At 34.6% G+C, this 53,574-nt stretch overlaps 4 protein-coding genes across 5 annotated transcripts; 2 read left to right on the top strand and 2 right to left on the bottom strand.

The window, feature by feature from the left end:
• The first annotated feature begins 9,424 nt into the window (after positions 1-9,424).
• On the top strand, positions 9,425-13,482 carry LOC145602823 (uncharacterized). Its single transcript, XM_081658983.1, has 6 exons — positions 9,425-9,610; positions 9,721-9,797; positions 9,999-10,032; positions 10,835-11,030; positions 11,436-11,871; positions 13,065-13,482. Exons 1-6 carry the CDS (start codon positions 9,466-9,468, stop codon positions 13,416-13,418), a joined length of 1,242 nt encoding a protein of 413 aa, XP_081515109.1. The 5' UTR covers positions 9,425-9,465; the 3' UTR covers positions 13,419-13,482.
• A 1,641-nt stretch (positions 13,483-15,123) lies between these two features.
• On the bottom strand, positions 15,124-19,949 carry LOC145602768 (uncharacterized). The gene is made up of 7 exons (XM_081658924.1): positions 19,736-19,949; positions 18,867-18,913; positions 17,643-17,751; positions 17,337-17,535; positions 16,179-16,308; positions 15,760-15,936; positions 15,124-15,670 (listed from the first exon to the last, which is right to left on the bottom strand). Exons 1-7 carry the CDS (start codon positions 19,947-19,949, stop codon positions 15,512-15,514), a joined length of 1,035 nt encoding a protein of 344 aa, XP_081515050.1. The 3' UTR covers positions 15,124-15,511.
• Positions 19,950-22,400: 2,451 nt separating this feature from the next.
• On the top strand, positions 22,401-41,190 carry LOC145601193 (protein ACCUMULATION AND REPLICATION OF CHLOROPLASTS 3, chloroplastic-like). 2 transcript variants are annotated; one of them, XM_081657149.1, is made up of 16 exons: positions 22,401-22,804; positions 23,137-23,195; positions 25,028-25,092; positions 28,235-28,369; positions 34,477-34,525; positions 34,756-34,868; positions 34,941-35,012; positions 35,250-35,360; positions 35,814-35,995; positions 37,012-37,212; positions 37,306-37,391; positions 37,485-37,882; positions 38,340-38,444; positions 38,545-38,682; positions 39,062-39,228; positions 40,502-41,190. In XM_081657149.1, the coding sequence occupies exons 1-16, from the start codon at positions 22,449-22,451 to the stop codon at positions 40,557-40,559; spliced, it is 2,295 nt and encodes a 764-aa protein (XP_081513275.1). In that variant the 5' UTR covers positions 22,401-22,448; the 3' UTR covers positions 40,560-41,190. The 2 variants fall into 2 exon arrangements, with proteins under 2 accessions (XP_081513275.1, XP_081513276.1); XM_081657150.1 differs by lacking the exon at positions 40,502-41,190 and having other exon boundaries at positions 38,545-38,677.
• An 8,115-nt stretch (positions 41,191-49,305) lies between these two features.
• LOC145601986 (uncharacterized protein At4g15970-like) lies at positions 49,306-52,822 on the bottom strand. The gene is made up of 4 exons (XM_081658090.1): positions 52,414-52,822; positions 51,485-51,850; positions 49,745-50,226; positions 49,306-49,634 (listed from the first exon to the last, which is right to left on the bottom strand). The coding sequence occupies exons 1-4, from the start codon at positions 52,720-52,722 to the stop codon at positions 49,571-49,573; spliced, it is 1,221 nt and encodes a 406-aa protein (XP_081514216.1). The 5' UTR covers positions 52,723-52,822; the 3' UTR covers positions 49,306-49,570.
• Positions 52,823-53,574: the final 752 nt, after the last annotated feature.

Consider the following 53,574-nt stretch of genomic DNA (forward strand, 5'->3'; position numbering starts at 1 on the left):
TTTTTTTTTTTTTTTTTTTTTTCACTTACTAGCTAAGGATTACCTACATACTAGAGAAGTGCTACCCAATAAGATATTCTCAAGATTTATTTTGGTAAATTTGCTAGCTAAAATCTTTACTAAAAGTGGACAAATAACTAATTCTTGTTTGAAAGGGGAAAAGACACCAACCTTGAGTTATATATAAACTAATCCCTAATTAATTTACTAAGTACATCTAAAATTAAAAAAATGTACCTTATAATTTTAATGTATCATGAACACATTCTCTTTTTATAATCAATTCATTTTTCCCTAATAATAAAAAATGAGTTACTCCATAGATGCCTAGATGTATGTACCTTGGCCTAGTTGGATTGAGGTGAGGTGAATTTGAAATTTTAAATTGATAATTTATAACTTCTTGTAGATGTAACTACATGTAACATACAATTTGTTAAAAAATTTGAGTGCATACTTAATTTTGGGAGCATAAGACTGATAAGAGTATGGTGTACGAAGTATGAAAGCATACGACTCAGATTTAAATTAACTCTATACATTCACACTCAAAAATTTAACCTAAAAACTCATCAACTAAATGCAACTCAACTCGATCATTATGATTCGAACCCAATCAAGGACTAGATTATTGCCACCGTAACCAATAATTTTATCTAGAAAGTATATCCAAATTCCAATATCATTCCTCTCTTTAGTCCAACGTTCAAAAATTTAGCTAATATGGAAAATTTGGGAATTTGGTAGGACTAGCAACAAAAACAACCAAAGCTAGCTTTACTTTCCGATTTCAACCTCCTTTTTCGTGTTTAGCTTTATTAACTTTTAATTCTCTCCTTTGAATTTTTTTCTTGAAATAATATCTTTTCCTTTAATTTGCCTGCATAATATAGTTGACCTTTGTTCATCTATAAAATCCATTTTGATAGAAATGACGTGAAAGGAATACTAGCTTATACTCCATGAATTCTTTATTAGTTTAATAGTATAAAAAGTACCTAGGGTTTTGGGTTATTTTTGACTATTTTTTCCTAGAAAAACGTGAGAAAGAATGTACAAAAAGAATAAGGAATAATTATTGCAGGTCTTAATTTCTTTATTTTTTTAAAAAAAAAAATTAATTTAAAAAAAATTGGATTGTTGTTTTTACCCTCTTTGTATGCTGCATACCCCTTCCTAGTTGCAGCTTTCAGGTGTAGCCCCAGATGGGTAGAGTTTTTAGTACGTTATTGTAGAACATGACAAAACTGTGAATTTGTATATATACAGTCTATATAATTACTCGTAATAATTACTCGTAATAAAATGAATACAGTTATACAGTGTTTCAACTGATGATACAAAATATTGCAAATATGTATTTTTATTTTGCTTAGAGAGCCATGAGATCATAAGGGCGGGGATATCCCTTAGGGTCTGTTCATTTCAAGCTTAATTTTAGTTTATTTCATCTCCATTAGTTCAGTTCAGTTCAGCTCCAATCAGTTCAATTCAATTTAGCCTCTAATTTCCTTCTCTCATAAAATATTCATTTCAACTCTATTCAGTTCAGTTTAGCTCTAATCAGTTCAGTTCAGCTCAGTTTAAACAGACCCTTACTCTAACAAAATGTTGCAATTATTAAAGAACGGAGGAGTACCGTAATACTTTGTATACAGCTACGTACAGTATACTAGTAGTAGGGGAATAGGGATTATAATGTAATTTGGAAGGCTTAAATTTTTACAGAAGGTATTCAGCAAATCAGCATAAACAGTTTGGCCACGCTTATATCCCCACGCGTCGTACTGAACTACGTATACTTCGCTCCTGCAGTCCTGCTATAAGGTCATTATTAGTTATGACTATCCCTATTTATTGGTCTTTTTGGAAATTCTATTTTCCTTTTTTTGCTTTTGCTTTTTGGAATTTTCTAGCCTATTTTGAAGACCATTTAATGCTAGCTAAGGTTTATTGTGGTGAACATTTTTCAAACAATGTAAGGTTGAGTACTCAAGCAAATTTCTTAAAATTGATATGGATCAGTTGAATTGGATTTGAAATACAAGTAATTGAAAATTGGACCGGTTTTTACCTATGGTCCAAGTGTCCAACGTATGAGGAACCGGTTATATAGTACTGTAATTATTATATTAGATTTAGTGATCGGCTTGATAAATATTGTCATATAATTAAAATTATCATTTTATTTTGTACATTAGACGTTAACAAAAGGCTTCTATCATCCGTAGTTACAAATTAGGGTATTTCCACTCCTTTAACTTGGACTTTACTTATTTGAATATGCTTACATACGTAGTAGCTTGAACTCTTCATAGAGTAAATATCAGATTATAAAAACATTTTACTGGCTGAATAATTTAAATTCAACTTGCTAGATGCACACAGATTTTTTTGGTGTTTAGAGAGCCACAAGGGCGGGGTGAGAATTGATCCCAAGATCTCCTGGAACCGGGAGGGAAGCTCTAACCACTTGAGCTATCCCTAGCTCTCTGCTAGATGCACACAGATGGCTACAAAAAATATACGTAGTATTAAAAAATAATAATAAAATAATTAAGGATTTGAATACTTTATAAAATGGATAAGAAAAATAAATTAAGGCGTTAGTTCTTTTATCCACCAAAATCGGCGCTTGATAAAAAAAAAAAAAAACACTTCAAATACGAAGTATATATAATTGTGCTAACACAAATTTGGTCCTCATTGGCAGGCCACCCGCAGCCAAATTAGGCATAGAAGGTCAAAATCCAAAAAAAAAAAAAGTTCTATCATGAGATAAATTGGCCATGGTTGAAAGGAAGAAGAATTAAAAAGAAAGTAGGCATAATGTGAAAAAAATATTTACAAAAATAAAAATCAGTGTACAAATAGTTCTTATGTATCATAATCAATTACTTTCTCGTCTTTATTTTTCATTTTTACGTATCAATAGTTGTATTACGGTTTTCTAATATTCATTATGAGGTACTCGTATTAAATAAAGATGAAAAAAATCATAAAGACTGATGTCTAAAAAAATAATAGGTCAATTATTTAGGAATTTAGACAAAATAATACAAGTAATAATTATAGAGTAGTACTCCCTCTGTCCCTAAATTACATTTCTCTTTCTCTCTATTATGTGAGGAATAAATGCTAGAAAGCGAAATGTAATTTAGGGACGGAGGGAGTACAAATTTGAGAGACATACGAAGTAGTATATAGTAATAGTACTATGGATTATGGTAGTGATTAATTTTTAAACAGGAGATATGGAATAATTTTAGAAGTGACAATGTAAATTTGATCGCATGTGATTTCCAATTTTCCATTGTTCCTTGCAATTAGTAAGCGTTGGATCCTAAAACTATTACGGGTACAATTTTAGCATCTAGTTGTGCATTTTACAACCACATCAATCTTTGATTTGTCGGTCAACGCAATAAACTCAATCAAATCACTCGACAACTCAAATTATTACGGAATACTAGCTAGTCTAATACACTATAATTGGTTGTTCCATAGACAATAATCTCAATCTAGTAATGCTACTATTAGTGCGAATTTGCAGTTTAAGCATCTGTTGTACACTTGCACTCCGTAATATGTACTCTCTAATCGTCTTTTTCTATTCCGTATTAGTCAATTATTTTCAGCTGAATTTCACTAAACTAAACTAATTTTATTATATAAAAAAAATTTATGTATACCGCTTACAACTGCGTGCTTCTTATGGATTAAATAATTACGATTAATAGTGATGGGCTGATGGCCGAGGCTTAAACTAATTTTATTATATAAAGAAAATTTATGTATACCGCTTACAATTGCTTCTTATGGATTAAATAATTATGATTAATAGTGATGGGCTGATGGCCGAGGCTTACTTATGATTTAATACGGAGTAACTTATAATTTAATTAAGTACATATGTATTAAATTGAGCATATACAAAGTATAATATTTCAATTCAGGTTTGGTTTGACAAAGTGATACTCTGTAGAAGACAAGCTAAGGCCTAGGTGCCTATTAATTTTAGCTAATTAATAATTTAAATTAAAGATGATAATTAATTTTGTAGTTAAATTAAAGATGATTGAGTAAAAATCAATACTTCTTAAATAAAATGTTTTTAAATTAGGTTTTAAAAAAAAGGTTTTATTTATAAAATCAAATTTTAAATAAAATGTTACATCCTAAAGGATATATAGCGCGGATTGAACGATTAATACGGAGTACAATTTTTACCACTAGACTAATGGATTACTAGTGTAAGATTGTCAATACAATATATTTGTATAATTAAATTACTACTAATACTTGTAAAATCCGTACATTGTACATACATGGAATGTAAAAATAATAAAATAAAAATGTTTGAAGAATGGGCGCAGGATCAGGTAAGAATTACGTAGCGTGAAATGATTTATGATGGACATACCATGAGAATGTCAATAAATGGTTAGCCTCCCAAATACCATTACAATTACATCCATTTACTTTGCTCACCTCTTTTTAGGCGCCACCTCCCACCGCCCTCCTATTCCTCCTACGCCACTTAACCTAGCTATACCATTTAGTCCAATTTTTATTAGACTATCTATCTATCTTTTACTACAGTACTGTAGTATTTATTTTTTAGAGGAAATTGTTAGCCTAATACTTCGTATTTAAACTACCTCCATTTTTTACAAGCAATTATTTTCTTATGTAAATTAGGGTATGTTCTCTTTAGATTATTTTCAGTTCAGTTCATTTTAGTTCAATTCCTAATTTCCTTCTCTTATAAAATATTCAGTTCAGTTCAGCTTCAATAAGTTCAGTCTAGTTCATTTAAGCTCGGTTCAGTCAATCAGAACAAGCCCATAGATGTTTCCTCTATTTGTTTGTTTTTCCCACTTGCAACTTATCATATGAACATGCAATTCTAATTAAGAAGAAAATAGATAGAGTTAATAAAAATAAATAAATAAACTATAAATTTGAATTTTGTTATAACCTGAGTACCCGACCCTTTCTTATAATTTATTCATTTTGATCTCTGTAATATGTCTTTTAAATAAGACTAACCTTATATTTAATGAGTTGCAAGTAAAAAGAAATCGAATAAGTACTCTACATTTTTTAATGATCTCACGATCCAATTATTTCAATATTACTAAATAATGACCAAAAAAACATTGTACAAGTATTAGGATTTAAGAATAAGAATATGAAATTTCCTTATTTTATATATATATAAAAAGAAAAAGAATTAATTAAAGGAGAACAATTTTCATCCTTTAACTTTATACTAGTATTAAGTGATAGACAAAATAGAAAAAGAGAAAGCAAGCAATGCATGCAGTAGCAGTTAATTAAAGTGGAGGTATTTTCATGCAAATAGGCAGCTACGAGTAGTAAAAATCTAACGTTACCTAGCTACCTTCATGTTGATGGGAGTAGACCATCTGTTTATTCTGCCATTAGCATGTATACTCAGAAGGGTGAATTGTACAGTAAACCCAATATATTGCTAACTTTAATTTCAAACAATAAATTTACTAAACAGGCAATATCAGCTCAATCTTCTATGTTGATTGTTTATAAATGAACCTATAAGATAGCTAGATTCATCTTTCTGATTTGCAATTTAGGGGACAATAACCATTAGAGTGTGTATATATGTCAATGTGTGTGAAGTCTCAAGCAACATTATTTATGGTGCTAGCTAGCTGGATGTAAATTTTCAAATTGATCAATGAGTTGGATTAGTTTTATGGATTGTTCATTACTCTCGATTTTATATATAGAAGTCAAAATATATAACACGACGTAATTTTATTTTATTTTATTTATTTATTTTTTATATATATACTACATATCAATAAAAAGTGACCAATAAGTATGATTATTAGGGCCTGTTCTCATTGACTGAACCCAGTTGAACTGAACTGAACTGATCGAATTTATTAGAGCTGAACTGAACTGAAATAATGAACTAAAATGAATATTTTATAAGAGAAGAAAATTAGGAGTTGAACTGAACTAAACTAAACTTATTAGAGCCGAATTGAAGTGAAAATAATCGTATGAAAATTGGCTCTTAATGCATAACATGTCTATATTCATATCCTCCATAGTCATCTATTTTTTTTTTTCATAAATAATTTTAAGTGTTTGTAACAAATTAACCTAGCGAAAAATCGAAATCACTATTTGATAGTTGTTACTATACAAGATTGTTGGACTTAATGATTTTGATGATGACACAACCTTACTTACTTACATACTAATAAAGGCTTGATTGTTTGAGTGTGTGATCAGTGCAAAGACTAGGAGAATTAAGTGTCGAGCAAAGATACCATGAGGAACAGGAAAGCCAGAAACAAAGCTATCCAAAAAGAAGAGTTCCCTCACAGGAACTGGCGCTTCAGAAATGAAGACTTGAGAAGAGAAGGTTCCCTCAGGGAACAGAAGCTTCAGAGAAGAAGCATCACCAGAGAAGAGAAGTTCCTTCCAAGGAACAGAAGCCTCGGAGTAGAAGCTTCATCAGAGAAACATGAAGACTAAATATATTTTTATATTTTAGGATTTATGTAAGTATAAGATATTAAATGGCACTCGAAAATCTGTGTGGAATTGGTCTAAGAAGATAAAATTGTGCATGCTAGTTTTTAGGAAAACGGTTGCTTTCTAAAACGTTTATCTTTTGAAAGGGATTTTATTTCTTTCTGAATTTCGAAAATATCTTGTGCAAAAAGATTTTATTTTATTTTCTTATTTTCGAAAATATCTTCTGAAAAAATAAAATCGCCATGTTTTCCAAAACTTGCGGCCTACTCTCCCACGTTCTTCATCAAGTCGTGGTTCTGCAAAATTGAGGAGTTCATGGTTCCTTAAATTAAGGGACATGATCTTCTTAGTGGGCATGAGTAGTGGCGTAATGGGTTTGCAGCACAATGAAGTTTTTCCAAGGCGTTTTGTGATCTATAAATAGCTCTTGATTTCTGTTGGAAAAACTTGTCCTTGCTCACATAAGTTTTCAAGCTTTTAATTGAGTCAAGCGTCCAATTCCACATAAGTTGATTAGAGTGTTCTTAATGTTCTTATACTAGAGTTTGTTTTTCTTTCGAGTTGTAATTGAGGAATGGGGAAGTTCGAGTGAACATTTGTGTATGAGAAAGAGAAGAGAAAGAGAAGAGAGAAAGAGAAGAGAAAGAGAAGAGAAAGAGAAGAGAGAAAGAGAAGAGAAAGAGAAGAGAAAGAGAAGAGAGAACAGAGAAAGAGAAGAGAGAACAGAGAAGTGAGAAGAGAGAAAGAGAAGAGAAGAGTAACAAGTTGGGTGACTTGTTCCTCAGGGTCTCAAGTTCGTAGAGGAACTTGAGTTTGAGTCTTTAGCTTGTAATAGGATTATTTGCCCTATTATAGTGAAGATTCTTTTCCCAAAATCCCAAGTGGTCGTGGTTTTTCTCCTTGTTAGGGCCAAGGAGTTTTCCACGTAAAATCTCTCTTGCATTCTTTAGTTCCTTCAGTTAATCTCTCAGTTCCTTTAGCTAACTTAATTTTAATTCCGCAAAAAGTTTGGCTAAACTCTCATACTACAATTCAACCCCCCCTTCTTGTAGTATTCATTGAAACAACAAAGATGACCTATTAACAATTACAGATTATATATAATGTAAAAAAAAAGTATGAATCACTATCAACTTACTCTCATAATTTCTTTATTTTAAGTGTATCACTTTGACTAACACATAACACATTCACGTACAAACCCGTTTCTTAATAATTACATGTTACCATGCCAATTAATAACCTTATGTATGTCCAAAAATCAAAATTAGGAAAAAGATAAACAGTAGAACACAACTAAAAACGAGCAAAAAACAAGAATAAGCAGGTGTATGTAATAGAAAATCCGGAAAAGACATATCAAGCCAAATAGGTACCCCAACTTCTTTCACTGCACAACACTCCCTCTATATATTATGCCATCCTTTATTTGTTCCCCTATCTAATTTTATTCTCTCGAGATATAAATGCATTTGGACAACAATATTTAATTTTATATGCATATAAAACCAAAAATAAAATATAGTGTAAGAATAAAATCATTTACGGAGTAGAAAAATCAAACAAATAAAGGAGAGAATAATAATGAAAATAATTAAATTCAAGGATGTGTTTTTGTGATCATGACGACGTTGGCGTATTGTTAATACTAACACTCGAACGCGGTCAGAATGTATGACAGACAAAAAGGAGAGAGAATAATCCAAAAACAATTTTATTGAGGTCAAACTTATAGGGGTCTTATGCTATGCTGTAGCCCTATAGCTATCATCATCTCTATTGCCTGTATTTTTTTTACAGGAATAATTTTTTTTGAGGGTAAATACTTGTAAAGTACAGTATTTATTACGGGGTAGCACTTCAGCAGTAGTATTATACGAATACGGGACGAACAAAGTATTGGCTCATTTGGTAGGATCGAACCTCAAACTTCTAGGAACTAAGGGCCTATTCACATTTACTAAATTGAATTGAACTGATTGGAGTTGAACTGAGCTAAAATGAATATTTTATGAGAGAAGGAAATTTGGAGCTGAGCTGAACTAAACTGATTGGAACTGAATTGAACTAAAATTAAGCTGAAGTGAACAGGCCTTAAGGTTAAGAAAATTTGTTCGTCTCGTACCTGCATTTTGTTTGTAGAATAGAGCTCTGAGATTCGAATTTTACCAAGTCAGGATGCTTAGGGGTAGGAATTCTCTTATCTTCCCCCCCTCTACTCTCAATTATCTAACTTGCAAATAGTGGACCAAAAGATATCGTGAAGATTAAAGTCTAGTCAGGATCCTTGTTATGTCAGATTAAGTAAAGCTAATAAGATCGAAGAAAATCATATAAGTAAATTAAAATGTGATGCATAAAATGCACGTTAAAAACGTCACTATTGAAAATTCCATATCTCTAACAATGACCTTCTTAATACGGAATTCCATTAAAAGTACAAGGGAATCAAATACCCAAATACGGATTGAGTATAAACAAGCTACTCGTACCAGCCAACTTTGTAACAAAATTAAATGACCAAGTCAATCTTAATAATTAATAATCCTTTAAATACCCATTAATAATATTCTAATCCGTATTAATATTAATTACACATTAAAAAAAAAAAAGTAAAAAAAGAGGTTAATAGGGGAAGAGAGAGATAATGTTAGTAATGATTTAAAGAGGATCAGAAGCTCGTGATGAGAATTTTCCATGTTTGCAGGTTTTCTAACAGCGCCACTTCAGCCCAACCAAAGGAATTTCTTCTTTCTCTCTTTCTCTCTCCTTCCTTATTTTCTCGTGATCTTCTTCTTCCTTTCACCTCCTTCACCTCTTATATAAAACATTCTTCTAGTCAACCCTTTTTTTCATTCCCCTTCTTTTTTTCTCTCAAATGAATAATAATATTATTCTCATCAAATTATAAAATTATTTTACAGAATTATGGAAGTTAGTATTAAAAATAGTATTAGTAATTCTAATAACGGAGTTAGACAGTATGTTAGATCCAAAGTTCCTCGCTTACGCTGGACTCCTGAGCTACACCGTTGTTTTGTTCATGCTATCGAACGCCTCGGTGGCCAAGATAGTAAGTTCTCTTCTCTTTTCCGATGAGTTCGTTAAGGTTGCGTACATCTGAACCTCTCCCGAGCAAGCTTTGTACTATTTGTTATAGTTGTTTTTGTTTTAAAATTTCAGAGGCAACACCAAAGCTTGTTCTTCAGTTGATGGATGTAAGAGGGCTAACAATTTCTCATGTGAAAAGTCATCTCCAGGTTTGTTTTTCACTAGCTATATTTTCTATCTTCTAGAATATTTACTTTTTTATTATTCAATTATTTTAATCATAATCTAGGTTCTTTTCTAAAAAATTTGGTGACTTGTAGTCTAAGGTTTCACACTCATTGTTAAGACCAATTTATTTATAATATGCACTAATTTTTGGTATAATTTTTTTATTTTTAAAATGTCAACAGATGTATAGAAGCATGAAGATTGATCATAGACAAGGTATGTAATTATGTACAGTATTAATCTCATTTCTTTAATCTTTATTTTAAAATTTTGTTCAACTACCATGAATATTGATGATTCTTCTAATTACTTCTAAACTTTACTCAATCTGTCCGGAATTAATAGTTGTTAGCTAGCGTAATAAAACTACGGAGTATTGATTAATATGACAACACGATTTAATATAAACTCAATTTGAATGGTCTAGACTGATGGAGTAATTAAAACATGTAATAGAAAAACACGGAAATCTTTATTTTGATGGAGTTGTCAATTTGTCATATATATTAATTAAATAGGTGTTGTATTAAATTTCTTGTGATAGTAATAAAAGCAAAATATTATAGCTAGCTTTATAATTCTAGGTTGGTTCCCCCAAATGGGGTGTTTCACTCAGCTGGAAATCAAAGATTATGGGTTACCATATCATATCTTTTTTAGTGATTTTTGATGTCTCACTTCATTTAATGTTTTAAATTGACTAAAACAGAAAATATTCACATTAATTCCCAAATCTTCTGATTTTAACATTTTAATGGGAAAATAAAGTACATAAATAAATTACCCAATTAAACCTTTTAGTTGTAAGTACTGTACAAACAATTATAATGCTTTCTGAATCAGAAAATGATTCAGAAAATAACATTGGAAATACAAGAAAGAACAAAATTTTGAAACTTATAATTACCATATTTACACAGTAACTTTTTGTTCTTATGTTATTTTTTTTTTTTTGAATAAACTAAATTTTAAATATTTTTGTGTAACATCTTTTTGGTGTATAATTTGCTTTTAGCAGACAAGAGCTTCACACAGCAAAGGAAGCAAGCTTTTGAGGATCATCATAATAACATTGCAAGTACTACTAATTATGTTTTGGAGGATGAAAAAGATGATGTGGGGTTACATTTATCTTCTCCAAATATTACTAATAATCATAATGCTATTCAAGATCTTCAATCTTCAATTTCTGCTGCTTTCCCCCCTTCTAAAAGGTAGTACAAGCAATCAATAACCATTTTCTTTACTCCCATTGTAGTTTATTAAGCTAATATCTCATATGACCATCTTTAAATTATACGCGGCAAAAATTGATTTTTGCACTCTCATTGTTTTTAAAGTTTGCTTGTATTTTATGTATGTTTTATTATGGGGAGTGTGGATGGATTTAAATTTTGGAAGTGCAAAAATCAATTCTTTCGTGTTTCAAACCTTTTTTTAGTGAGGCAATTATCGTCTATTTAAAAGAACTTTTAGAGACGGAGAGAGTAAATACTCTTTTAAATTTCGTACATTTATGACCAATATGTATATATATTTTTTATTCAATTTTCTCTTATTAATTATTGTTTTGTTTCATTTGTTTTTATGGGTGATGAAAAAAATTGAAAATTCAAAAGGGCAAGGATGGAAGAAAGTTGTACAAGTAGTATGATGATGAAGAGAGAGAAAATGGAAAGCAGCCAAAGAGAGGGAGTGAGAAAAGATCCAAAAATGTACTGCATAGTTGATGATTACAAAAGTCAGCTGGAGTCAATTTATAATAATTCAAAGGGTGAGACAAAAAGAGGAGGAATTATACTAAAAGATGACAATAAAAATAAAAATAATAATAATGAGGAAGAAGAAGAATTAGAAAGTGGTGGATTATTGGAAGAGAGTAGTCTGAATATTATCAGATGGCAGCAGCAGCAACAACAACAGCAGCATCAGACCCAACATCCTGGTTTCCCCTCCTTGCTGTCTACACTGCCTCTGCCTCCTCAGGATCCTGTTTTCAATTTTCATCATCTTCTTGCAGTCCAACCTGATCAATCCCACTTCTTAAAGCTGCAGGTATATTTCTCATCTTCATTATCTGTTCGGAATTAACTGTCACGTTGATAGTATTATTAAGTCATGTGAGACGGAGACAATATTTGTTGTTATAACTAAAAGGTTATGTTGCATTCGATTTGGTATAGTGTTTGAAATTAACTTATCTAAATAATTTAAACTTTTTAGAAATTATACATATTTTATTTTAATTGGTACTCGTATAGTCGTATGAACCTATCTGAATTATATTATGTCTTTGATAAGATAATATTAGTTGTACAAACAGACAATTAGCTTCAAGATATTTTAGTACCATGTATATAAGCTTAGCTTGTTAGTAAGTATTTGGTAGTTATATGCAATGATTAGTCATATGTGGTCAAATATTCAACATGAAGACTACATTGTGGTCAAATTTATAATGTGTGAAGGACTATAAATTGTGGATAAATGGATATATGGATAATAACAACAGTTTAATTAATTATTATGTACTTTATCATCATATAATAGTAATAGTAATAGTAATAGCATAAATAAGTGATAATTCACATGTTTATGTGTTGTATTGTAATGCATGTATATAGAAAATGGAACATGATTACTACTCTTGTGTCTAAATTGGAGGCATTGTAGGTACTGAAAAATGACCAAATTAAAGGACGAATTTGGAAGCAGAAAACATTAATTGGTGACAGATATTTTAGGAATATTTATATATCAAAAAATCAACATATTCTAGTTTTTTGGTACAGATATTCTGAGGCAGAATAATTTCCATTATTTTCATAGTGGTCCATTATATTTATATACTATGCTGAAATTGGCAGTCACTCTTTAAATGTGTTTGAAAGTCATTGTGCATTATGAACTTGTTTTAGACTATAGAGTGAAGGACAATAATTTTCTGATAATGGTAGTTAGCTAGCTAGTTTAATGCTGCTTGGTAATTATTGAGCTACATATTCAATATTTATACAACTGAATAATGTGCTTTCGGGTTCAAATAAATTTAGCCGAATTTATACCTATTCAAGATTTTAAGTCGATACAAGCATGGTGTGTTGCCTATGTAGACAGTGAGGGATATCTCAAGTAGTTAAAGCTCCCCTCGCGCTCCCTCACTCTCTTTTCATTATGTCATTGATCTTATAATGCATAACATATTTTGCAAGTAGAATTGTTTAATCAATTCATTTTTATTATCACAGGAAGCAATGGCATATGAACAAGTATCAGACCAAAATCAAGCTCATTACTTTCACAACTCAGATGCATTCTTCTCATCTATGAAACAAACCAAAGATCAATACAAAGAAAACGAGGACGATGAAGAGCTAGCAATCGAAAAAAGAGACAATGAGCATGGGATATCCTTGTCTCTCTCCTTACAAAGGGTGGCCTCGCCGCCATTGTTAAACCAACGGAGCAGCAATGTTTCGTCGACTAATGTTAGTGAGATTAGTGATCAGGCAATTAGTTCTTACTCTTCTTCTTCTATTGCTTGGGATAATCACCAACAGTCTCTTAATCTTGATTTATCTATCTCACTTTGTGGTAACTAATTAGATTAGTTAATTCCTTTTATTTAGGCAGGCAAATCAGGTTCTTTGATATAATAATATTATGCATTTGTAAAAAAATTAATGAAATTTTAGTTGATTAAATCAAGTCATTAACTAGTTGGAGTACTGGTCTTATTATATCTTATGTTTAGTATTAAAGTAAACCAAACTTATTCATAAGGAGTACCTTCTATAAATCACGTACTGCATGATTAGAGTATGGTAATCACCTATTAGGATTGCTGGACCCTACAATAGTAGTAAAATCAGTCCACAAACCATCACAAAAATAAATAAATATAGTACAATATCCCAAAAAGGCTATCCAACAGGCAACAACTCATTGCGTACTCAAAGGTGTCAATTTGGGTGTGCAAGTTGAGTTCATTAAAGTCGGATCGGATAGAATTTATTTTAAACTTGAATTATGCTAGATTATTGTGTTCAATCGAAATATGAATTTGCTTTTTTCTTGGTCGGTTTCAGATTGGATTTTTACACCTCAATTGCGGAGTATATGCTCCGTACGTATACACATATGATTTTATCTATTAAAAAAAATAAAAACCTATTTTTTCTTCTTTCCTAAAAAAGAAAGTTTACAAATTACCTTTAGAAAAAATAAGGAGAATAATCGCAAAATTGAGATTGTAGGGTTTAATCCAAATTGTAATGGCTTCCAACTAAGCCTTATATGTTGAAATCCCATTAACAAACATACGAATGAAACTGTTATCCCATGTTGAACAATGGGAGGATTGATTGATGAACCACTTTATTAGTTTGAGGAATCAGTTTATTACTTCTTCAATTACCAAATTAGTTATAGGATGGAAACCCCTGTAAATTAAGGTGTTCATCGCTTGCGAGTAGAGGGGGGAGGTAAGGGAATCCCTCTACTCCCAAGCATTTTGAAATTGGTGGGGCTCCAACTTGTAACCTCAAAGTCACAAGGTGAATTTCCCGCCAACTCCACCAAGCTTTGCTTGGTTTTAGCATACATACATTATACAGGACTAATATACTACTTATTGATTTTTGTAGAGATATTCCAAAATACAAAAAATGTATTACAAAGTTCATTATGGGAGAGAATGTCTTCCTAGGTCCCGTTACTAGATAAGTAGATAGCATAGACAATTAGACAAAGACAAGTTACTAAGTTAGACATATTCACACATTAATACAGTAGTAGGTAGTGAATTCAAAAAACAACATTTGTTTGTACCTTGGACCAGCTTATCAAACATTGTAAATCTATGTCAATATTCTCAACAATAATACAATTGAACAATTAAACTTCATTTTTAAATTTTAATGATTTACAACTGTAAACACTGTTTTGGTATTGATACCATCAATGTTAACACTATTGTAGTGAAGTCAAATTTTATGAACTGGTTGTAGATTAGCCACGTAAACTCATATATTAGCCATGTAATCTCCAAAAATAAGAGATTATAAATGGTAAGTATGGTAGTTCATTTCCATGTTGCTTTCTTCCTTGTTATTACTCTATTCGGAATTCAACATTCGTTTTCATATTGTCCCAACCTTCATATAAGAACTTGATATTAAGTTGGGAATTTGTGACATGCGTCACCCCAGTTTCAACACCAGAGACGAAGAAATTGTCTTTTTAACATTGTATTTTCACACAAGGAAAACCTACATTAACTTTATTTATATCCAAAAGACAAGAAGATTAGGTAAAAGCTTCATATTATGAACATACAAGAAGTTTCATTAATCAACTTCATCAGATAAATCAACCTACCTAACAGCTAGATAATACAATTGGGCTACGCACTTTTATACCGTTATGCCAGCCGAAGCATGACGTTATGGCCCTTATGGGGGTACAGTATAGGCTCTCACCCTCAGATTCTCTACTGTAATTCTGTAAATTTGGATAACTCAAAATTTTTCTATCAAGGAGCAAAAAAACCAAAGGAAAGACAACGAAAAAAAGTTAACTTTAAACTGGTACTCTGATCACACTTGGGTTGGCAGCCAATTTTACTTGCAAAATTTCTGTGACAAACCCTGTCTGAAGCCTTAAATGATGCGGATGATCAAGCCTTGTTTAAGAGTTAAGACGCTTTTGTTTTAGCTTTAGGATCAAGGACCAAAGATTTAACACAAAGCCGTGGCTTGGTGCTGACAAGGTCTCCAGAAAGGACTGAAACGGCAACAATCAGTGAGCCATTTGGCACCCCAGACAATGGAAGAAGCTCAATGAAAATACAAAGCTGCAAAACATAAACACACACATCAAAACATATTTCATTTTGGCATGAAAAATGACAACGGTTCATAGATTGAATTGAGAGCTAACAACCTGTGGGGATTTAAGGTCCACGGTTGAATCTGATACAGCCCCTTTTACAGCACCCGCTACAATGGAGAAGCACTTATTTCGATCTAGCAATACACAAAGATTAGGATCGCTTGTTTTATCTTTTGAAGTTTTCATCTCTGTCTCTTCGATTCCTCTTCTACTATAGCTAACTGCAAACTAAAGACAACAAAGCAAAGGTGGTGCATCAAGATCAAACAGAAATCATCCTACGACTAACCTAGTTAGGAAGCCAATTTGCAAGATACAAGTGGTTCCTTGGCCTCCAAACAGAAAAGCAGACAACGGAGAGTTTTATATTTTGGTCAGATACCCAAGATTGGCTTGTAAAGGAAAGTCTCCATTGGATAGAAAAATCACTGCAATACTTGACCGCAAAGCTAAAATTTAAGTATGCTCACCTTTAGAGGTTTAGTAGATCTGTAACTTTTGTCATTGACGTACTTGAGTACGAGATTTGACACAGTAGTACCGACTTCCTTTTCATTCAACCTACAAGTAGCTTGAATAGGGAAAATTCGATGGCACCAGCTGCAGAGAGGGACTACACTTGCTTAATAGATAATTATTAGGGAGATATATAAACTGGGCATAGTATTTGACACTGGTTTAAAATGAAGCCAACAGTAGAGAGTGCAGAGTGAAAAGAGTTGTTTAAAAAACGCAATTGGAGAACTGAAAACTAATTCTACACAATTGACATCATATATGCACATATAATTCCAACATTAGGTTTTCTCATACACAAATCCTTGGATGTTAGGGTAATCAATAACACTTCCCCTTTAATACACAAGTATTAATCAGCAGTTTCTACCAAACTTCAAAAAAAAAGCTCAAACAACCATAAGCGACTGGGGTTTTATGAGACAATTGTGGATCTGAAGTCATCTATGATCAAAATAGCCAATATGGACTCCGGTGTTCCTAAAAGATGCGTAGGACCCCTCAGAGACTTCCCCTCAAACTTAGCCAGCACTTGCTACATTTGCCTAGGTGGTCAATCTTGGGTGCGGTAACAAATAGAAAGCTGGTCCTTAGAGTCTAAGACAATCCCTGAGGCTTTCCCAAGTTATTGTTAACTTTAACATGGCCAATATACACCCTGTACATCCCTGGAAGATGCATCTGATCAGGGTTATTTCCTCCAATATTATGTCAACTATCTCCAATGGCATCTAGAGGGCAACTTTTAAGTTTGACTTATAGCCTTTGCCTCAGACAGATAACTTCGGATGTGGTCTAACCCCAATTATTGTATCTCATGATTTTCAAACATATGACCACCGAACCCATCTGATTTTCTACATTATTCTTGTTGGCCATAATCTTTCTTGGATAGAGGACTAAATGCACAAGTATACGACATGCCCAGGCCTAAAAGCTTCATTACTGGTGGTTTGGAGCAAATATTGAAATAATTAAAGATATAAACGGGTAAATCGGCACTAAAACAAAGCAACAAGAGAAATTGGATTAAATAACACGTTGGAAAACTACTGTGTAATAAAACGACAAAAATAGAAATTTAAAAACGATATCTTAGCCCAAGTACTTACAGTGGTCGTTTTACCTCTCCTGATTCTAAGGATTGATTTAATTGGGTGACTATGCTGACCGGATCAAAAGAACTGCCTTTGGGGAATGTAAAGAGAACCAAGCCACTTCTTGTCACCTTTACGAGCAAAAGACTAGGAGTTTGTTTTGCAGAATCATCCGTTGCTCTAAAAGATTGAGAATCATCTTTTGACAATTCACCTACACAGATATATTGAAATTCCAAATCAAAATAGTTGTTAAACCAATGCTCAGCTAAATTTTGTAATTGGTCATGAGGATTAAGAAATCAAATTTCAGTATATTACTAGTGATAGCTGCAGCAGAGCCTCCCTCTACCCCGTCAACTTTCCTTCTTTTAACATCTTCGCTGGAATTAGACTCTCTAGAGTCGTCACTACCACTGGATTCAATATACTGCAAAACCATCCCATACTTCAACCGTGAGTATTCCAACGGCATTGACAGTCACTACTCACTAGGAAATAGAATGGACATAGGGAAAAAGAAGACGATCTTTGTTGATACAACCAATTAAATTATTTTTCATCTGCATCATGCCATCAATAATAGCAAACAATCATTATCACCCTTCCAGGCCACTCATGATCCAACTCACATGTTTTCTTAATACCCCAGGAAAGGGCTTTGAAAATATACACACCTAAATTAGCCTGTAGCAAATTAAAATAGAGCTGTTACTGTTCTTTTTAAAGGAGATATAACAATAACTTTGCAACTCTTATATTGTGAATACTTTTAGGTAGTGCTTTCCAGGAATTTCAGGAAATCTACACCCTCTAATTCCTTCAATTTTCATAACATTTCAGATGTTTCTAGGCCGTCGAAGTGCCTCCCATAAGTTTCAAACTGCAGGAGAATGATAGAATCACTTATCAAAATATCGTAGATTGTAGTCTAACTACAAGATGGCGGTGAATTTGGACCACCAAGATTAAGTAAAAAAAATTTACTAATAGCAAATTGGGCAGTGTTTTTCACTTTTTTTGGGACACAGACAAACTATAATCTCAAAAATACATAAAAGTATATAACTTTGAATTTTCACCAGTAACTTTACCTCCTTACCAGCTTAACTCAATCTACTTGCTAACACTAATTTACTGTAAATTAGGAAATATTACGTAGTACTTGGGGATTAGAACACTAAAAGGACCACAGACTAAAGTTTGTCACAGTAATGGCATTCCAATGTCTTCAAGCTTCTCTAACATGATACATGATATAAGTACTCTAAAAGGTTCAACCATGTTCTCACCTAAGACAAGATTAAGTAGTGACATGAGCACCAACTTAGGACACAATTTGCTACTATTGCAGTGAAGCCTTTTTAGTCTAAGGCCAACATAATTAAAGACTCACAACTTAACGAGATGCATATCCATACATCCTTGATTTGATAGGCAGCTTCATATAGATTTTGTGAAAAAACAATTGCAACATGTACAGCTAAGTGAAATCAAATAAACAAAAAACAGATGTAAATTATGTGAAGATTCTCAAGAAATTACCTTTCCAAGAATAGATATAGCTTCTTTTGTTGCACTCTTCTCCCTCTCTGTAAAGCAAGAAGTTTTTTAAGAGCCAAGTTCATCTCAAATACGAGAGGAAAATATTTCACAACATAATCCGGGATTGGCATTTTGAATAAAGTTTTTTTGTCAGCCAATAGAGTTTTTCACAACATGATTCACCCAAATGATATCTTTTCTAAAGAACATATTTAAAGACAGTTACGATATGAAGAGAGTAGTAAGAGACACACAATTCATCCATACAAACTATCAACAAAATTTCCCAGCCAACAATTATGCTTCTCTTCTCATAGAACAAGAATAACTAGGTATTCCTACTATATCCTACAATGTCGCTCAAAGCGCTGACATCCTCAACAAAATTAGGGTTACAAAACCACAAGATAGGGTCCAATATTTCTCGGATTGTTTTCCTATTCATAGAATCATACATTTTGTCAATAAAGCTCCTTCGTTATAAAGACTTGAGCTTTATATACATAAATATCTCAATAACAATTTACTGGTATCAACATTAACCTACGAAAGCCTACATGAATAATCCAAATACTCATACAGCAAAGATTCCAACTTTCCATCATTGTAATATTAACATTGAACAATTCATCATAACCCAACAATATATTAAACCCTAGCAATCAATTTAACTTCTTGAATCATAATTTCATCCTAATTTCACCCATCAAAATTTAATATTGGATAACCAAAGCTGTAAATAATCAAAAATCAATCAAATTAAACCAAAACCCAATACCCCAATTCACCAAGAAACAAAATATAGCATGAAATTCAATAACCCATTAAAGAGGGAAGAAGGAGAGAGAAAAGGGTGAATTAGAACTTACTGATAGGGCAAGTAATGAGAAACCCAGAATGAGAATTTAGGAGGAGAGAAGAAGGAGCGTTGTAATCAAAGCGAGGAATGCATATGACAGCAGAGTGTTGCTCCCATGGCTTCATTTCCTCTTTAATTCCTCCATTTTCATGTGCTGCTTCTTCTTCTTCCTGTTGCTGCTGTTCTTGCCCTATTGCTTGCTTTGAATCTTCGACTTCCGCCATGATTTATGGTTATGACGTCGTCTCCTATTTCGTTCTTTCACAAGCTATATTTTGTTTTGGACAAAGCGGCAATGCCGGCAAAGCGCTGTGTTTACGAAGTTTACTACACGTCTACACTCCGTCAAGCGTTCGTGAAGAATAAGAGATTAAGGGGTCGTTTGGTTCATTAGCGAAGTGTAAATTCCCATGAAATTACAATTTGTAGGAATTAAATTCTTTTAAAAAAAATTATGGGAATTCATGAATTTTGTTTTGTTGAAAATGTTCCTTTATAAAAAATCATGGGAATTCATGAATTTTGTTTGGTTGAAAATGGAGGATATAAATTCCCATAGGAATTGTAACTTACCAAGTGGGGTTGGGTAAGTTAAATCCTATGTTTTTAAGGGAAGTTAAAATTCTAATGAATTGGCATTGTCCCCATTTTTACTTTTTTGTATCAACCAAACAACAAACCCAAAATGAAATTTATGGGAATTTTGATTGCCCACAAGAAATTAAGCCAACCAAACAACACCTAAAGTGTAATTGTGTATGTTTCTTAAAAGAAAAAGTGTAGGTTCAAGTTTAACCAATTTCATATCAAATCTAAACATTTTTTATTAGAAAACATGAAGTGTTGAGTAGTTATAATATCCTTGTATTATACCAATTGGATGGTGGTTTAGGCCCCGTTCTTTAGAGCTGCTCTGCTCTGCTTTGCTCTGCTGAAATCTGCTCTGCTTTGCTCTGCTCTGCTGAAATTTGCTCTGCTCTGTTTTACTCTGCTTCAATCTGCTCTGCTCTACTCTGCTGTGCTCTGCTTAAAATTAATACTTAATATTGAATTATTATAATAATAATGTATATTTAATAAAAATAATAATAAATAATTAATACTTAATGATAATAATAATTAATATTTAATAATAATAAATAAATAAATAATATTTATTAATAATAAGTAATATTTATTAATAATAATACTTCCTCCGTTTTCTTTTACTTGCAACATAGCCTTGTGGCACGTGTTTTGAGCTCTGGTTTATGTTATGTAAATGGACAAATTTTTCATTATAATTTTTACAAATGATACTTAACTCTATTCTAATTTTCGTGTAAAAATTATATTGATAAAATCGCTCGTTTACCCTCACTAATCATCTCCTAAAACTGCGTGCTTAAAAGGTGTGTTGCAAGTAAAAGAAAACGGAGGAAGTATATAATTGATATTTAATAATAATAATATAATTGATATTTAATAATAATATTAATTAATATTTAATAATAATATTAATTAATATTTAATAATAATAATATTAATATTAATAATAGTATAATTAATAATAATAATATAATTAATAATAATAATATAATTAATATTTAATATTATTAAAATTATTAATAATAATAATAATATTTAATATTTAATAACAATAATAAAGCATTACAATTATTATTATAGTATTAGTAGTAGTAGTAGTAGTAATAATAATAATAATAATAATAATAATAATAATAATAACAATATTAGTAATAATAATAATAATAATGATAATAATAAAAAAAAAGAAAAAATTAATAATAATAATAATAATAATAATAATAGTAATGAAATATGCTCTGCTCGGCTCTGCTTTGCTCTGCTTCAATCTGCTCTGCTCTGCTTTGCTGAAATCTGCTCTGCTCTGCTTTGCTGAAATCTGCTCTGCTCTGCTCTGCTTTGCTGAAATCTGCTCTGCTCTGCTCTGCCCAGAAGCTCAAAAGAATAGGGTCTTAGTGGTGATTGAGACTACACTTGGTAGAGAGGACTCGTGTCTGATCCCCCCACAACAACAATTGGGAGGAGACTGTAATCTAACCACCCATATCTGATCCTCAACTCTGGATTAGCCCTAAGGGTGAACTGGGTGGAACACCATAAAAATAAAATAATATCCTTGTACTGTAGTTGTTTGCGTGTGTAAAGGCGTGTTTAGAAAAATGAAGTAAAGTGAACGGGGCCTAAAAGCTACTTAAAACATAATGCCAAACATGCCTTAGATGTGTAATTTGATGACTTTGATACAATAATTAAACATCCAAATACATGTTTTTAATAAGCCCTCATAAAGACACGGTTGGACATTAAAATATGAGACCACCATTTTGAACAAACACAGGATAATGCAAATCTATTACATGAGGAGGGGTGAGGGTCAAAGTTGTCGAACCACCTACACGGTGACACTTGAGGGAAGATACAAAGACTAACCATTCTTCCACTCTTGAATCTTGATACTTGACCAATTACTACGTATGTTAGTTAACGCTAGGACTCATAACAGTCATAAGACATGTCGAGACTTTACCCACCGGGCATTTTTTACTGTGAAGAGTGTTAACTCTTTCCCTCGTTCTGTTTCCCAACAACGCCATGTTTCTTTCCTCTTTCAATCCTAAATTTGCAAACTTCACAACCACAATTCCTCAAACACTTCCATAAACCCTAGTTTCCCGCCCAATTTCCTCAATTCCACCATGGAAATGGCGAATTTCTCAACTCTCTATCCTCCAACCTACAATGGAGCTTCTCCACGTTCCCTAAAACCCTCAAATTACCCTTTCAATTGCTCCCTCTACTCAATTCATCATCACATTAGGTTTTCGAAATCATCAACAAAATTCAAAAGAAAATCCTTCAAAATCAGCTGTTCCATTTCTTCATCATCGTTGAAGGATAATTGCAGAAATTCCGACGCTAATTGTAATGACAGCATTACCGACGTTTGGGCCGATTCTCAATTTGTTGAAGTTATTGGTATTGGTAATAGAGTTGATTCTGTTCTCGATTTTTGCATCAGCTCCCATTCGACTCCACATTCTTTGAGATTTTGGTACAGATGCAATAATTTACCAATTTATTGCTTTATTTGTATTTGGAATCAGTAATTATTAGTAAGACCTAATTATTGTTTAATTTTAATAGTTTGTTGAATATATTGATCTTTGATAATGTTCACATTTGTTGCTACTACTGTAGTACTGTATAAATGTGATTTTGTGAAAGGATACATGGCAGAATTAGTAGGTATGGTGGTAAAGGCCAGTTTTCATTATTTCCGTGTGTGTGCGAGAGCGTGTTTGTGCTGTTGTAACCTATTAAATTCACTTATCTGATTGGTGATGTTTTGCTGAGAGCTCAATGTATTGTTGAATGTCTTTACAGGAATGTTATCAGAAGAAATTCGTCGACAGGACAATTACGTCAAAGGGTACTTGAAAAAGGTTTAGTTATTGTTGAAGCTTCTTTTATCTATTGCGACTTGTTTGGTATTAAGAGTCATTCAGTGTGAATTGATATTTCTTCATTTTGTATCAGTTACTTATTTGAAAGTGTTGAAGAGTTGATTGGATGTGGTACATGTCATAGTATCTAAGGTTTCTCTGCTGTTACTGCTTGCTGAACATTCATCTTGCTTTAAACCTAGACCATATGATGTAGTGATATGTATCTATTTTGTAGCTTCTGATTTTGCTACTGTGGTGAAATTGACGCATTGCTATGTACATACTTTGTATAGCTTGACTGTCTGTAAGGGTTATGTGAAATTTTATGCTCTCACTCTTTGCCAATTTCTGCTATATTGAAAACATCTTTCACAATTGTTTTATTCTAGGGGTAACCATCAACCGTCACAATTAGGATATTTGAGAGACTTCTCGTTTGTCAAAGTGGGGTTACCTAGGAAAATGTCTGAATGTCTAGGTTATTTTTATTTCTCCTTCTTCCTTCTTTATTTTTAATTTTTAATGATATACTATGTCCAGAATGATAGTCACATTTCCAATTTCAAGGAGTCCGGTTGCAAGTATTGTGAACTTTAGAGTGATTGAGAGCCAAATGGTGTACTATGTGCTCTAATTTAATAGTATGAGTACTACCTAGTAGTGAGTGATAGTTAGGTCCTGTTTTCTTGAATTAAAACAATAATATTTTGTAAAAGTTAAAGTTCAACAATAATTTATTAAGTTCAGTAAAAAAAAGTTTTAATCGGTAAAAAAAATCGGTATAGTGAATCAGTAAAAATAAGTTTTAATTAATACTCCTTCTGTTTCGTAATAATAGCAACACTATGGTATGCACAATGTTTTAGGTAAATTACAGGGTGAGGACCAAAAGAGGATATTTTAATATGAAATATAGTTAGTATGAGAGAGAAATAATAAATAAGTAGTGTAGGTGGGTTTGTTAAGAGAGAGAAATAATAAAGTATTTGTGAAAGTGGGGTTAGTAGAATAGAGAAATGATAAAATAATAGTGGGTCCTTTTCAAATAAGGAAGTGTTGCGTTCTTATGAAACGGATGTAAAAGAAAAGTGTTGCATTTATTATGAAACAAAGGGTTATGTTCAATAAATTATCTAAGTTTAGCACAGTAAAAATGATTTCAATTAGCAAAAATAATCTAAGTTACCTGAAAATTAAGTGAAGAGAGCCGGGCCTTAGATGTGCAAACATCTACTTAGGATAGGATCAAAAAAAAAAAAATTCTCTTTTTTTATTATTTATTTATTTATTTATTTATTTTTTATTTTTTAAGTTCACTGGTGATGTATTCTTTTGGTCCCATATAAATTTACTTTATTCTTGCTAACATTTCAAGATTTCCAAGCAAGGTGACTAGCTGAGAAGCTATCTCTTCCTACATTGTGAGGTGACCTGACAGCGGCGCTGTCTGTTTGTCAGATAAAAGTTGTATATCTTGGGTTCGGCAGGCTATTTCACCAATTATCTCTGTTTTCTTATTTTCTTTGTGTATGGGAGGAATAAAGAAGGGATGTTCCTTTTATAGATTGGCTGGTCTATCTATTGTTTGGTTGTCCTCATGAAATATTTAAATTTACAGGGCATGGGTTTGTATGGGATAAAGTGGTTTATCTTGCTTTACTTTGGTGTCGTTATTTGGAGTTTGCACTTGATGATGATGTGCTCAGTGGGTATGCCACTGTTGTATCGGTTTCTTTAGGAGGATAATGCGTCCTCTAACTCCTCTCTGTAACTATGTGTAATTACTTGACTTCTTTTCTAATCAAATTATCTCCTTTCTTTTTTTGCAGATGGCTATCCAAACATTGCAGAGGCACCACTAAACCAACAATTACATTCAAAGGCTGTTGTTCTTGTTTGTACATTCTTGCCCCTTTCATTCAGTTCTTCTGATATACTTCTATGTGACAGCTAAATAATTAAGAGATTATTTTTAGCTGAGCCGAGATGGCTATGAGAGTGTCCATGGAGGCTTTGGGTATGGGCAGAGGGACGCCGGTGGTGAAGCTATTATGGATTTTGCCCAATCATATGATTTAATTTTGGCTAATACTTGGTTTAAGAAGAGGGATTCACACTTGATAACTTTTCGGAATGGAGCAAATGCAACTCAAATAGACTTCCTGCTCACAAGGAGCATAGATAGACAAAGTTGCATAAACTGTAAGGTTATCCCAGGGGAGAGTGTGGTCACCCAACACCGGCTATTGGTAATGACTATTCGTCTGAAAGAGAAGGCGAAGAAAAAAGTTAGACAAGAAGAACCAAGGATAAGATGGTGGACCCTAAGGGATGCAAAAGCTAAGGTTTTTACAGAAAAGGTAATTGAAGAAGCGGATTGGGATGGAGAGGTGGATCCGGACATGACCTGGTTACGAATGAAGAACTGTTTCCTAAGAGTGGCCAAAGAGGTCTTAGGGGAAGTAAGGGGAAGAACTTCGGTACAGAGAGATACTTCGTGGTGGAATGAAGAGGTGAAAGCAGTAATTAAGCAAAAAAGGGAATGCTATCAAGCCTTAGGAAAATGTAGGAGTGATGAAACCTTTGCAGCGTATAAGGAGGCTAAGAGTAAGGCAAAGGCAGCTGTTCGCCAAGCAAAAGAAAAGGCATATCAGGAGGTTTATGAAAAGCTTGATTCCAAGGAGGGAGAAAGGATCATTTATAAGATGGCAAAGAGAAGACAAGAGGCAAGGAAGGATATTGGCATGGTGAAGTGTGTCAAAGATAAGAACCAAATGGTCCTAGTGCAAGAGGAGGGCATCAAGGACAGGTGGAAGGGGTACTTCGATGAATTATTTAATGGAAGTAATGGAGTTGTGATAGGAGATACCTCTATGAGTGATGAAGAAATCAACATGGAGTATGTGCGAAGGATTAGGAGAGTAGAGGTGGAGATTGCACTGAGGAAGATGAAACCTAAGAAGGCGGTTGGCCCTGATGGGGTACCGATAGAGGTGTGGAGGTGTTTGGGTAAGATTGGTATTGATTGGTTAACAAACCTTTTCAACAAGATATGGACGGCTACAAGGATCCCACAAGATTGGAGGAAGAGCACCTTGGTCCCGGTTTATAAAAACAAAGGAGACGCTCAAGATTGTTCTAACTATCGAGGAATTAAGCTTATGAGCCATACTATGAAGTTGTGGGAAAGGGTGATTGAACAAAGGTTGAGGGCATGCACAAGCATTTCAGATAACCAATTTGGTTTTATGCCTGGGAGATCTACTATGGAGGCAATCCATTTGATAAGACAAATGATGGAGTTTTATAGGGTAAAGAAGAAAGATCTTCATATGGTCTTTATTGATTTAGAGAAGGCATATGACAAGGTGCCAAGAGAGATACTTTGGTGGGCAATGTTGAAGAAAGGTATCCCACGAAGGTATGTAGACCTAGTTAAGGATATGTATCGGGATGTGTCAACAAATGTGAGGACATGCGGAGGGTTGACAAAAGATTTCCCTATTACAATCGGATTGCATCAAGGGTCTGCATTAAGCCCTTTTCTTTTTGCAACGGTTCTAGACGAATTAACTAGACCAATTCAAGATGAGGTTCCATGGTGTATGCTGTTCGCAGATGATATCGTTTTGGTGGATGAGACTAAGGATGGGGTTAATGTCAAGTTGGAGCAATGGAGGCAAAGGTTGGAATCTAGAGGGTTTAAGCTAAGTCGGAGTAAGACTGAATATTTGGTATGTCGTTTTGGCACTCAGAGGGGGACAAGCAATGAAGTGGTGAGTTTGGATGGAAAGGATTTGACCATGAGTGAATGTTTTAAGTACCTAGGGTCGATCATCCAGAAGAATGGTGACATTGATCAAGACGTGACCCACAGGATTAAGTCAGGGTGGCTTAAATGGAGAGCGGCCACGGGAGTGCTATGCGACCGCAGCATTCCCTTAAAGTTGAAGGGAAAATTCTACAGGACTGCCATAAGACCAGTGTTGCTCTATGGTACAGAATGTTGGGCTTCTAAGAAAGAGCATATTAAAAAGATGGAGGTTACGGAAATGCGCATGTTAAGGTGGATGTGTGGAAACACTTTAAGAGATAGAATCAGAAATGAGGTTATTCGCAAGAAAGTAGGTGTGGCGGGCATTGTAGATAAATTAAGGGAAAATCGTCTGCGTTGGTTTGGACATGTAAGACGGAGACCCGAGGGTGCACCGGTGCGAAGAGTGGAAGAGTGGGACCATGGAGGGATTAAACGAGGAAGAGGGAGACCAAAGATGACTTGGTTGGAAGGAGTGAGGAAGGATATGAAGTGCATGGATTTACGTGAGGATGAAGTTTTGGATCGTAAGGGATGGAGGAGAAAGATTTATGTTGATGACTACACGGAATAATCAAATTTGGTTCATGTTAGCCGACCCCACTTTTGGGATTAAGGCTTTGATTGATTGATTGATTGATTGATTGATTATTTTTAGCTGAGGTTTTCTGAGATTTGGGTCATTTTACTTAGTGTTCACATTTTCTCTTCCAATATTATACAAGTTAATTCGGACACTTTTGTGTAGATATTAGACTTCCATCTGGTCTGAATTTCCTCGTATTCATTGAATGAGAGATTCAATACAGTGTAAGGTTTGAAGACATGCCTTGACACCATACAAGTGATCATTAGAAATGACAGAAGAAAAACAGGATATGTAAAGATGGCCTTTATGGTGTGTAAAGTTATTAAAATGTCCAAACACAACAAATCTGGAGAGGAATATGATACCCCTCTATTACCTAAATATTTTTCAGCTATAAAGTTAACTGAGTAATTACAAAAAGAGGGAATCCCATAAGAGCTGCTTTCACAGAGATATATGTTTCTTACTGAAAAGAGAAATCTAGACTTGTGTATTTAAAGTAAAATGTTAGTCTCTTGCACATTTTAGAATAAAGAGAAAAAATGTTTCTACTCATAGTCTTACTCCCTTTACAAGATGGTGTTGAGGATTCTGATTACTCGTATATTAAATCTTATTGTTTATCTCTTATAGGTGGCAAGTGCAGGCTACGGTGATGATTATGTCACGGCAATTGATACCCTTCGGTCGATTAGATCCAGTGGTGGGCTGGTTATTGCTGTTATAGTGAAGCCTTTTAGTTTTGAAGGGCAGAGACGCCAAGATGAGGTAGGTTATTTCCTGTGCCTTGATCTGTAAGTTTCTATCAATTCCTGCCACCTATAGAAATTAGACCTTATACTGAATTTCCTTGGCTTGTTATCCATCTGTCTAAAACAATAATTAATCTTTGCTATTTTTGACTTCCTTAATGAAAAGATCTTAACCTACAAATGTTGCAAAAAGACTAATTGACATGTAACGTTAAAAAAGAAATTAATGTTCATATTAATACTACCTCTGTTCCTTTTTGTTAGGTTACACTTACTACTTTTGTCCATTCCTTTTGGTCTGTCACACTTTTGCTTTTTTTTTTTTTTTTTTTTTTTTTTCTATTTTTTCAAACTTTTTCTCTCATAAACCCCACTTTACAACACTTTCACATATTTTCTTACACTTATCCCACTTTCTTCACTCTCTCTACTATTGTCCTAGAGCTGTAAAAAACTTACCCGACCCGAGAACTCGACCTCAACCGGCAATGATATGAACCCAACCTGTACCCGGACAATGGGGTGAAACTAGTGACCTGTAACCCGACCTAAACCTAACCATATGTTAACTGACAACCGATTTGATCCAATACTTTTTGACCTGAACCCGAACCTGCTCCGGACCTAAGAGTAACCGTCAACCGATTTAATCCGACCCAATAACAACTGTACCCGAACTAGTACCCGACCTAATTAGAACCTGTACCCGAGTCAAGGAAGGTTTAATAAAATTTATATGCCTTTTGTTCAACTTATATAATGTACAAATCTGTAAACCCACAATCCGATTCAACTTGTATACCTTTTGTTCTCTATTACTCATATATAGGTTTAATAAAATCTTGATAAAGCTGATCAAATTATGGAAGGTGTAATTATATAGGTTCAACTTGAGCACATCGATATTTATTGGAATTGAACTTGAACCAAAACCCAACTCAACACTAACTCGAACCCGAATGTACCATCTACTCACCCACTCAAACCTGAATCACACACAACCCGAACCTGAAATTGGATCCGATCTGAATTTGGCTCGAATTGAACCCGACATAAATCTGAAAAGGTGGACGACCTAAAATAAACTCAACTGAAATTGACCCGACCCGAACTTGAAGCTGATATGAGGCTAGATTAACTCGACATAACCAGATCCTAATTCAACGCGAAACATGATTTGACCAACCTAAATCCGACTTGAATACCCAAATCGACAACTCTACTATAATACACGAAATCGGAGAAATTTAGGAGGTGTCGGGAGCTGGTGTTGGAATTTCAAGGAACACTACGGGATGAATTCCGCGATCATATAATATTGTGTGGACCCATATATGACCATTATCCGGCAACCTAAAGGCCCCGTGAGAGCTTATAGCCAATACAAGAGGCATATACGAAAACGGGTAAAATGCCTTTTTAAAGGCAAATTGGATGGTTCCACCCACCCAATTACCCTCTCGGAGGGTATTAGGGACCATGGTAAACATCTCGACAATTTTTATTTGCGGGCGAAATAAGGTAAAAAAATTACAAAATTGAAGGCTATATAATTAACGAGTTTTTAAGGTTTCGGGGCCAGTGGCGAAAAGTGTTGAGACCCTAAAGCTGTCAAAAATTGACTTGACCCGAGGACCCGACCTTAACCGACAATGATCTGAACCAAGTCTATACTCGAACAATGGAGTGTATTCTAGCCTTCAATTTGCCACTTTTGGCCACTGGGCCCAAAACCTCAAAATTTACTTAAAAAGCGTGGATTATAGCCTTCAATTTTGTAATTTTTTGACTTTTTCCGTCCGGAAATAAAAATTATCAAGATGTTTACCACGGTCCCTAATACCCTCCAAGATTCAAACTGGGTTGGTGGAACTATCCAATATGCCCTTAAACGCTCACTATACCCGTTCACAACTTAAAGTGATTTCGTGAAATCAAGCCTACCACGGACGTTTATGACAACATATAATGATCGTATGTGGTTTCAAACGGAATTATATGACCCCGAGATGTATCCCTAAGGGTCTCAAGGCTTTTCGCTACCGCGCTCCAAAACCTCAAAATTTTCTCAAAAAGCGTAGATTAGTCTTCGATTTTGTAATTTTTTGACCTTCTTTAGCACATAACCAAAAATTGCCAAGATGTTTACCATGGACCCTAATATCCTCCGGGAAAACAATTGGGTTGGTGAAACCATCCAATATGCCCTTAAATAGTCATTTTACCCGTTCACAACTTCAAGTGATTTCTTAAACTCAAGACTACCACGGATGTTTATGACAACATAAATGATCATATGTGGTTTCAAACGGAATTATATGACCCCAAGATGTATCCCTTAGGGTCTGAGGGCTTTTTGCCACCGAGCCCCGAAACCTCAAAAATTGTTTATTATAGCCTTCAATTTTGTAATTTTTGACCTTTTATCGCCCGAGATGTTTACCATAGTCCCTAATATCCTCTGGGAGTCAAATTGGGTCGGTAGAACCAACCTATATGCCCTTAAACGATAATTTATCCGTACACAACTTGCAGTAATTTCGTAAACTCTAGCCTACCACGGACGTTTATGACAACATATAATGATCATATATGGTTTCAAACGGTAATCTCGAGATGTATCCTGTAGTTTTCAAGGCTTTTCGCCACTGTCCCCGAAACCTCAAAATTCCTCAAAAAAACGTGGATTATAGCCTTCAATTTTGTAATCTTTTTGACCTTTTTTCACCCGAAAATAAAAATTGCCGATATGTTTACCATGGTTCTTGATATCCTTTGGGAGTCAAATTGGGTCAGTGGAACCATCCAATATGCCTTAAACGGTAATTTTATATGTTCACAACTTGTAGAGATTTCGTAAACTTTATCCTACCACATACGTTTATGACAACATATAATGATCATATATGGTTTCAAATGGCATTATATAACCCCGAGATGAATCTCTTAGGGTTTCAAGACTTTTTGCCACCGGGACCTGAAACCTCAAAATTCACTTAAAAAAACGTGGATTATAACCTTCAATTTTGTAATTATTTGACCTTTTTTTGTCCAAAAATAAAAATTTTCCGAGATGTTTACCATGGTCCCTAATATCCTCCGGGTGTCAAATTAGGTCGGTGTAACCGTCCAATATGCCCTTAAATGGTCATTTTACTCGTTTACAACTTGCAGTGATTTCGTAAACTCAGGCACACGACGGACGTTTATGCCAACATATAATAATCATATATGGTTTCTAACGGCATTATATGACCCTGAGATGTACCCCTTATGGTCTCAAAGTTTTTCGCCAGAGGCTCCTAAAACTCAAAATTTCCTTAAAAGTGCTGATTATAGCCCTTAATTTTGTAATTTTTTGACCTTTTTTCGCGCGGAAATAAGAATTACAAAGATGTTTACCATGGTCCCTAATACACTTCGGGAGTCAAATTGGGTCGGTGGAACCATCCAATATGGCCTTAAACGGTCTTTTTACTCGTTCACAAATTGCAGTGATTTCGTAAACTAAAGCCTGCCATGGACGTTTATGACAACATATAATGATCATATGTAGTTTCAAACGGTATTATATGACCCTTAGATGTATCTCTTAGGTTTCAAGGCCTTTTGCTACCGTGGCTCGAAACCTCCAAATTTCTCAAATATTCGTGGGTTATAGCCTTCAATTTTGTAATTTTTTTTATCTTTTTTCGCCCGAAAATAAAAAATGCCGAGATGTTTATCATGGTCTCCATTATCCCCCGGGAGTCAAATTGGGTCGGTGGAACCATCCAATATTCCTTAAACGGTCATTTTAACCCTTCGCAACTTGCACCGATTTTGTAAACTCAAGCCTATCACAGACGTTTATGACAACATATAATGATCATATGTGGTTTTAAACAGCAACCCTGAGATGTATCCCTTAGGGTCTCAAGGTTTTTCGCTACAGGCCCCTAAATCTCAAAATTTCCTTTAAAAGCTTAGACTATAGCCTTCAATTTTGTTATTTTTTGACCTTTTTTCATTGCCGAGACGTTTACCATGGTAGGTAAACAATCATTTTACCCGTTCACAACTTGCATTGATTTCGTAAACTTAAGCTTACCACGTACGTTTATTACAACATATAATGATCATATATGGCTTCAAAAGTCATTATATGACCCCGAGATATATCCCCAAGGGTTTCAACACTCTTTGATACTAGGCCCCCGAAACCTCAAAATTTTCTCAAAAAGTATGTACTATAGGTAGAGCTGTCAAAGACTCACCCGACCCGAGAACTCGGCCTTAACGGTCAAAGATCTGAACCCAGCTGGTACTCGAACAATGGGGTGAAACTAGCGAAAACCCATTTGATCCAATACTTTATGTCCTGATCTAATCTGACCCGAAAACAATCCGATCCTGAACTAGTACACGACCCAATTTAAACATGAACCCGAGTCATGGAATGTTTAATAAAATTTTATATAGCTTTTGTTTAGCTTATGTACTGGTATAATTCTTTATACCCTCAATCCGATTTAATAAAATCTTTTGTTCAGCTTATTTAACTTTTGTTCTCTATTACTCGTATTAAGGTTTAATGAAATCTTGATGATGTTTGATAAAATTATGAAAGGCGTAATTATATAGTTCAACTTGGCCGCATCGATATTTATTAGAGTTGACTTGAACCTGACTTAATAGTAACCTGAACCTGAATGTACAATCTTGTTAACCTATCTAAACCCGACTCAACATAACCCGAACTTGAAATTGATTCCGGTCTGATTTTAACTCGAATTGAACTCGACCTATATTCGGAAAGGTGAACAACCTGTAATAACTTGAACTGAAATTGACCTGAACCTGAACTTGATGTGAAGCTAGATTGACCCAACATAACCTGATCCTGATTTAACCCGAGATCTAATTTGACCCGACCCAAACCCGACTTGAATACCCGAATTGACAGCTCTATATTGTCATAGGTTTTTGCTGCTTCAAAAACTGTAAAAAATTATAGCTCAACAAGGAAAGTCCTGTTTTCCTTTAGATGTAAATGTAATCTTAGGCATGTTATTGGAATTAGCAGAACTATATATTTATTTATTCATCTTCTAAGAGTTTAATTATGTTTTGTTTCTGGGGAACCATTTCAATTCACGTGTTTTGTTTTTATTTTTATGTTTAATTTATTATTTTTTCAACTTTTTGGGTTTGACATCAAGGACAGTTTGCTTAGACAGTATATTCTGTTGAAAATCAGCAGATGGCTAAAATAAAATGACAACTTCCCTATTAAAATAGCATTATATCAAAACTTGTGTGATTTAGATCTCTATTTTCTAACTCTTAAGTAGATATCACTTAACTTAACATAGAAATGTTGTTATTTCTGCTAATTGCAAAATGCGTTGTCAAGTTCATTTTATTTGTTTAAGTTGTTTCTGTTACAGTAAGAAAAGGAGCACTAAATAGAAAGACCTTAAAATAGGGAAGAAAAGATCATATATCATCTGTACTAAATATTACAATCCCATGACTACGTCTTGCGTTGAGATGAAACGATGTGTGTGTGTGGGGGAAACCTCTAAACAAAAAAAGTGTCTGATGGCGGAGAGAAAGACCTAAAAATAGGGAAGAAAAGATCATATATCATCTGTTCTAAATAAGACAATCCCATGACTATGTCTTGCGTTGAGATGAAAGGAAGTGTGTGTGTGGTGGGAAACCTCTAAACAAAATAAGTGTCTGATGGTGGAGAAATTGAGTTGGAATTTGTTATTACTTATGTTTTGATTAATTGCTTAGTTGAGGAACCCATACTTATGGATAGACATATATTACAGCTTGAAGAGAACTATAGAACAATATGTAATGGCATATACTACAACTCAGGATGGATTGTTCCATTGCTGGGTATGCAACCTCACCTTGGACATGCTGAGAATCAGATTCTGAAAGACCAACAAGAAATTGTTGTTCTTAGTTTTCTCAGTCTTTATTTACTTAGTATTGGCTCTTTTAAACAACCTGTTTCATTATAAATTATTGTATAGTGCGCTCTCTCAATTTAATGGCGTTTCTTTTAATTTCCCCGTTAAAAAGTATGTGTGTGACACCAAATCTGCATTTTTGTGGAACTCACAGGTCAAGAATTTGGTAGACAAACTTCGGGATTGTGTGAACTTCTGTATTGGTGAGTGGTATGCTTATTGATCTTTTATGATTTCTTTCTCTCTTGTTTCCATTCTTCCTCTGTTGCTGTCAGCCTATCATTGAAACTGGTGAAATTTGTTGAGTTACTTTTGGTCTTTACATAATTGTTCAAGATTCTTTTAAATCAAGATTCCTAATGGTCTGATCTATTTTGAGTAATTTGTGTATCTATTTCACTTCAGTGATCTTTTTTGTTGTGTTTTCACTTAGATATTGACATTGACACCTTGCTGAAGATGGATATGGTCACTTTAGATGAGGCTCTGAAGACTGCCTATCAAGCTGTTTTGTCAGCCATAAGTGCTGTTTCCGTTATCGTCTCTGTAAGTAGCTTTTCTTGATCTTGCAATTTTTGTTGGTCTTGATGACAGTCTGATGTTAACTAATATTTGCAGGACACATACAAAATGCACATTCACTCTCTGCATGATAGCACGACTCAAATTACCATTCGTGAAGTTATGAATGTGAGTTCTGCTTGGCAATGTGTGCCTGAATAACTTGAGTATGCCATATTTGCATGATTTGATTAGTTTAAATGTTACATCCACAGATGCATTCTTTCTTGTTCTCATAATATTTCTTGTAGAAGAAAGTGTTTGAAAGACTTATCTGTCTCTCTTCTCCCACTCCCCAATGCTATCAACTGACAGCTTAGAACTCGTAGTGATTATTCTCCATGAAGCTAATATACACAACTGTAGGTATTGGAGAGCTATAAGGAAGGAAGAATTGGTTATGGTGTTGGGCATAATGTCAAGGCTTCAATTGTACAAGCTGTTTATGATTGTCCTTTCCTCTCTGTTGGACTTAAGGTAAGACCACAAATTTTCCTTAATCTAAGGAGTATATTAATTCATCTGTCTTTGTGGGAGCTGTTCAACTGCAACTTGTTACTTGGATGCATGCTCTGGTTTTACTTTATCCACTCTCTCCATACCATTTTTTGCAGCATAGGGGATAGGTCAGATGTACACAGCCTTTCCCATGAAATAACAACAGTGGTTTCATTTCTCATTCCACATTAATTGTCTACAACATTGCTATGTATAATGTGCACAGGCAGTTAGACAAGCAAAATTTTAAAAGTTCACTAAATTCCCAAAACCAAAGAAGAATAAATCTTTCACCCCTTTGGAAATGAACAATACCCTTCAATCTAATTAAAGTTTTGTTGGTACTTCCTGTAAGTGAAAGTTCACCTTGTCTTATACTGATTCATTTTTTCCATGCTGTTCTCATATTTCCTTCTTTACCCATGAATACAGGACCTTGATGGAGTTGTAATATGTATTCTCTCAAGTTCCTCAGCCATTGCAGATAATGATGTCGGTACTCTTTTGCGTACTTTTCGCGAAGCAACAAAGTGCACCAAAGAAGTCATACTTTCCACTATAATAAATCCTGATATGGAGCCTAACTCTATAGCAACAACAGTTATCACAGTGTGGTAAGTTGACATGCTTGCTTCAAGTTATAAATTTCATTTTGACTGTCTCCTCTGTTACAATCTGTAAACCTTTTATTTTCCTTGTCAGTTTCTCAATTAATATGAGAAAAGCATGCTAATAAGGTTTCATGTAGGAATATTTATTGTTTTTGTGCTTGACATTGTGTAATAGATTGGCCTAGAGGGGGGATCTTCACTATAAATTAGGTGTCTTGGGGAATAAGTTGAGTAGTTAGAGTAGAGAAAGGAAGGATAATATCTATAGGATATTAGGGAGAGCAATAATTATTGAGATGATAATTGTATTTTTTTTTTTTTTTTAAAGCTTGTAGTTTGGGAGTGTCCGGCCTCTCTAAAGTCTGGGATGGTAAACCCCATTTGATGATTTAATTGCATCAAACTACAATCTTATATCAATTTAATTTTGATTAATACTTCCTGTTGTTAAGGAAATTACTTTTATAGTTAAGTGGCATGATGGCTTGCTTTGTTCATCTAGATATTAATTGGGACCAGCTTGACATCAAGTGTTTGCACTTTTCTGAGCAATGCAAGTGGACCCGCATTTCCCTCTCTTTTTTTTAATGTTGAAGTAGTGTTTTCTATATCATCTGCTACTCTGCTAGTGGTTGTAAGACTTGTAACAACCCGAACAATCTCACTACATTAGGACCCTTTTGACGTTACACAAAAGCCATTACTTGTTCAGCTAACTATAAAAAGGGTACTCCTAGTAGACTTGGTAATATTATTCCAAGTATTTCAGCTGGAACAGCAGTCATGTTCTTGGACGCATTGCCTTAAAGCGGATATACCATTATCCATCTATTACAAGCTGTCTATAAATATATCCGCAATAAGTTTGTGTGTGTGTGTGTGTGTGTGTGTGTGTGTGTGTGAATCACATGAAATTTTTCTAAGTCAATTTTTATTTACTGTTTTTTGAAATGATGCTTCCATAACCAAATCAAACAGTTCTTTTTTTAATAACTTCAATGTTCTTGCTGCATTGCCAGTGGTACTGAAAGAAAGTCTCTCCAGAATAGCAACATTCTTTCTCGACTGGCAGATAGCATCCCCTTTGTTTTCAATTTATTGAGGAGGCAAGATATGCAGTCTGAAAAATCCGAGAAAAATGACCTAAGAGAAAATATATTTCCTCCCATGATGACAAATGTTATGAATGAGATGCTTCTGGATGAAGATTATGGTGAAAGGTATACCCTATATTGCCTTGGATTCACTCAGTTGCTTAAAAATCATCATTTAAATTTGTCGATTTATGCCATTCACTGTCATTGCAACACTAGGAATTTTGAAGATGGTGAAACAGATAAGGTTCAGTATCTAGATTCTGATGGCAATACATTCAAAAATATAGAGCAAATTGATCAAGGTGAGTGTATATTCTGTAAAAAATCTGGGTGCTGTCCACAGTATGCTAAACTAAAATCATGATATTTACCTATGTAAAACCTTCCTTTAACAGCTCAAACTTTTGAAAGGCAGCTTTTTATCAATCGGAACCTTAGGCCAGGTCATAGAATTTCTCATGAGTGGCATGAGGAAGATTTAAATGTCTCTGGAGCTGATCCTCTGGCTGATAATCCAAGAATTTTTCAACTTCCAGTTGGTGTGAGACTTTCTACTGACTTACAAGAGGCTTATGATGATTCAAATTTAAGCTTGTCAGCAGAAAAAATTAATGATGAAGTTCAAATGCAAGCATCCTCTATTCCAAGTGTTCCGCCTCAGAACGGTATTACAGATACGAGTTTTGATGCAGTAACTGGCTTTTGGAATAGTGCATCAGTTCTGTTGAAAGGAAAGCAGCCTATTGCTTCTAAAAAGCAAGGAGTTCTTTCTGCTCGTGCTGCATCAATGCTGGTAATCTGACTCCATTCTCTGGTATCTGTTCCATGCTTCCCTGTTCATGTGGATTTTGAGTTTGTCTAGTCTATACAGATACACTGCTTTATGTATCCATGTAAATGAACAGTTTCTGCCTCCTTTCTCTTATATTGTGTTTTCCAGCTAATGCCCACTGTTATAAATGCATTTGTACATGTGATCAGCATAATAGTTTAACTAGTTTTTCTAAAATAAATTCCAGATATCATGCACCTAGTGTGGCATTTTAGCAAACAATGGAGAACCTTTTGAACTCACCATGGGCCATGTTTATATGCGTGTGTGTGTTTATATGCTCCATAGACATCTTTTGAATGACTTAAGAGCTTAGTTCTTGAAATGATATTATAAAAAAGTTTCAAACATATTATATCCTTGCTCTGAATTTTACTCCATGAATTGTCTTGCTCTTAACTTACGTTTAGTGCAACAGGAATCAGAACGGGATACTAATACAAAATGGTGTCCAGTGACGGAGATCCGGTATAGAGGAGGAATGTACAAGGGTCGTTGCCAAGGTGGTCTTCCTGAAGGCAGGGTACTTAATTGATGACTGAACTCCAGTCCAGACTCACCCAGTCATATCTTTCTGTGCAGATAATAATTGTATGATTTAACTTTAAAATTGTGTCCTGCAGGGTCGTCTTACCTTTCTGGATGGTACTGTCTATGATGGGATGTGGCGATATGGGAAAAGGTCTGGAATTGGCAGCTTGTTCTTCAGTAATGGAGATGTTTTCCATGGATCGTGGAGGGACGATCTTATGCATGGCAAGGTTCATTTCTATTTAAGCAGTTGCATTTTCCTTGCCTCAAACAAGATTTTTGTTTCTGTTGAGTATGCTACTATCATGAGTTGCTAGTTGCTGACTTGTTGGCAGCCTTGTAGGCAGTCATGCTTTGCTTACAAGTTTTTTTTATAGGCTATTGATTATTTTTTTCCCCCTCCCTTTATTACGAGGGTTTCTAGGTGAGTTATATCTATTTATATCCAGGGTAGTTTTGTCCTTTTAACCATAGTTAATGAAAATGCTTATTTTCATTATTGCACATGAAACCAGATCCGACTTAAAATCAGGACATTATACATATCTCTTCTAACATCTTAAAAACTGTTATTTCCCTGACATATGGCTAGGATTTTGTTTGATATAGGGCTGGCTTTACTTCCATACTGGAGAACGATGGTTTGCTAATTTTTGGAAGGGGAGAGCCAATGGTGAAGGCAGATTCTATTCTAAGTCTGGGGAGGTCTTCTTTGGCAATTTCCAAGATGGTTGGCGACATGGTCAATTTCTCTGTGTCAAAGTCGATGGCACAAGGTTTGTGCTCTTAATTTTCTATGTTATACTTTCTCCGTCTTTTTTAGTTGACACATTTTGACTTATGACACTTTTCACAAACTCTTATTTGACTGGCTTTTGTGATTTATTTAAATATAATTATGATTAAACATAGTCATGTGGGATGATTGTGATCTTATCAGAATTGTCTCAATATGTATCTTAATAACATCAACTTTTACTCCCTTCGTCCCCAAATGATAGTCCCTTATGGCATATTTTTAGTCCCAAATTGATAGTCCCATTTGCTTTTTTCAAGTACCATTAATATCAATTTTTTTATCAAAATTCTCTCCAATTGCAACAATATTTGTGCAAATTTAACTTTTCAATGTAAATTTTGTTTTTCAATGTACTTTTATTACTTTCTCTCTCTACTATTTTACATACCCAATGTAAATTTATATTTCCAATGTAATTTTACTACTTTTATTTAAGTTTCTTAATTCCCGTGATTTTTGCCCATAAGGGACTATCATTTGGGGACGGAGGGAGTATAATTTTTACTTTTATTGGAAATTAGGGTTATAAATTGTTGAACTTTTGCATTGTTAGAAGTGATAAAAGAAACGTGTCAACTAAAATAGAACAGGGGAAATATATTGCAGAATGATTGTAAACTGTGATTTTGAAAAAATATCTGCTTAAAGATATTTGGTGTCAGATGGATGGAGATGCTGCGAGCATCTGACCGATATAGGCTTTATTAGTTTATTGCACGGATCACACCTAAAAACGTTGATGCATGGAATGAATTATGATATTTTTTTCCTAGTATGTCTAGGAACAGAATGGTAATGATCTTTTATTACATTGTTGTCTCCACACTTATCGCCCTGTCATCAAATGTAACTTAATTACATCTTGTATGTTGTGAATTGTTTTGAGCTTTGTGAAGTTTTCCTTGAACGCTGAATCCTTTTTGTCAAAACTTTTACTATGCATACTGTCTTTAGTTTATCTTTGATCTTAGCTGTCTGTTCTATCGAGTCTATAGACAGTTAGGCCAATACTCTCATGTGTTTCCTTCTGTGCGTATCTGCTTCTAGATGTATGGGATACAATTAATTCATACAACAATATCTGACTGAGCTTGAAAAGAAAATTTAGGGTGGCCCTGTGACTCCTGTCAACCTGTCTCTTTGGGCTAGTGGAGAGAGCATCGAGTATCTTTGAAAAAGTTTTCATGTTTTCTAGGATTTTATACATTTTTGATGATCTGATGCTTTAACTCAAGGTGACATACTTTCAGGTTTGTTGAAATTTGGGATGATGGCGTTCTTTTGAGCTCTGAGGAGTTGGGTACATAGAATTTTGTAAAGGTAGAAGTGAAGTTTTAATCATGCTTCTCAGTTGTCCTCTTCTGTCTCGCCCAATTGTGTATGCAGTTTTGTTTAGTGGTCATAGACCGTAATCTCTTATTAAAAAATACGTTAATTTAAGGGTCGGATCCACTTTGTGACTTGCAGCCTTTAAAAAAATGTAACTAAGAATAATTCAAGCACTTCACATTTGTAATTGTCATATCTTACTGGATTCTGGTGAATTTTATGGGGTCCAAAACCACATTTTGAGGCCAAGAACACCCGAATAAATACACTGAATTCCAGTATGAGCTGATAATTATAAATGTGAAGTATTTGGGAAATGCAATAATTTACACATTTTTTTTCAAAGTGGTTCAAGACGGAAAGTGACCTATTAGATGTGTTTTGTCCAAGGTAATGAATTCAGTTGGGTATATCAACTTAAGTGATATTACAAGCTTGCGCTGCGATGTATAGATTATCATTCAGAAGGAGCGTGAAGAACAATATGATTTCTTTCCCTATGTAATATGTAGTGTCTTAATCTCATGTAAAAATATACTTATACTTGGTTACACTTTGTATATAATTATTCACTTCAATCTTTCCATTCTTGTACACGTTCTTATGCCAATGAGGTGATGCAGCATACTGTAACCCTTTCACTGTTTTTACGATTTAATATACTAAGTATATAGCATAGCAACTTGATTTGTTCTGATGTATGGTATGTTGAACATTACATTTGTTTTTCCAAAGCAGGGTAAAATTAGACCTTTCATCCATCTTGTAGGAGGTATTGTACCAGAATAATTAACAGAATAACACTATATTATAGAGCTGTCAAAAACTGACCCGACCTGAGAACTCTACCTGAAACGGCAATGATCTAAACCAAACCTGTACCCGGACAATGGGGTGAAACTAGTTACTTCTTGACCATATGTTAACCGACAATTGATTTGATTCAATACTTTTTGACCTGAATTCGAACCTGCTCTCGACCTGAGAGTAACCGCCAACCGATTTAATTCGACCCAACAACAATCTGTACCCAAACTAGTATCCGACCCAATTAGAACATGTACCCGAATCATGCAAGGTTTAATAAAATTTATATGCCTTTTGTTTAACTTATATATTGGTACAAATCAGTAAACCCACAATCCGATTCTGCTTGTGTACCTTTTGTTCTCTATTACTCATATAAAGGTTTAATAAAATCTTCATAAATCTGATCAAATTATGGAAGGCGTAATTATATAGATTCAACTTGAGCACATTGATAGTTATTAGAATTGAACTTGAACCAACCAACTCAACACTACCTCGAACCCGAATGTACCATCTATTAACCCACTCAAACTTGACGCACACACAACCTGAACCTGAAATTGAATAATATATAGCCCGAAACATCAAAATTCCTCAAAAAGCTTGAATAATAGCCTTCAATATTGTATTTTTTGCCCGAAAATAAAAATTGTTGAGATGTTTACCATGGTCCATAATATCCTTCGAAAGTCAAATTTGGTCGGTGGAACCGTCCAATATGCCCTTAAACGGTGATTTTATCGGTGCACAACTTGTAGTGATTTCGTAAACTCAAGCCTACCACGGACGTTTATGACAAAATATAATGATCATATGTAGTTTCAAACGGAATTATATGGCCCCAAAACCTCAAAATTCCCAAAAAAGCATAGATTATAGCCTTCAATTTTGTAATTTTTTGACCATTTTTGTCAGGAAATAAAAATTGTCGAGATGTTTACCAATGTCCGTAATACAATTTGGGAGTCCAATTGGGTCGGTGGATCCATACAATATGCCTTTAAACGATGATTTTACTTCACAACTTGAAGTGATTTCATAAACTCAAGCCTACCACACACGGATGTTTGTGACAATATATAATGATCATATGTGGTTTCAATCGGCATTACATGACCCCGAGATGAATCTCTTAGGGTTTCAAGACTTTTCGCAGTTGGGCCCCGAAACCTCAAAATTTCCTAAAAAAACGTTGATTTTAACCTTCAATTTTGTAATTTTTTGACTTTTTTCGTCCAGAAATAAAAATTGCAGAGATGTTTAACATGGTCCATAATATCCTCCACGAGTCAAATTTGGTCGGTGGAACCGTCCAATATGCCCTTAAACGGTGATTTTACCCGTTCACAACTTGTAGTGATTTTTTAAACTAAAGCCTACCACGGACGTTTATGACAATATATAATGATCATATGTGGTTTCAAACGGCATTATATGACTCCGAGATGAATCCTTTAGAGTTCCTAGGCTTTTCGCCACCGGGCCCCAAAACCTCAAAATTCCTCAAAAAGAGTGGATTATAGCCTTCAATTTTGTAATTTTTTTAACTTTTTTTGCCCGGAAATAAAAATTGCCGAGATGTTTACCATGGTCCTTAATATTCTCCGCAAGTCAAATTGGGTCGGTGGAACCGTGCAATATGCCCTTAAATGGTGATTTTTACCCGTTCACAACATCTAGTGATTTCGTAAACTCAAGTCTACCAGAGACGTTTATGACAACATATAATGATCACATGTGGTTTCAAACGGCATTATATGACCCTGAGATGAATCCCTTAGGGTTTTGAGGCTTTTCGCCACCGGGCCCCGAAACTTCAAAATTCCTAAAAAAGTGTGGATTATAGCCTTCAATTTTCTATTTTTTAGACTATTTTTTCGCTCGAAAATAAAAATTGCCGAGATGTTTACCATGGTCACTAATATGCATCGGGGGTCAAATTGGGTCGGTGGAACCGTCTGATATGCCCTTAAGCGGTCATTTAACCCATTCACAACTTGGAGTGATTTCGTAAACTCAAGCCTACCACGGACATTTATGACAACATATAATGATCATATATAGTTTCAAACGGGTTTTTATGGCCCCGAGATGTATCCCTTAGGGTTTCAAAGCTTTTCCCCAACGGGTCCTGAAACCTCAAAATTTCTCAAAAAGCGTGGATTATAGCCTTTAATTTTGTAATTTTTTGAACTTTTTTCGCCCGAAAATAAAAATTGCCGAGATGTTTACCATGGTCCTTGATATCCTCCGCGAGTCAAATTGGGTCGGTGGAACCATCCAATATGCCCTTAAACAGTGATTTTACTCGTTCACAACTTGTAGCGATTTCGTAAACTTAAGCCTACCAGGGACGTTTATGACAACATATAATGATCATATGTGGTTTCAAACGGCATAATATGACCCTGAGATGAATCCCTTAAGGTTTCAAGGCTTTTCGCCACCTGGCCCCGAAACCTCAAAATTCCTCAAAAAGCGTGGATTATGGCCTTCAATTTTGTATTTTTTATACTATTTTTCGCCTGAAAATAAAAATTGCCGAGATGTTTACCATGGTCACTAATCTTCGAGAGTCAAATTGGGTTGGTGGAACCGTCCAATATGCCCTTATACAGTCATTTAACCCGTTCACAACTTGGAGTGATTTCGTAAAGTCAAGCCTACCACGGACGTTTATGACAACCTATAATGATCATATATGATTTCAAACGGCATTATATGACCCTGAGATGTATCCCTTAGAGTTTCAAAACTTTTCGCCAACGGGCCCCGAAACCTCAAAATTCCTCAAAAAGCGTGGATTATAGCCTTCAATTTTGTTTTTTTGACCTTTTATCGCCCGGAAATAAATATTGTCAAGATGTTTACCATGGTCCTTAATATCCTCCGCGACTCAAATTGGGTCGGTGGAACCGTCCAATATGCCTTTAAACTGTGATTTTACCCGTTCACAACTTATAGTGATTTTGTAAACCTAACCTACCACGGACGTTTATGATAACATATATTGATCATATGTTGATTCAAACGGCAAAATATGACCCCGAGATGAATCCCTTACGGTTTCAAGGCTTTTTGCCACCGGGCACCAAAACCTCAAAATTCCACAAAAAATCGTGAATTATAGCCTTTAATTTTGTATTTTTTTTTTACCTTTTTCCACCCGGAAATAAAAATTACCAATATGTTTACCATTGTCCCTAATACCCTCCGGGAGTCCAATTGGGTCGATGGAACTAAACAATAATCCTTAAACGGTGATTTTAGCCGTTCACAACTTGTAGTGATTTTGTAAACTCAAACCCACCATGGACGTTTATGACAATATATAATGATCATATGTGGTTTCAAACAGCATTATATGACCCCGAGATGAATTCTTTAGAGTTTATAGGCTTTTCGCCATCGGGCCCTGAAAACTCAAAATTCCTCAAAAAGCGTGGATTATAGCCTTCAATTTTGTAATTTTTTGACCTTTTTTCGTCCGGAAAGAAAAATTTCCACGATGTTTACCATGGTCCGTAATATCCTCTAGGAGTCAAATTGAGTCGGAGGATTCATCCAATATGCTCTTTAAGGGTCATTTTACCCGTTCTCAACTTGTAGTTATTTTGTAAACTCAAGCCTACCACGGACGTTTATGAAAATATATAATGATCATATATGGTTTCAAACGGCTTATATAAACCCGAGATGTATCCCTTTAGGGTTTCAAGGGTTTTCGCCACCGGGCCTCAAAACCTCAAAAAGCGTAGCCTTCAATTTTGTAAATTTTTAACCTTTTTTTGCCCGTAAATAAAAATTGCTTAGATGTTTACCATGGTCCCTAATATTTTCCGCGAGTCAAATGGGTCAGTGGAACCATACAATATGCCGTTAAATGGTGATTTTACTTGTTCACAACTTGTAGTGATTTTTTAATTTCAAGCCTACCACGGACGTTTATGACAATATATAATGATCATATGTAGTTTCAAACAGCATTATATGACACCGAGGTGAATCCTTTAATGTTTCTAGGCTTTTCGCCACCGGGCCCCGAAACCTCAAAATTCCTTAAATAGCATGGATTATAGCCTTCAATTTTGTAAATTTATGAATTTTTTTCGCCCGAAAATAAAAATTGCCGAGATGTTTACCATGGTCCTTAATATCCTCCGCGAGTCAAATTAGGTCGGTGGGACCGTCCAATATGCCCTTAAACGGTGATTTTACCCGTTCACAACTTGTACTGATTTCATAAACTCAAGCCTATCACGGACGTTTATGATAACATATTATGATCATATGTTGATTCAAACGACATTATATGACCCCGAGATGAATCTCTTAGGGTTTCAAGGTGTTTTGCCACCAGGCCCCAAAACCTCGAAATTCCTCAAAAAAAACGTGGATTATAGCCTTCAATTTTGGTTTTTTTTTTTTACCTTCTTCCGCATGGAAATTAAAATTACCAAGATATTTACCATTGTCCCTAATACCCTCCGGAAGTCCAATTTGGACGGTGGAATTATATAATATATCCTTAAACGGTGATTTTACCCGTTCACAACTTGTAGTGAATTTGTAAACTCAAGCCTACCACGGACGTTTTTGACAATATTTAATGATCATATGTGGTTTCAAACGGCATTATATGATCCTGAGATAAATCTCCTAGGGTTTCAAGGCTTTTTGTCACCGGGCCCCGAAATCTCAAAATTCCTCAAAAAGCGTGGATTATCGCCTTCAATTTTGTAATTTTGTTTTACCTTTTTTCGCCAGAAAATAAAAATTGCCGAGATATTTACCATGGTCCCTAATATCCTCCGCGAGTCAAATTGGATCGGTGGAACCATACAATATGGCCTTAGACGGAGATTTTACCCGTTCACAACTTGTTGTGATTTCGTAAACTCAAACCTACCACGGACGTTTATGACGACAAATAATGATCATATGTGGTTTCAAACGGCATTATATAACCCCGAGATGAATACCATAGGGTTTCAAGGCTTTTCTTCACCGGGCCCCGAAACCTTAAAATTCCTCAAAAAGCGTGGATTATAGTCTTCAATTTTGTAATTTTTTGACCTTTTTTTGCCCAGAAATAAAAATTGCCAAGATGTTTACCAAGGCCCTTCATATTGTCTGGGAGTCAAATTAGGTCGGTGGAACCATCCAATATGCTCTTAAACGGTCATTTTACCCGCTCACAACTTGCAGTGATTTCGTAAACTCAAGCCCACCACGAACGTTATGACAACATGTAATAATCATATGTGGTTTCGAATGGCAATATATGACCCGAGATGAATCCCTTAAGCTAAGGTTTCAAGGCTTTCTGCCACCGGGCCCCGAAACCGCAAAATTCCTCAAAAAGCGTAGATTATAGCCTTCAGTTTTGTATTTTTATGACCTTTTTGCGCCCGGAAATAAAAGTTCCCGAGATGTTTACCATGGTCCCTTATATCTTCCGTGAGTCAAATTAGGTCAGTGGAACTGTCCAATATACCCTTAAACGATCATTTATCCCATTCACAACTTGCAGTGATTTCGTCAACTCAAGCCTATCACGGAAGTTTATGACAACGTATAATGATCATATATGGTTCAAACGACATTATATGACACCGAGATGTATTTTTAGGGTTTCAAGGCATTTCGCCACCGGGCCCAAAACCTCAAAATTCCTCAAAAAGTGTGGATTTAGCTTTCAATTTTGTAGTTTTTTGACCTTTTTTCGCTCGGAAATAAAAATTACCAAGATGTTTACCATTGTCCCTATTACCCTCCGGGAGTCCAATTGGGTCGTTGGAACCATACAATATGCACTTAAATGGTGATTTTACATGTTCACAACTTGTAGTGATTTCGTAAACTCAAGCCTACCACGGACGTTTATGACAATATATAATGATTATATGTGCTTTTAAACGGCATTATATGACCCCGAGATGAATCCCTTAGGGTTTCAAGGCTTTTTGGCACCGGGCCGCGAAACCTCAAAATTCCTCAAAAAGCGTGGATAATAGCCTTCAATTTTGAATTTTTTTTGACCTTTTTTCGTACAGAAATAAAAATTGCCGAGATGTTTACCATGGTCTCTAATATCCTCTGGGAGTCAAATTGGGTCGGTAGAAAAATCTATGCCCTTTAACGGTCATTTTACCCGTTCACGACATGTAGTGATTTCATAAACTCAAGTCTTCCATAGACGTTTATGAAAACATATAATGATCATATATGGTTTCAAACGGCTTTATATAACCCCAAGATGTATCCCTTAGGGTTTCAAGCCTTTTCACCACCGAGCCCCAAAACCTCAAAAATTTCCTAAAAAAACGTGAATTATAGCCTTCAAATTTGTAATTTGGTGACCTTTTTTCGCCCGAAAATAAAAATTACCAAGATGTTTACCATTGTCGCTAATACCCTCCGGGAATCCAATTGGGTCGGAGGAACCATACAATATGCCCTTAAACGGTGATTTTACCTGTTAACAACTTGTAGTGATTTCGTAAACTCAAGCCTACCACGGACGTTTATGGCAACATATAATGATCATATGTGGTTTCAAACGGCATTATATGACCCCAAAATGAATCCCTTAGGGTTTATAGGCTTTTCGCCACCGAGCCCCGAAACCTCAAATTTTCCTTAATAAGCGTGGATTAGCTTTCTATTTTGTAATTTTTTGACCTTTTTTCGCCCGGAAACAAAAATTACCAAGATGTTTACCATGGTCCCTAATATCCTCCGGGAGTGAAACTGGGTCGGTGGAACCATCCAATATGCCCTTAAACGGTCATTTTACCCGTTTACAACTTACAGTGATTTCGTAAACTCAAGTCTACCACGGACTTTTATGAAAACATATAATGATCATATATGGTTTTATATGGTTTCAAACGTCACTATATAACCCCGAGATGTATCACTTAGGGTTTCAAGGCTTTTCGCCACCGGGCCTCGAAACCTCAAAATTTCCTAAAAAAGCGTGGATTATAGCCTTAAATTTTGTAATTTTTTGACCTTTTATCACCGGAAATAAAAATTACCAAGATGTTTACCATTATTCCTTATATTCTATGGGAGTCAAATTAGGTTGGTGGAATTGTCCAATATGCCCTTAATCGGTCATTTTACCCGTTCACAACTTGAAGTGATTTCGTAAACTCAAGCGTATCGTGCGTTTATGACAACATATAATGATCATATATTGTTTCACGGCATTATATGATACCGAGATATATTACCTAGGGTCTTAACACTTTTCACCATCGATAATAAAATCTTTTGTTCAGCTTATATAACTTTTATTGAGCTTATATACTAGTATAATTCTGTAAACTCTCAATCCGATTTAATAAAATCTTTTGTTCAGCTTATATAACTCTTGTTCTCTATTACTCGTATATAGGTTTAAAAAAATCTTGATGATGCTTAATCAAATTATGGAAGGCGTAATTATATATTTCAACTTGGCCACATCGATTTTTTTAGAATTGAACTTGAACCAGAACCCGAATCAACACTATCCCGAACCTGAATGTACAATCTTGTTAACCCATCCTAACCCGACTCAACACAACCCGAACCTTAAATTGAACCCAATTTGATTATAACTCGAATTAAACCCGACCTATATCCGAAAAGGTGAACGACCCTGTTTTTAACTTGAACTGAAAATGACCCAACCTGAACCTGACCTGAAGCTAGATTAACCCGACATAACTTGATCCTGATTTAACCCGAAACCTAATTTGACCCGACCCAAACCCGATTTGAATACCCGAATTGACAGCTCTACTAAATTATTTGGCAATGGCTCACAAGATTTAACCTGAGATGCACCAAGAAACTTTGCCCAAGTTAAAGCAATCTGAGTAATGATGTTTCGTGGATCATTGACTTCATTGTAAAGTCGAGGTTACAAAACAAGTAATTCGATAACTCAATCCTGCATCTTACAAACAAACCCTTACATTTTTCTACACTGCAATTGAATTACACTGTACAATTTTCGTATGCTAAAGCTTGATTCCTAGCTAATATCACCTACCAGTTGACCTAGTTCAAAATATAATTCAACAAAACTAGGCATAACTAATGACTTAAATTACCTCAGAATCAAATTCTAAATTTGCCAATCATAAATAATTAATCTCGAATAAAATTGGAATGTGAAATACAAATCAATTTTCATTTACTTCTTCATCACTCTCCATTGGAATCTTAGCAGGATGGAATGCACTTAGGCTGCAAAAGGAGTATCGCAAAGTAATGATTAGGGCTAAAAGGATCATAACACAAACAGCACAAATGAGGAGTATTAAAACGTTGTAAAACAAGTGGAAGGTATGGTATACCTGCAATTCATAGGGACCCTCCAGGTATATGCTTGTGTGCGCTTCAAATTCAGGGGCAAAGACAAAAATAGTTTCCAGTCTTGAAGCATTATCTTAAGATCATGTAGCTTGCTATTGATACCATAACAACAATTGGCATGCATCGTACATACTTCATTCAAATCTTTGCTAGGTTCACACAGTCCACCAAAGTAAGCAGTATCTAAGAATCTCACTGTTAGCCCTATTTCTGAGATGTATGGATCATGTTTGATAAAATTTAGTACATCCTGATCATGGTAGCCAGGATAGCTTTCTTGTGATGCGTACCAAAACTTATAAAACTCAATGGACCGGTTGTTTGATTTAACGTAATTAAAACCACCATTAGGCCTATTATGCATGGTAGATGAATTGCCCGAGAAATGGTCACATGCTATTTGAAAATCAGCTTCAGGAAAGAATCGTGGAAATGGATCTCTGAACCACATAACATCAGCATCCTAAAGAATAAGTTAGAATAAGTTGTTGCACTTTAAAAATTACAAGTACAAGTATAAACAGGAAGTCAAGAAAGATAACTAAAGCCAAAATCTTCCTAAAACAGTGACTACCAGTGACTACCAGTATAAGTACACACACAAGCAACTAGAGCAGAAAAGAAAAGACAAAAAGCATTATCCAGTAAGTAACATGAGCAAAAAGGCCTCCGAAATCTTCAGACCTCGTATCTCTATCAAAATTAGTGGGGAGTTTGCTGCAGGTTAAGATGAACGCGAGTAACCCTGACCTAGCAAAATTTGCACCCCCTGATAGTTTGGAGTTGACAATCATATCTCCTAGCAGGTGCATTTTTGAGGTCTTGCTCTCAAGTGGTCAAAGCACTGAATGAGATGAACTCATAAAGCTGAAGGTCTTAACCACAAAAGGTGATGTTAAACCATTGTAGAGATATCTGGAGGAAGGGGAAGATTTCCATAAGTGTACAGATGCATACACAACAAAAACTTTTGATGCCATCTTCGACAGGTGCATAAACAGAGTAATAACAGGTAGTTGAAAATTGTCAATGGAGTAAAAAAGGCTGTTCAAATCATGAAGGTGCCTTCATACAATATAATGTCATCAAGATGACAAGTATTTATATGACATTCCAGAACTTAGGCAACCTCCAAAACAAAGTGGAAATTGAGGTTGGATAATTATAAGGAGCTCATCATTTAGACGAGCCCTGTGTGAGAACTGGGAGCCATTAGTAGGCTTTTTGCCTTGCGGATTTGGAAATCTTAATTTCTTTGAGGTACGTACCTTGACTTCAATGGGCGAAACTTAGAGTTCAGAAAAAGTTTTAGAGGTTCAAAAAAAACCGTTTTTCAGCATTAAAATAATTCTGTAGTAACACACAAAAATACATATTAACTTTTTTAGAAATTATCGCAGCATCAAGCATCCTAAAAAGGCATGTTCGGCAACATCAAAAGTAAAATCAATTGCTCATTCTTAGTAATAATTTTATTTTGTTATATAAAAGGTGTGGCTCACCAAGCTATAAAAGATACGAAGTATAATACAAGCAAAATGTAAGTCTTAGCAGGTCATCCTTAAATTATTAGCAACTCGGATGAATTATTATGACTAATGCAGATGCAAAAGAGGAAATGAAATAGGAAATCTATTCATGCATCCACAAAAACTTATGATTGCAAGTGATAACAGATTACACAGATATTTAGACAAGTAAAGCAGAGAGGAGAAGCTTACAGTGAATACAAAATTGTACCCCATTTCAAGTACACTTCGCAGGAAATCGATCCTTCTCCACATCATTTTCAAGTAATCAGGCGTCATAAAGTACGCCTCTTTCGAAAAATCAATTCCTTCTGTCAAAAGAGCATAGCAATGAAGATGTAAACTTAAGCACCGCCTATATGCATTGTCATCCAATGCAACGACTACTAGATGGTCCAAAAGTTTTCGGGTATGATGCCCAATCCTAAAGCTCTCAAGGAAGAGATCGAAGATGGAATTAGGCGTTGCCCAGGCATCATTCAGCGTAGTTATAATAATAGTTTTATCTTCGGTAGCAGCATCATTCAGGACTTTTTCAAGCCTGGACTCCTCACTAACCTATAATTTTCGTATAAAACACATTATACATTGCACATCATAATCATTAAACAAATTAAAAATTGTGCGCAACAATAAATGAACTCAATCGAGTGTTCTCAATCCAGCAACTCATACTAACAAATTCACATTAAACAGTGATCTACGTGCAGAAAAAACGCATCATCAGTTCGAATTTCACTTGACATCAAGTTTACAAACAACATAATAACCTAAACTTACTAATTAAAGAAATTCCATACTAAAACGCATTCCAATTTCACTTCAATCGCAATATTTCAAGCAAATCCTGAATTTAGATCATACATAAATTACAAAATCCAATAACTCGTTCAACTACAATTACACCAAACAGCTTAATTAAGTACTACTAAAACCCAAATTCAATTCAATTTTCACTGAAATTCAAGTAAACCTGATAATTAAAAAAATAAACGAAATTATCTTCAATAATTACAAATCCAGATCAATTTACAAAATCAACAAAAATAAATCATCCAAATTAAGTAATAATTCCAACTTCCAAAAATCTAAACAATCATTAGCAACAGAAAATCAATCACCTGATAAGAATCACCGTCAGGAACAGGAAATAATCCAACAGAATTAGTAACGGAAGTGTCGGCGAAGAAACGAACAGAATTATAAACGAACAAAATTGCAGCGAAGAACACAAAGGCGGCGATCAATCGCCGGAGAAACAGAGTTTTTTCCGACGGCATGTCGGCGGAGGTGAAATCGGAGAAAGCGTTACCGGCGGAAGGAAAGAGAGAGCGGAGCATCTTGCCGGAGTAGGAGAGATAATATCGTCGGCGCCGGAAAGTTGAGGGAAGAATGTCGGAGTGTTTGGGAGGAGAGAGAAAGAGTGACATCAGTGAAGAGAGAGTGAGTGATGTTCATTGTTGGAATGAACAAAGAGGAGAGAGAAAATTCGTGTTAATAATGGTTGATGAGGTTGGACGACAAAGTTTGTGTTCATTTTTGCAATTTTAGAGAGAGTTGATTAATTAATTAAGTTTGGGATTTATTGAAGTATTTTTTTTATTGATTTTGTTTGAATGTATGGTTTTAAGTTTTCGACTCTTTTGAAGGGTGATTTATGAGATATTTGGGGTTTCGGATGTAAAACTAAAGTTTGTTTAAGAGTGATTTTTATGGCGCTTGAAAGAAAAGAATGAAGGGAGAAGATAATGAATTCATGAGTGACGATCAATTTGAAGATAAAATCTTGATTCACGAAGTAAATTCTATTGGATAAATTGTGATGTTAATTCTCATCAGATCACTTTGATGTAGTGTAGATAATTTTTTGCTGTTTTTTTTTTTTTTTTCCTTTGAAAGTAAACCCTCTTATCTATTTTTCAATTACAAAGATAAGAAACTACACTTGGTTGAATTGTTCAAACAAAAAAAATCTTTATAAATTTTATCTATAGAGATATGGATGATCTAAAAATACAACACATATTTTGGCACTTGAAAGTAACTAGATTATTAAGGATTATATCATTGATTCAAATCCAAAATATCATGTGTATGATCTTTTTATGAATCATCATTGATATTTTAAGGTATAAATTTACACACGTTTGTGATGTATTTGTTCAAAAAAAAAATGAAAATTTATGTTTTTCTATAATTTTATAGATAAACTTTATATAACATTCAACCAAAATTCTTTTTTTTTTTATTTAAACAATTCAACCAAGGGTAATTTCTTATCT

This window comes from Chenopodium album, chromosome 21 (assembly GCF_948465745.1).
Source record: "Chenopodium album chromosome 21, dcCheAlbu1.1, whole genome shotgun sequence".
In the NCBI taxonomy this organism is placed as follows: Eukaryota; Viridiplantae; Streptophyta; class Magnoliopsida; order Caryophyllales; family Amaranthaceae; genus Chenopodium; species Chenopodium album.

Coding starts and splice junctions, on each gene's coding strand:
- LOC145602768 (XM_081658924.1), bottom strand. CDS start 19,949: ATGGCGGAAGTCGAAGATTCAAAGCAAGCAATAGGGCAAGAACAGCAG. Junction 18,914..19,735: donor TCTCATTACTTGCCCTATCA/GTAAGTTCTAAT, acceptor CTTGCTTTACAG/AGAGGGAGAAGAGTGCAACA. Junction 17,536..17,642: donor CTCTGCTGCAGCTATCACTA/GTAATATACTGA, acceptor ATATCTGTGTAG/GTGAATTGTCAAAAGATGAT.
- LOC145601986 (XM_081658090.1), bottom strand. CDS start 52,722: ATGTCACTCTTTCTCTCTCCTCCCAAACACTCCGACATTCTTCCCTCA. Junction 51,851..52,413: donor CTGACGGTGATTCTTATCAG/GTGATTGATTTT, acceptor CGAAAATTATAG/GTTAGTGAGGAGTCCAGGCT. Junction 50,227..51,484: donor GGTACAATTTTGTATTCACT/GTAAGCTTCTCC, acceptor CTTATTCTTTAG/GATGCTGATGTTATGTGGTT.
- LOC145601193 (XM_081657149.1), top strand. CDS start 22,449: ATGGAAATGGCGAATTTCTCAACTCTCTATCCTCCAACCTACAATGGA. Junction 35,361..35,813: donor TCCTCTCTGTTGGACTTAAG/GTAAGACCACAA, acceptor CCATGAATACAG/GACCTTGATGGAGTTGTAAT. Junction 37,392..37,484: donor TATAGAGCAAATTGATCAAG/GTGAGTGTATAT, acceptor TTCCTTTAACAG/CTCAAACTTTTGAAAGGCAG.
- LOC145602823 (XM_081658983.1), top strand. CDS start 9,466: ATGGAAGTTAGTATTAAAAATAGTATTAGTAATTCTAATAACGGAGTT. Junction 11,031..11,435: donor GCTTTCCCCCCTTCTAAAAG/GTAGTACAAGCA, acceptor AAAATTCAAAAG/GGCAAGGATGGAAGAAAGTT. Junction 11,872..13,064: donor CCCACTTCTTAAAGCTGCAG/GTATATTTCTCA, acceptor TTATTATCACAG/GAAGCAATGGCATATGAACA.